The 69,940-nt window shown below is 39.3% G+C and overlaps 8 protein-coding genes across 9 annotated transcripts in view; 5 read left to right on the forward strand and 3 right to left on the reverse strand.

Moving 5' to 3' along the window:
• Positions 1–3,193: 3,193 nt before the first annotated feature.
• On the reverse strand, positions 3,194–10,286 carry chst3b (carbohydrate (chondroitin 6) sulfotransferase 3b). Its single transcript, XM_020645788.3, has 3 exons — positions 9,881–10,286; positions 5,559–5,766; positions 3,194–5,430 (listed from the first exon to the last, which is right to left on the reverse strand). Exons 2-3 carry the CDS (start codon positions 5,636–5,638, stop codon positions 4,203–4,205), a joined length of 1,308 nt encoding a protein of 435 aa, XP_020501444.1. The 5' UTR covers positions 5,639–5,766; positions 9,881–10,286; the 3' UTR covers positions 3,194–4,202.
• Positions 10,287–11,324: 1,038 nt separating this feature from the next.
• ghitm (growth hormone inducible transmembrane protein) lies at positions 11,325–17,722 on the forward strand. Its single transcript, XM_065949924.1, has 9 exons — positions 11,325–11,437; positions 11,790–11,954; positions 13,487–13,586; positions 14,138–14,249; positions 14,375–14,516; positions 14,670–14,778; positions 15,008–15,196; positions 16,854–17,025; positions 17,129–17,722. The coding sequence occupies exons 2-9, from the start codon at positions 11,817–11,819 to the stop codon at positions 17,214–17,216; spliced, it is 1,050 nt and encodes a 349-aa protein (XP_065805996.1). The 5' UTR covers positions 11,325–11,437; positions 11,790–11,816; the 3' UTR covers positions 17,217–17,722.
• A 4,666-nt stretch (positions 17,723–22,388) lies between these two features.
• LOC109992975 (cadherin-related family member 1) lies at positions 22,389–36,693 on the forward strand. 2 transcript variants are annotated; one of them, XM_065949922.1, is made up of 17 exons: positions 22,389–22,619; positions 23,071–23,166; positions 23,514–23,659; positions 23,760–23,810; positions 24,060–24,149; positions 24,276–24,362; positions 25,433–25,549; positions 27,303–27,446; positions 27,532–27,610; positions 27,704–27,804; positions 27,907–28,110; positions 28,476–28,628; positions 29,335–29,499; positions 30,053–30,120; positions 32,177–32,405; positions 32,640–32,894; positions 34,062–35,077. In XM_065949922.1, the coding sequence occupies exons 1-17, from the start codon at positions 22,559–22,561 to the stop codon at positions 34,257–34,259; spliced, it is 2,244 nt and encodes a 747-aa protein (XP_065805994.1). In that variant the 5' UTR covers positions 22,389–22,558; the 3' UTR covers positions 34,260–35,077. The 2 variants fall into 2 exon arrangements, with proteins under 2 accessions (XP_065805994.1, XP_065805993.1); XM_065949921.1 differs by having other exon boundaries at positions 22,392–22,619; positions 34,935–36,693.
• An 812-nt stretch (positions 36,694–37,505) lies between these two features.
• On the reverse strand, positions 37,506–41,880 carry LOC109992974 (leucine-rich repeat, immunoglobulin-like domain and transmembrane domain-containing protein 2). Its single transcript, XM_020645770.2, has 3 exons — positions 41,539–41,880; positions 40,547–41,328; positions 37,506–39,941 (listed from the first exon to the last, which is right to left on the reverse strand). Exons 1-3 carry the CDS (start codon positions 41,646–41,648, stop codon positions 39,166–39,168), a joined length of 1,668 nt encoding a protein of 555 aa, XP_020501426.2. The 5' UTR covers positions 41,649–41,880; the 3' UTR covers positions 37,506–39,165.
• A 1,219-nt stretch (positions 41,881–43,099) lies between these two features.
• lrit1b (leucine-rich repeat, immunoglobulin-like and transmembrane domains 1b) lies at positions 43,100–46,559 on the reverse strand. The gene is made up of 4 exons (XM_020645760.3): positions 46,295–46,559; positions 45,510–45,970; positions 44,944–45,249; positions 43,100–44,802 (listed from the first exon to the last, which is right to left on the reverse strand). Exons 1-4 carry the CDS (start codon positions 46,414–46,416, stop codon positions 43,715–43,717), a joined length of 1,977 nt encoding a protein of 658 aa, XP_020501416.2. The 5' UTR covers positions 46,417–46,559; the 3' UTR covers positions 43,100–43,714.
• Positions 46,560–50,207: 3,648 nt separating this feature from the next.
• rgrb (retinal G protein coupled receptor b) lies at positions 50,208–56,690 on the forward strand. The gene is made up of 7 exons (XM_020645786.3): positions 50,208–50,656; positions 51,448–51,604; positions 52,519–52,640; positions 53,846–53,999; positions 54,092–54,209; positions 55,050–55,163; positions 56,238–56,690. The coding sequence occupies exons 1-7, from the start codon at positions 50,581–50,583 to the stop codon at positions 56,376–56,378; spliced, it is 882 nt and encodes a 293-aa protein (XP_020501442.1). The 5' UTR covers positions 50,208–50,580; the 3' UTR covers positions 56,379–56,690.
• Positions 56,691–62,774: 6,084 nt separating this feature from the next.
• Positions 62,775–65,765, forward strand: slc18a3b (solute carrier family 18 member 3b). The gene has a single exon (XM_020645787.3). It carries the CDS (start codon positions 63,359–63,361, stop codon positions 64,925–64,927), a length of 1,569 nt encoding a protein of 522 aa, XP_020501443.1. The 5' UTR covers positions 62,775–63,358; the 3' UTR covers positions 64,928–65,765.
• Positions 65,766–66,410: 645 nt separating this feature from the next.
• Positions 66,411–69,940, forward strand: part of LOC109992969 (choline O-acetyltransferase) — a 12,994-nt gene continuing 9,464 nt past the window's right edge. Inside the window, exons 1-4 of the mRNA XM_020645763.2 lie at positions 66,411–66,569; positions 67,104–67,212; positions 67,974–68,165; positions 68,835–68,953. Of these exons, the coding sequence (XP_020501419.2) occupies positions 67,174–67,212; positions 67,974–68,165; positions 68,835–68,953 (350 nt within the window). The 5' untranslated portion in view covers positions 66,411–66,569; positions 67,104–67,173. The remainder of the gene's footprint in view (positions 66,570–67,103; positions 67,213–67,973; positions 68,166–68,834; positions 68,954–69,940) is intronic.

Genomic DNA, 69,940 nt, shown 5'->3' on the forward strand with positions numbered 1-69,940 from the left:
ACACCAAGTACAGCGTAGAGAGTGTCAGCTGTTCTTCCTGATATCTGCAAGGATGTTTTGTAGACTTATTGTCTGCTCCAGTGTCTGCTCTAGATTAGTCTAGGTGGGTCAATGTGAGACGACCCTGATAATGGCAATGTCTTTTGGGATATATGCAATGCCTTTCGAAAAGTTCTGCAGATGTGATTGAGCAAGACACGAAAACAGAAGTGTGATGTTGAATCATGTCTCCTCCGGAGTATTCTTCTTATGTATAAACTTTCATCAACGTAAGCCATCTGAGTCAACGGAGTCTTATTGTATGAGTCAAGTCTTAATAATTTCCTCAACAATCACAATCATTGTTATTCTGTTTTCTTAGACATTTTGGTGGCTGTAATGGACAGACAGTTCGAGACACTTCCCACATCTCTGGGGTATTTTTTCACATGTTTTGCTGAATCTAAATCCAGAGAAAATGGGTATCCATTTCCATTCTGTCCGAGGCATTTATGGTGTGGTCAGCCACAATGGAGCAAAAACAAAGAAATAAGTGTGTTTTGTGATATTTTTTTTCCTTTTTTCCGGAAAATTTCAGACATTGAAACTGTGAAGCATAATATCTTCAGTGCAGAATAAGCTTATCGTGATATCAAAAGCCCTCTATGACGCCGCATGATAAAACAGTTGCTCAACTTCCACTGAAAGATGAATGCACACAAGATTAGAAAAAAAAGGATGTGAGAAAATGTTTCTTTACAGTCTGAAAATATGGTCATTTGAGTTTCAGGGGGAAAAAAAGCTCTAAAAAACTCAACTGAGCTGCTTTTTGAAACTATGCTTACAGCAAGCCCATCAGTGTAGCTGCTGCAGGGAAAAGCAAACCACATCAGAACTTTCATGTCTGACTATGGTTGTATGTGAAGAAAAAAAAAACTACAACAGCACTCGTAAATCCCCAGGTCGTCTTTTCCTGTTTAAGCTCAAAATTAGAAAAATGTCTGCCGGCCTACCTCACGTGACATGTGATGCCATGTCAGAAAAACATGTTTTATTGAAGCCATTTTATTTGAAGCAGCATGATATAGACCGGGAAGTGCTTCCTATGCAAAGTTGGCCACAGAGGTGCTGATTACACTGAAAATGTGCCTGTACAGATTTTATGCATGGTTGAAAAATGTTTAAAGATGAAGAAAAACTCAATAATAGTCACATTTCCAATACATAATTTTTACATGACAGATGAAAAGTGTCTCATTTGTCTCTGTTGGCTAAATTATTAAGACTTGACCCCACACAATAAGACTCAGTTGACATCAGATGGCTAACGTTGATGATAAGATGAATACTCGAGGAGATATGATTCAACAGCACACTTTTGTACTCGTGTCTTGCTCAATCACATCTGCAGAACTTTTTGAAAGGCATTATCAGGGTCATGTCACATTGACCCACCTAGACTAAACTGTGATGGCAATAATACGAGAGCAGACAATAAGTCTACAAAACATCCTTGCAGATATCAGGAAGAACAGTTGACACTCTCTACGCTGTACTTGGTGTTCTAATAACAACTGAACTCTATCAGGTCTGACTGACATTAGAGAACAGTAAATAAACCTCATGGCGTCTGTACATTATAATCTAAATAAGTACAGAAATTCCACCACAGTCTCCTCATCATTCATCGCAGAGTTTTGTGCATTAAAATTCCTCACAGAGTGGCTCATTATCACATGCAACAATCTGAGTTTTATAAATTGCGTGCCTCCGCTGAGATAATTTACTGTGTATTTAGATTTATGTCTGCTCCTCAACTATCATAATCACCTGCAACAGCATGATTTTTATGTGTTTAGCTCCAAGATATGTCTGAATTAACTCAATTTTCTGTCTGTTTATCACAGATCTTGGGTATGGTATCATTCCACCTCTACTCAGGCTGTTCTGCATATTTCAAACCCCTCATGGCTGATGTTGCAGGGCACCATATAACAGAGCAAGAGGGTGGGGTTACCTAAATGCCCTTATTTTACTGCAGGGGGGGGGGGGGGGGTGAGAAGGCTTTAATTCAGTCGAAAGTGGTTATTCTATATTTGCTCTGACCATACAGTGACTCCACCCTCCACACTTGCCACATAAAGCCACTCTTAATATAAAAGTTTATGAATGTGAAGCTCTCCTCATTAGACCCAGACGCAGCAAACCTGGTAACACTCTCTATTAAAATAGAAAAGCCAGCCCAAGCTAACCAGATAATGATCTGTTGATATGAAGGGACTTACTTTGAGTGCACTGAAGTGGTTTTGGCGTAGCAATGTGTGAGAGCCAAGATGTGTGAATGACTAAATATTTAAACTAAAAAAACTTTCCTTTGTAAATGAGACGGAGAGAGAAAGATTGTATGAACGACAGACTGCCTGCATTTCTTTAAGCGGGTGGGGTCAGGTGGACCAAAATGACTCGGACCACATTATATGTAAAGTTTGGGTAATTACTAGGTTTGGAGACTTAAATAGCCAGGCCCACAGTGGTAAACACACTGGAAGTCAGGACGCCTCCACAGTATCTTTCCTTCTTGCCTCCTCAGAGACAAACAAGTTAGTGTGCAAAAACTTAAAACGTTTAGTTTAGGAAGACCAAAAAGAAGGCAGGGACACGTTAATTAACCCTTCTAACAGAAAGCAAAGAGGCTTTAAAATCACTGAGTGGTTTTGTTTCACAACGTACTATAACATCAACTGTGTTTCTCAAGTCATGTGTTCAGAGAAGTAAATGTGAACCAGCCTTAAAGGAAGAATATTCTACTTTTTGATCCAGTAGATGTCGCCCTTGAGCACCAGCATGAAACCAAAACAACTTGCACTGCATTGTTGTGTTAGCATGCTAATGAGGCTACCTCTTTGCTAATGATGGACAAAGCTATCCCCTAGTTCTATTAACTTACACACTAACACACATTGAAGGTGAAACACTTCTAGAAGCTTTACAAAGGTAGTATTTATAGCAGGAAACTTACTGAGTCTCTTTCATTTTGCACCAACAAGGTATCTTATACATGGATCTGAAACTCTACTTCCCTTTCGGATGTCATTGTTTAGACTTTAAGATCATTTTAAAGGATAACAGCAAGACAAAATTGGGTTTTTGTCAAAACAGAGTTGGTGTCAGTTGACAAAAAAAACAGTTTTAGGTTGCATTCAAGAGTGAGATGTTTTACAGTTAACATAAAAGAACGTTTATTGCGACAAACAAAATGCAAAAGGAACAGACTGGAACATCAGCAAACAGTCTGGCAGGCCAGAGTATCAGGGCCTCTTTTTATCACCAGCCAACAGACTTGTGTCAACAGACAGAAAGCTGCCGACAAACCTCACACAATCCTGCAAACCAGCTGCAGTTGGAATGCATGCATACATTGGCAGTGTAAACATCTGTTTTTACAGAATACGTCCTTACAGTCCTGAGGACAACTTCAAACAGCTTTTGGCCAATTATAAACATGCATGTACAGCAAAATACAGTATAGTTGTGCAAGAAAAGTACCCCTACTAAAGGGAAAGAACCTATGGAGCACATTCAGAGCTGGAGTCATAAAGTTTTGCAAAAAGAAATGAATGATGCATTGGATATTACTACTTAATCTCATGCATTAAAATGTCCTGCCATAAAATTGGTTTTACAAAATATTTTTGGCTGTGCATGAACATTTTTCACTTCAAGTTTCTTTGGTGTAAAAACAGCATTTTATTGCTGTGTCATCTGTTGATGTATACAACTAACTGAGGCTCCTGGAGGTGTTTGAGACAACTCGTTATTGTTCACAAACTCACAAATATCTCACATAGGACTCTCCTGTAGTTGCTTAAACATTTAATTTGGACTGGCTTGCAAGACAAGTCAATGATAGTTTAATTTGGAGAGAGAAAATAGTGCAAAAACGACGATACCTTTCTGTTTCCATCATGGTATAACCACATGAAGGTCAAAATAATGTCTCATAAACCTTCCAATAAGAGTAGAAAGCTTTACATGTATTTTCTGCTCAGCAATACATGTCTTCTTCACACTATTTTAAATAGTAAAAAACTTTAAATAGCACATGACCAGAAAAAAATAAAGCTCTCTGTATTAGAATAAAAGACCCCGATAGAAATATCAGTCATATCAGAGTTTTCTGAAAGGTTGATGTTGACTGTATCAGGGTTCAGCTTTGTCAAAGTCTATACAAAGTTGAACACTTTGTCCTCAATCAAACTGATAGACTTATTTGTAAGCATTTCTTCACTGCTAACAAGTTTATACCCGAAGAGCTTCATCGTTGGTCCACAAACCCTCTGGACAACCTGGGCTATTTTGAATGGTATACTAAACCTCCATTTCTCGACTTGCTCTGAGGAGTTTTTTTGTGTAGAGTAAACACCACTGGCCTCTTTTGAGGCTTGGGTATTTTTCAGAATCCAAGATTTTACTTGTGGAGTGAATGGGATTCCAGCAAACCTATACATCTCTGTCGCCTTCCTCATTGGGAACCGAGCAATGTCCTCGTACCGCACCAGCATGTATCGCCTTCGCAGCCACGATGGCTGCCTGAGGCCGACCCCTGCAGACATTGCGATGTTTTGGCAGTTCCCTTTCAGCTTCCTCACCTCATCATCATCAATGGGCACATCCCCGTTCAAAGCCCACTGCTTCCAGTTCTTGTATTTGGCAGCAAAGGCCACCATACGCGAGGCTAGAACAGCCCGAGGATCCCGAACCAGTTGGATGAACCTTACGTCAAGGCGAGGATCCTCTGCCAGGGGACGAAGGGTCTCCAGTTGGCGCACCCTCACTGACTTGATGGCTCTGTGTTCCTTCTGAAGACAGGACTGTGATGCCATAGTCAAATTTAGTGGTCCACAGCGTCTGGTCTTGCAGCGATAACGTTCAAAGACCCCTTTGACAACAGGGCTGCAGACGGACTCCTCACACAAAGAGCTGCTGGACTCTCTACGAAAGAGGTTTGGGGTGATGTGGTCCACAGGAAGGGGTTCAATGAAGCTTTCCAGCAGGGAGAAGTCACACAGGAAGAGCTTCTGGAGGACGTCACGGTATGCCTCTACAGACGCTGTGGCATTGGTGCCACCTGTCTTCAGGGTTAACATCTTCTCTACGTGCCACAACGGCTCAAACAGGTAGAACATGTTGTCATCCTGCTGGTTAAAGAACTCGCCGACAAACGAGGAGCCTGTCCTAGTGGTGGCCAACAAGAGGATGTGCTTCTTGCCCCTCGTCAAAATCTCTTGGTGCTCGCTGTAGTTCTCCAGACGTCGCTTCATCAACGTGAAGGCAGAGTCCATCTTACCAAGGGAGGTAAAGGAACCATTGTTCTTCAGCAGTATGTTGAAGGAACCACTGGGCTGCAGTGGGGTCTGAGGGGTTTGTTTTAAGGCAAGCTTATCTGACACCCTGGAAATCATGAAGAATCAGAGTTATAAAGAGTAAGGCACAGTTGTAGCTTATTCTAAATGTATGGAAGAGATACGATTCACAAGTCAATCTCTAAAGCATTACATTCATCGCTGAAATTGACTTACCTTGATAAAATGTTGTTCTCTTTCTCAATGATAACAAGTGTCACAAAAAAGACGACGGATATTGTGTATTTGATCCTCATTCTTGGATGCCTGGATATGCTTTTACAGACTTCTTCGTAATGGGTACTGCCAATCTTGTAAGTCTCCAGTCACCTTCTTAAAGAGCCTCCCGGTTGTTTGTATTCCCTGTTGAGGCTGATGTTTCATCCTGTAAATGAAATGAGCATCGACGTGTCAGTTACACATTTTGCACATTCAAGCAGAGTAACAACTTCTCAATTCGTTGTGTCGAAACCCTCTGAGGTGTTCAGCTCCTAGAAATGAGGAAATTGACAGGCAGTTTTTTGCATATCTAATACTGAACTGTAATGCCAGGTCAAAGCTTCTCCATCCTGTGACTTTTCTTCCTCTTTTTTTGCCATGCAGAGCATCACTGTACTGTAGTCTACAAGAACAATGTTGGAGGCATTGACTCAGGGACAAAAATACCATATCTAAAGTAGGTAAGAATAGAACATAGTCAAGTGTGTTGCACTGGAGTCTAAGCTAGTTCTTCCCACGAGGAAGTCCTTGTTATCTTTGAGTGCAGTAGTGCATTTCAGGAGCATGCCCACCCACCCTGCAAGACTGAAGGCTTGTTCACGTTTATGACTCAGTCTTTATAGAAGTGATTTGAAAAATGAGCTGAAAAACAACTCGAGTGCAATTCAAGGACAATTTTGTAATTAAGCTGCAATTCCACGACTGCAAAGCTGCTTGCTTTTAAGATCATGAGTTGTCTGGGTTAAATTGATAATCCTCCCTCCCTCTGATATATATTGAGCTGAGCAGCCTGTCCTCCAAACTGCCAGCTGCTCCTTCATGTCAACACTGGGAGGAGATCTTTTCAACAGAGGAGGCCTTCGGTGACATGGGCTAGCTGTGCTGTAAACCATCTGGTGGTGGGTTTATGTGCTGCTTCTTCATAATATGCCTTTTGTGCAGCCTAAAACACTGCCTGAGACTGAGGGGGACGCATGTCCAAACACTGAGGTATAGCTGCACGCTGCTGAAATTGAAGGGGAAAGCCTGCTTGTCATGAAGCCATAAATTGTAGTGTTGGAAGCCTGCAGGCCATTCACTACTTCGAGTAGTCTGTAGATGGTAACAGTGGGAAGTTAAAATAAGCAAAGGGTGGATTTAATGATGCCTATTTGGGAATTTCTTGTGCATTCCTGAAAGACTGATATTAGTTTACCTTTAGGATAATGGTATCTTTCCTCAAATCCCTAACTCATCTTTGGATTTTAGCATGGTCCTGCTTTATCTTGTCTTTAAGGGAAAACACAGCAAAAGTAAACAAGACACCCTGAGGAAATTTACTAAGGGCCAATTGGCCACTAAAATGCTGGAATTTATGCTTTAAATGTTTTTGACGCTCACACAGAGGTTGTACAGTCAGTATTTTTTCATTCTGAATCAGACGTCTGGGTTTGTGAGAACATTTGTTTGTGGGATCTGTGAGGAGTTACACATGGTCCTGAGTGTGTCTGTGAAATGATGGCAGGTCTAGCCTCAGGGGCAAACCTATTAGCAAAACTGCGTCTATTAATCAGCAGAACCGCAACAGACCAAGCTTTCACTCACTACAGCACAGCAGTCAGGTGTTCGACACCAAACAAGCAGCACTGTGCAGGAAGTATAAAGCTTGGCACATGACAGCTTCTAGAGGTCGAGTTCTCACATCCTGACCTCGGTCCAGGGCCAGTGTGGAGGTACAAAAAAAAGCTTGCAGTCTAAACAAAAGGGATGGTTGGACACCTCCTGTGAAATTCTAGGAGAGGGGAACGAGACGTTTACAGCTCAGATGGAGCACTGTTGACGTGGAACGGTGTGTAATCAAAGGTGAACAGCCAGTATACTTAAGCACGTTTTCACCAAGAGGAAAAGTCTGCTCTGTCTTACACCAGCCTGCCGCATGCCACAACCACAACGGTCTCTTTACACAGGAGGGACTCTAAACCTCCTTTTCGGCCGAGATCACGGAACATAAACTGCCAGGTCACTCGCACGTCACGGGGTCAGCGACTAAACCCCCCTGAATGTAAAGTCATGTCAAAGTGGTTACATAGTCGGCTGCATGAAAACTGACTCCTTAAGCCATCATTGGTCACATCCTGTGTGCTAAAACCAAAAAAACAACTCATTGTATTTGTCATGCAGTTTGTTGAATGAAAACGTCATGACTGAGGGATTCCTCTTGACAAAAAAGTTGATTTGATAAAATGATCCTACATCATAGTTCTTTGGGATTTGGTCTATATTGAAACACTTTTTGTCCTTTGTATGTGATTAAAAAAAGAAACGTTAAAAAAAAGAGAGACTCCATCAATTCATCAAGAAAATAAGTTCTCTGAGATTTTGTCATTTCTGTGGTAAATTAGATGTACACCAATTATCTCAGCTTATTACATCTGCTCTGTGAAGGAAAAGAAAAAAACCCACACACATGAGCGGACATTCTTGAATATTCACAAACCACTGAGGCATATGACACTTTTGATCATCTGCTCGTAACGGAACCACACCATTTATCATCTTGTTGCAAGTGCTTTTAATAGCTGCCTTTTATTTTATGTAAATCTGTTGGGAAAACAAACCAACCAACTTTTCTTGAGAAACTGCAAGTATGTGCTACTGTACTGCAGATGTAAACTATATTTAGAGAATATCTGACAGCACTAAACCAACTGATTAGAAGGCCCTTCAGTATCATCTATACAATCTTATGTAGACATGATAATTACAGGATGATGTGTACTTTTGAACTAAAATGAAACAATGAAATAATACAAAATGAATAATTGATAGGGACATATTCCACCTCTATACTAGAGAAGCTAAAGTTTATATATAAACCAGATTTATAAGGTATATAATAGGATACATTGCTATGGTTTAGACTATATATATTTTTAGATTACCAAGTGTTTCAATCAGAAGGTTAGCCACATTGCCATCTTTTTTTTTATGTTCAAGCATCTTCATGTAACACTGACAAAAATCAGATTTAAAGATTTAAGGAGTTTAGCAAATTAATCAAGTACCTAAAGAATTAAAATACATTTTAACTGTATTTACAGCAAATCCATTGATATCATTTTAAAAGCAACATTTTAAATGTTTCTTGGTTAACACTTCTTGAATCAAGGATAAGCTGTTTGTCAAAGTCGTATATGAAATTAGAGGAAGTTTGGGGGTTTTACTAAAGAAGCAGTTTGAAATTGTGACTTTAGGCTCTGGGACACATTTTTCACATCTTAAAGGCTGCACAATTAAACAGGTATTTAATAATCAGCACATTATTTGTTTATGAAAACAGTCAGAAGTTGCAGCCATAGACGTTAAATAGGCTACTGTACCGCCATAGAGTGCTGTGTTTTGTATGGTGAGTCCTGACATGTAAGTACAGCATCATATTGAGTTACCAAAGGGAAAAATGAATGCACTATGCTCAAGCATTACAAGTTAAGTTTTTTGTCTGTCACTATGACAGATAGGGCAACCTGTAGGACACTTTTCAGAGACTGTTTGAGTTATGCAATCAGACTGAGGGATTGCTGCCATGGTTACAGGAAGTGTAATGAGTGCACAAATTCGGAAAGGAAACTTGTGGTCAAATCTGTGTTAGAGATCATAAATAATCACAGGCCTAAATAAAGATCCTTTTAACATTTTATGACTTCTTGATTGGACTTTGAAACGTTTTCATCTTAAATCGCAGTGATGGAGAACAAATTTAGAATGTTATCAGTAGTGACAGTGAATCAATCAGTGAGGGGTGGACAGCAGGAGAGAGGCATTCAAGCACCACAAGTTTAATTAAGACCAGGGTGTAGGCGAGATTCACGCTGGTTTTAGTATGTGTATGGACAATGTGGCGATTTTGCACTTGGAGAGTAGTGCTCTTGTCACACATTTACATCTGAAAACATAGACATGCATGTTAATCCTGGAAATCCAGAGGATAGCCTAGTGACTTTGTGAGTAATTTTGCTGTCAATTTAGGCCTACACAATTCGTAAAGCTGAACAGAGCCCCTTATGTTGGGGACAGGCAGCTGGCTAATGAAATAAATAAGTGGTTATTATGGTCTCTGCAAAGCATGCACTGCGTTTAAAGGTCAACAGGACAAATAAACCAAACTGAAGTCATGCTTACTTAATTAAAACGTCACTTCAAGTAACTTTTAAGTCAGAACTCTTTACAGTTTAGTACCAGGGTGTTGTTTGAGATGACAAACCCTCCAATGTTGTTACAGTATATCCGCTCTTCATACCCACCATAATGATGAGCTACAGTGTTCAAACGTCCTCAGTCCCCCGATTCATCCGTGAAGTTAATCAGCCTTTCCTCAAAGAGCGACTCCGGACAGAAATAAGTCCCATTTCTTCCCGAGTGCTTCACTTGTGTGACAAAAAAGTGGAGAAATCCAAAAGAGGGAGCTCTAAATGTGCAAGCTGAGAATCAGATGGAGTCATGTTGGAGGTGTCCGCTGGTCGGGCTGCACGCTTAACTGAATGACAACTCAGTGCAACAGTTGCGACTCAGTGAATCACATGGGGAAACTTTGAGGTCCTTAAGGAGCGGAGCCTCAGGAGGCGCACTGCCCCCAGAAAAAAAAAAACCGCACAGACCACCTGTGTAGTCCTTAGAAACTATTGAAAGTAGACAACTAATCGCGAGAAACGATCTAAGAATAAATAAAGGCCTAATACTGTCGCTGTGATGAGCACTCAACGAAAAACAATGCAAACACGCCGCCTAGTGGAAAACATAAAATCTGATTTGTCTGTTTGAATGAACTCTCTATTTAAAATTATAAAATAAAAATGTTTCTTTCCCAGACCAGTGGACACGTACATTACACTCCTCGAACATTTTGAGATAGGGCCTAACTATGGATGATGATTTCTTAATGGAAAAAAGTCTACATTTTTTTACACCGTAGCCAGTTAAATGCTTCCTCACTGTGGATTCGTCCTTCAATTCAAGTCAAAAAAACTTTATTTGTCCCCGGGGGGCAATTCAAAGGCACACAGAGCAGTAAATTAACAACAGTGCAAGTAAACAAAAGATTTTAACCTAAATAGAAAGTGTAAATTTAAATACAACTTAAAGCTTAAACTTAACTTAAAAATATAAAGGAGTAGATATAAGTGGACAGTGATCGGACTAACAGATGTAAACAGATGTAACCAGAACTATGTGCAGTAAACGAGAAATAAATATATATATACAGAGCTATGTGCAAGTAGGCTAAATACTAAATGATAAGTTATAAGGTGCATGTTGAATAATGGAACAACAGAACTAATATAAACAATATAACTGTAAAGGTAAAAATGAGATAAATAAAGTGACCGTAGTGCAATGATGGATAAGAAACATCAGGAATAAAGTAACCAGAACTGCATGAATACTGATATAAAAAGAATAGAATAAAGTGATGTAGTGCATGAGACCAGATAAAGCAGAGGCAGTAAAGGTGCATGGCAAATACAAAGAAAGTAAAACAGCAAAGTTCACAGCTGAGAGTCTGCATCACACCTTTCATGTGAAGTAAAAATATGTAAATATTTAATGTGTGCTTGGAAGTTTTTTTTAATTTCTGTGTATCGGATCTTAAACAGGCTACTTATAAAACCACTGACAAGGTTACAAAATACAGCCCGGAAAAAAAAAAAAAAAAAAAAAAAACTACAACCCCCATCATGCATGTCGCTTAATGATGACGTACCGATAGAGAAATTTCACGAAGGTTTGCAAAAACAGTTGCGTCAGAAACGTGCGCACTTTGTTTCCTGAAAGGTGAACGACGAACGCTGCTTCTTCTCTCGGTATGTGACATTTATCCAGCTTTCTCGAAATATATCAAATGTTCATTAGGGGCAAATGATGAAAGAGTAGTATCAGTATACACTGAGAATCTTAACAGAAGTAATACCCTGAAGATTTTCAGTGAAATGAGTCTTACATGTTACGCCACTAAGAGTTAGCCTACGTTCGCTAGCGTGGTTACGTGACATTACATGTTATGATGTGACGTTTGTATCCCCTTGCATGTTTTGCCAGCGTTATTTCAAATTGTTATTTAACTTTCTGTGTCACTATCGTAATACATGTGACGTTCATGCGTGACAAGTGCGTCAGACACCGTCACTGTTACCTGACGTTTGTTTGTCTTTTCAGACTGCGTCTCAACATCTTTTTGTGACCATGTTGGTTGCGCGGCTGTCATGCCTGAGGAGTGCCCCGCTCGCCGGGCTCCGACCTGTGCTGTCCCAGAGCTCTCCAGCCCTGAGAGCACCCCTCCTGATGAGGACCTGTCCTCCTCTGCTCAGGTCCCAGCAGCAGGTAAAGTTCACACCTGGCAGGCTGGCTTCATGGCTCCCTGCATGCACTTTATATTATGTCACAATGTTACAACTCACTCAGCAGACGCTTTTATCCAAAGCGACGTGCATCAGAGAGCAAGTACAACACTAATCCATTCATACACCGCCTCTGAAGCAGCGGGAGCAATGCGGGGTTTGAGTGTCTTGCCCAAGGACACGTCGGACATTGTTGCTCAGCTGCGGGATCGAACCCTCGACCTTTCCGGATGAGAGGCGACGACTCTACCAACCGCCCCATATTATGAACACTCTGCATTGTTTTAACTACTGTTTCACACCATGACATTTTTAAGCACCACCGTCCTACTTTTTTATCTTTTAACTTCCTAAGCATTCATTAAATGTTATGAACATGTTATTTTTTGTCATTACACCTTTACTCTGATTGAGTTTGAAGTGTATTGTGTTGCCTTGCCTTTTTTATTTCTATTTATTGCACACAAAAAGAAAAACATAAACATAATAGATCAATGGGAAAAAAACAGACATTACATAATGATTAGTTAATTAACAAACTATACATTTTGAAAGAAATGTGCTGGAGGAGCCAAATAAACCCAGAGGGGCTTGTCGAGTGGCCCTCCTAAAGAGAAACATGTAACACAGAGACATATTTTAGGATAGGATAGGATAATACTTTATTGATCCCCAGAGGGGAAATTCGGGCGTTACAGCAGCACAGACATGAAAGCTAAAAAATACACATTAAACAGAATAGATAAGTTAAGTAAAAATAAAAACATGGGGTATATACAGTACAAAATGAATGATGAAGTTAACTGGGGGGAATTGAGACAGTATTTGCAGAGAATGACAAGATAAAGTGACAAGTAATTAAAGTGACTTGATATGATAATTATATGATAATTGGTATGATATTATTAATGTAGCCCAAGCAAAAACAATAGAGCTAACAAGAACACATACTCAATAAGGTGTAAAAGAAAGCAAAACAAGAAAGAGACAAATTAAAGAAGAGGGGGAAAAGGAAAATAAGCTCTTACGGCAGAGAAAGATTATGATAGCGGTTATTGGTTATTTGGCTAAGCAGGAAATGAATGGTTTGTTTTTTAAAATAAGTTGAGGCTGGTTCTGTTTCTAATATGATTGGGTAAATCATATAAAACTACTATGTTAGAAATACAATCGTATTAATCGTTATCAGATGGTGGAATAAATGCAAGATATCATCACATAGCGGGCACTAAATGTACAGAGATATGACCTGTAGAATAATAATAATAATAATTGTGTTTTTTTTTCGTCTGCATTTGTTTAATTATACTGCAAGCAAAAACATTGAGTTGGAAATAGTAGGAAAAGTAAGACATTAAAAGTCCTATCTACAATAACAAGTATAATAAGCAAACTGATGGATGTTATATGTTGCTGACTCCTTGATAATTATTTAATAATTATATTATAGCCCTTAAACAAACATTTTGTAGTGTTATGTGATTTTGTGTTACATGTTTTGTTTTTCCCCCACAGGGTTTATCCTCTAAGGCCAGATTTGGTTTCCGTCGTGTGAAGACAGCGAGAGACCAGCTCAAAGATGCAGCTTTTGAACCATCAAATACAGCCATTAAAAGTAATCTATTTTATCTGGTTATCAATATAAGGTGCTGTTACATGCTCAGTGTTTCCCCTAGGTTTACAGTGGTTGTTTTTTTTTTGGGGGGGGGGGGGGTGGGATGCGGGCAGACGGACGCCGACACAAACACTTGAAGGACTCTTGGTGTTCATGCGTTACTTTTAATGACAGCTGTCCTGTTCTATCGTAAAGGTATCCCTAAATGACTTCTTTTCTTAATTTCCGACTCTATCCACTATCTCTACAGTAAAGACACAAAAAGCCCCCAAAAAATATTTTCTTTTTTAACTTGACTTTCAAGTGTGGGGGGGGGGGGGGTAATGGTATGCTGTTACTTTTCAAGTTTTAGTCTTACTTAACTGAGTTTATTCTGTGAACTCTAACAGGACATAGCTGTGCCAATATATGATGGGCCTAAAGAAGTCCTGAAGGCCTGAAGTCCTATGACAGCCACAGTGTTTCACTTTTTTTTTTTTTGCGTGTTTTTATATCTATGAGGAATTACAAAACATTTCAACACATGCCTAATGTAAACGTTTTGTCCTCAGTTGACAGCATGGGAAGACTGGTTCTGGCTGGAGGTGCAGCCGTTGGACTTGGAGCTTTGTGCTACTACGGACTCGGCATGTCCAATGAAATTGGCGCCATTGAGAAAGCAGTGTGAGTAACAGTTTATCTGTACAGGCAGCTCCTTTATCGTCTTCTGAATGACAGATAAGTGCATAGAAAATGTTTGCTACCTTCTGAGAGCTCCATATAGACTTGGCTCCCCCGTCTCTTTGCAGGATCTGGCCTCAGTATGTGAAGGACAGGATCCACTCCACCTACATGTACTTTGCAGGCAGCGTTGGACTAACAGCTCTGTCAGCTGTAGCCGTCAGCAGGTCCCCGGCACTCATGGGTCTTATGATGAGAGGATCCTGGCTGGTAAGTTACATTACTGAAGTTTGTCCCACAAAGGCAGATGTTTTTTGTAGGTTCTCACCGCATTAAAAAAAAATTTAAATAGAATTATCTATATCATAGTGATTCATTAGTAATTGGTTTCTAAAATGAATGTTGAATGTTTTTCTAACCCAGGCTATTGGAGCAACATTTGCTGCCATGATTGGTGCCGGGATGCTGGTCAGATCAGTTTCATATGAGCACAGCCCGCTGCCAAAACACCTTGCTTGGATGCTTCATGCAGGTTTGTAGTACAATGTCTAGTGGAGTCTCATCAAACTGTTGATCTATCACTGTATTTTTTCCTGTGGTGTAATGCCTCAGTTGAACAATAGAGGGCAGTCATGTAAAACCTTTAAAATAAACCGCTTCTGCTTTATTTGTAACATTTACTGTTGCACCTTGAATGATCCACCCTGTTTGTTGTTTTCTTTTTATTATTCAATTTTCTGTCTGTATTATTTATTGGTAAGGTGTCATGGGTGCTGTCATCGCTCCGCTCACTCTCCTGGGAGGACCTCTGATGATGAGGGCCGCCTGGTACACTGCAGGCATTGTGGGAGGTCTGTCCACGGTGGCGATGTGCGCCCCAAGTGAGAAGTTCCTCAATATGGGCGGTCCATTGGCTGTGGGCTTTGGTGTGGTTTTCGCTTCTTCTATTGGTGAGTATAATGCAGTTTGGCCCCATATCTAAGGCTCTGTGTCGTTTCATTACATGCTATGGCCCTCAAACGATAGATATAAACATCATAGCACAATGTCAAGTTATTCATACTTGATGAAGCCACACTTTTCAACTGAATGCTTACAGTCAAGGTGTTTGACAGCAGGTATTGTATGTTCTACCTCACCTACGTTCCCACGCGGGAAATGTCACTTCTAAGTGTTAGTACTCACAACACTCATTCATCATAGAGAAATATGCTTGACGTCACACCTTAGGTGAATATCTGCATTCTGTATTCATTACCACAAAAACAGAAGCTACAAAGTGAGACATAGTTTAATCTTCATGACAATCATGACACACACACTTTTATAGATCGAAAAGGCTTTTCATCCATTTATAATATTGAGAATAAGTACGGTAGTTAATGTTATTGGGAAGATGGAAAAACCTTTAAAAAATACACTTCCATCTCTGTGCTTGGTATAAAGACACTTTGAGCTATATTTAAACAATCCATGGCATATGGCCTAACCTTAACTGAAAGGGCGTGTCCAATCCCCCCTTTTAGTTCAACAACATCAAATCTGGGTTAACGGTAATGTTTCAGGGGCAAAGGTGTTGTACTTTGTCTCTAATCATTCATAGCTGGGATTTTTGGGCAAACCCAATCTGTGTCTTTTGCCATTGCCTTAAAAGTCAAGTGTGCCGGCAACTGGTGTATTGTTATTTATATTGTAATTTTTGCTCATTTATTTAGGAGACCAGGAGTAACTGACTTCTCTCCTTCCACTTCGCTCATGTGCACTTTAAACACATTAACCAGCAAATCAAATATTGTGATTTATGTATTGTTTGCTATTTTTGCTGTAGTGATCCCACTGTAACAAGAACTGATGGGTGCATTAATAGAGATGCTATGCACTTAACTCAAACACAAGTCTATGCAAGTCTGGAGTAAATAATAAGTCATGTTCTCGGTGCTCAATGTCAGAGAAAGATCAGTGTGGTGGAATTTCTGTACTTATTTAGATTATAATGTCCAGATGTCACTATGTTTATTCACATGTCAGTCAGACCTGATAGAGTTCAGTTGTTATTAGAACACGAAGTACAGCTTACAGAGTGTCAACTGTTCTTCCTGATATCTGCAAGGATGTTTTGTAGACTTATTGTCTGCTCCAGTGTTATTGATGTCACAGTTTAGTCTAGGTGAATCAATGTGACACGACCCTGATAATGGTAATGTCTTTTTGGATATATGCGATGCCTTTCGAGAAGTTCGGCAGATGTGATTGAGCAAGACACGAGTAAAGAAGTGTGATGTTGAATCATGTCTCCTCCGGAGTATTCTTCTTATGTATAAACTTTCATCAACGTAAGCCATCTGAGTCAACTGAGTCTGATTGTGTGGAGTCAAGTCTTCGCAATTTCTTCAACAATCAGTAACAAAACTTCAAATATTCTTTTTGCTTCAGGACCAAATTTTATATATATATATATAAATATATACAATTCTAAACAGCAGCTGATCAAACAGTTACCTTCATATAATATAACTGTTTTGTCATTACGTTTTAAGGGGTTATGCAATTACATTGAACTCAAAATTGTACACTCAGTCTCACAGTGAATATCTCTTGTTTTTTCAGGCTCCATGTTCCTGCCTCCGTCCTCGGCGTTCGGGGCAGGCCTGTACTCTATAGCCGTGTATGGAGGACTGGTCCTGTTCAGCATGTTCCTCCTCTATGACACACAGAAGGTCATCAAGAGGGCAGAGACACATCCGCTCTACGGTGTTCAGAAATATGACCCTATCAATGCGTAAGTCACTCTAGGAAATATTCATATTCACCTCAAATGCAGATTAATGTCAGTTATGTACCTTAACCACGGTATGGATCTCATATTATCAATAATCTTACAGGTGTATGGGGATTTACATGGACACTATGAACATCTTTATGAGACTGGTGATGATCCTGGCCAACGGCGGTGGCGGCAGAAGAAAGTAAACAGCAGCAGTGTGACTTCAGCTTTAAAATGACAACATCACATTTTACTGCCAGCAGCATATGCCATGTGTGATCTCTTAGTGACACAACTAGTCTAACTGGTTAATAAAAATGACTGCTTTGAAATTGTGCAAGGACTGCACCGGCAAATTAAGAGCTATGACCTTCATTGTGGAAGCATGTGTTTTATCCTGAGGGGTACAGATGGTTTATAATGTCTGCATTATTTGTATTATTTGTTTTATATTTATTTCCACTTGTTTGTGTTTCTGTTTCTAATGAGAAGGGAGGAGTTAGCGTTTATGTTTATGCAACAGAAATGTCACAAGTCAACCCATAGACATAACCATAGAGTGTAATAAATAACATGGCTGTATGCACTTTCTCCATTATAAACTGATCTACATCTGGGAGGGGTTAAAGATGTTGGCACTAGTTCATATATTTTTGAGAAAATAAACATTTATTTCAGCAACGGGATCATTCAATAAACAAGCAAAAAGTTATTATTTTTGGTCTTTATTTTGTCTGGTGTCAGTTTTTAGAATCGGTTTTGCTGCTTTGGTTTCAGCGGCCTGCTACCGTCCATGAAGCTCACAGTGACACTTGGAATAGCAACTCTTCTGCTAATGCAGCTATGGTAATTGAAATAATGTGAAAAAAAAATCCAACTATAACCTGTAAAAACATGATTCTATTTTAGAATTTTTTTATAAATGACAAAATGTGGGGTGCTGGTGGCGCAGTTGTTGGAGCGCGGGCCCCTTGCATGGAGGCTGTAGTCCTCCAAGCGGTCGGCCCGGGGTCGAATCTGACCTGTGGCTTCTTAACCGGCATGTCAATCCCCACTCTCTCTCTACCAATTTCTGACTCTATCCACTATCCTATCTCTCCAATAAAGGGACAAAACACCCAAAATCTTTATAAAAAAAAAATGACTGTATCCTAAGTCAGTTTTTACATTTACTAGTGTTTTCATGGAAAAAGTGTTTTCCACAACATTACAAAGGAAATGTCAGTGTCCTTGTGAACAATCCTTTTACAGGGCCGAGTTTGTTTTTCCAAATATCTTAAATTCATTTTAATACGGCATTTTATAAGTAAATAATTTTGGAATGCTTCATTATGACATTTTACAAAATGGTCATAAACTTTAACTGGCATCATTGAATTATGATAATGTTTGGCATACAGTATTCCAGATGACTGTGGAATATTTCAGGAGATAATCTGCATTTTATCTAAACTATTCTAATGTCTGATGGAAGTTTTGTGAATTTCTACGTGACTATTTTAAGAAACACATGTGCTAGACCTTACAAGCACCAACTGCCAAACAATTAAAGCAGCGAGTTGATTTAACATGATGTCCAAAAATCATAAATATGGAGGATATTTGTCTCCACAACGCCCCACTTCTGCTACTTAATAAGCCAAAAACCTCCTTATCCACCATTTTTCCCGTCATTGATGCACCAGTGTGGGTCCACCTTGTATTTCCCTATAAACAGTCAGTGTGTAGCAGCAGATGACAAAGGCTTAGCATCCTAATCCTCTTGTCCACCATCTGGCCGCTTCTCTAAAATTAAACCTCCAAACCAGGGCACTTGCAACAGATGCTAACATCTGTAAATGTGAAGGTGCTTCATTAGAGCATGCACACGTGGATCACAATGCTGCCAGGCCATGTTTTTAATCCCTCAGATCATATACACGTTAAGGATGCATATGATTCATATACAGTGTGTGAAAAAAAAACTGCAGATGGGAGGGATAAAGAGGGCAATAATGGAGGAGATTTTTTTTAATCTACAGCATGTGGAGCTCTGCCATTACTGGGGATAAAAGTTTCCTGTCAGTCATTTTCAGATTGATGACCAATATTTGGTTAAAGTCCAAGGTTCTACTGCCAAACATAGGCTTTGTGTGTGTGTGTGTGTGTGTGTGTGTGTGTGTGTGTGTGTGTGTGTGTGTGAGAGAGAGAGAGAGAGTAGTTGAACAAATCCAGAGGACAATAAGTCCATGCATGTTGTGTCTTTATTGTGGCTTTAGCTCTTTAAATCACAATACCTTAGGAACTCTAACCTCTAATGACCTCTTTCTCTTACATAATCACTCAGACTTATAAAAAAATGCTATAAGCTTATAAACCCTTTACTGTACAGTATTCGGAACATTTTTAAATTGACTTTGAATCATGCTTACAGTGATTCTCTCTGAAACTGTTCATGGTCCACCACATTGGTCCAGACTGAAATATCTCAACAGCTGTTAGCTTGGTTAGATTGAAGACATGATTCCATGTTGAGTTTTGATATTAACCTAATTTTTCCCCATCCTGGGTCATTCTTAGTTCACATTGTTGTTTTGGGTGTAATGTTTTTTTTTTTTTTTTTTTCAGTTTGGAAGGAATGTCATAACAAAAACAACTCTGGTTATAACTCCATTTTCCCTCTGGCCATTTATCGGTGCCCAAACCTCAGTTTGTGTCCTAAAAGAACTCAAAATTCTTATCATCCTTATAAATGATATGAGTAAATGTAAACAAGCAAGCACGTTAAACAGTTAGGGTTTGATTTGTGTTTAGCACCTTTCAGCAAATGTTGCTAGTATGCTATAGTTCACGTTTTAGCTTTGATTTGTTTACAGTGAAAGTTAGCATTAAAACACATTACAAGAAGCATTATCTTAATCTTCAATTCTCCAAAGTTCAGTTGACTAAAAGTGTACTAACTGTGTATATTTTGTCCTATGTTGACATTTGATTATTTTTAAATTATCAAGAGCAATTATTTGATCAGCAATCTTTACACACTACCTGCAACTCATATAAAGACAACAACAACTCAACATATTTGACTTACAAACACTATAGCCTAAATCTGTAACCTTTTTTTCCACTTATTAGCACGCTAAAGTTAACATTAAGCTCGGAACACAAAACAACACAAGCATGAAAGAGTTGTTGGTATGTCTGTAGACTGTTGTCCTTTTAGAATCACTGTTGTAAACTTAAGTTTTTCCATACCACCAATATTATAGCTTTTTGTCAGCATTGTACCATATGCAGAATACATTCTTTATATCTGATTTGTCCAAATTGTTTATTAATCTAAAAACACAGAGCAGTTTCTGAATTCTGTGTTCATTCTGTGAACGGAGCTGTTTTTTCATTGGCTTCCAGCCAGTGAGATACAAGAGTGTGTCATCGAACGTCAGACACTATTTTTATAACTGTGAATACAGGAAGTGAACCACACTACACCTCTGAGAGAGTAAGCCAATAAAGCCTGCACCAATACAGTGCACTCACATGACACCTGCTTCTATGGAAGATCAGATTGGAAAAAAAAAAAAAAAGGTGTAAAACTCAGCTCAAAAGAGGAAATCGTATGCAAAAATAAAAAAAGAATGACGTTTTTTAGTCCCTTGAAAGTCGTCAGTATACGGGCAAGGGTACATGATTTGTTTCTTTCTTAAACATGCAGTTCATCTGTTTTACACTTATGCCTGCAGACTGTCAAATCTTGTCCTTATTAAAAATCTGAAATGTGATATTTTGTGTCTGTATTTCAAAACACCGACACAGTGTTTTGGTTGTGACCTCCCTGAGCTGCAATGATTCATAAAGACAGTGGCAAACATCTTCTGAAAGACATACTTTGATAAAACTGAACTAACAAAGGAGGCTTGTAGCTTGAAAATGTTAAAATAAATCATGCTGACTGATAATTTTTTTAATGATTTTTGATGATGATTTTTTAAAAGCCTTGGTTTGTCTCACTGTGTGGTGATTGACGGGTCACTGGGCTTCCTGAGGATAGTGGACTTTGAAAACCCCATGGCTTTTGTTGCATAACAGATCCACAAAGTAGCTGAGGTTCTCGTTGGTCAGCTTGTTGGCAAAGAGATGCTTAGGTCATTGGGACTTGCTTCATGTGACTAACAAGTTAATTGAAACTGTTAAAAACATCACCAAAACATGATGTACAAAAAGTAACAATATCTATCCTGGTAAGGCTAAGGCACCCTCTGTCCAAACCTCTTTATAAAGCCGGTTAACAAAGGGCCTCTAATTAAACATAGCTAAGGACTGCTGCAGTAGTGAATGAGTTAGTTTAGCCAGTTAAAACCAATTGAGTGTCTCTTAATGTCACAGGCGCAGATTTGATTTAAAAGAAGCTACTAGACTCGTTGGAGATTGTGTTCAAATATAAAGAAGTATGATTTTAAAGGCTCTTGATTGTTTATAGTACAAGCCTGGTTGCAGGATCAAACTATTGTACTAGGTTTTACATTTTAGCCTTTAGTTGTCACATAAATTTTCCTCTTTTTTTTTTCAGGTCAGCTAGGCTGTTTATTTTTGGGTGTGTATTCCTGAATTGGAGCGCTGTGATTTGGTTTTTGACCTTCCTAAGCTGCAGCGATTCATACAGGGAGGATTTCTTGTAATTTAAGACGGTGCTTAGTGGCACACATCATCTGGAACATGACATACTTAAATTAAGCTGAACCAAAAAAGTATAAAGTAATCTTGCAGCCCCAAAGAGTATGATTCAAAGAACACTGATTGAGATGAATGACTATTTAGAAAAGCATTGTATGTTCGGAGTCTCAAGGCGGGGTCATTGACAGGTCACTGAGTTTCCAGGGATAGTGGACTGCGGAGGCTAAAAAAAAAGCCGCTTGGTTGTAGATCCGTAAACACAGCTCAGGTTTGTATCGCTGCCAAGGTGAGCAGCCACCGGATGCTTAGGTCAGTGTGACTTGACATATGTGACTAATGCTTTTTTTTTTAATCAAACCCTTTGAATATCAAAATGAGGAGCCACATTTTTCATTGTAGAAGAGAATTGAATAAAGAGAAAGAAATGTGGAACACAAGACTCACAGGATTTTTGTTAGAGGGTCTCAGTTTGTGTGAACTGGACTTTGTGAATTAAGAATTAAGAACACATTTAGATTTTCCACTTTAGAACATTTGTTTCTGAAAGTGAATTGTGTCGCACGATCTTTAGTTGTACAGTATTATTTATGCAGTGCCTTACATACTTACATGTACATTAACACATGTGCAGAGTGTGATGACACCATGTTGTGTGGAACCTGAACTCTCTTCGCTCCTTGTGCGCTCTTCCAGGAGAAATCAGAGTGAGAGAGTGTGGCAGAAGATGTCTGCGGAGGGAAGGGATGCGTCACTGGATTAGTGCCTGAGAATCCGTCCCAGCCTCTTCTCCCTCCTGAGCTGCTGAGACGCCACCAGAAGGGCAAAACACTCACAACTCGCTTTACCTCCACCAAGCCTTCCACATGAGCCAGCCAAGCCTTAGCTCTCCACCAGGATGAAGAAAGAAAAGAAAACACATGCTCTGCTGTTTCTCCTCCTGCTTCACTTTACCTCAGGTAGGGCTCTGCGTTTCTTTCTTTTATGCTGGTATAGTGTGTGTGGTTAAGACTTCTTGCTTTGCTCTTATCTGGTTAATCCTCTGGTTAAACACACAGAGGTCCATCTTAGCGTGGACTCCTCATGCTGCCTGTAGTTCATATTTTTTTGATGTGTGATAGTATGTCGGTGTTGTGATAGAAACTTCAACCCATAAATATGTTTAATTCCTCTCCATCCTCCCCCCGCCTGCTTTCGTTTGCTGCCCCTTTTAGCAAGTGAGTGCAACAGTTATCTCTTCATTAGATAAACATTTGTATTAGAGATAGAACAGTTTAGCCAACACTTCATAGTTAAATATGATATTTTTTCAGGTTTTTACAGTATATTGAGTAGTTTCTTAATAGTCTCTTCCATTATTTCATAATTTATCATCTACTCAGATAACATGTTTTTTTTTCCTACATAAAGGGAAAACGGACTATGCTCCATATTTTTACGACAATGGACCCAGCAGTACAAATGGGAACATGGCCTTGTTCAGCATCTCTGAGGATACACCAGTTGGTAAGTTTAATGATGTTTGGTTTTTTTAACCATAAATGTAATTAATTAAAGTGAATCTCCTGTTGTCAACACTTGCTTATTGTACATGTTCGGGTTTAACAATGATATCATCACACTTACTGAAGCTACCGTTAATCACTGGGATAACTGTCAGATCGTGACGTACTTACAGGAAGAAAACATTTCAGCTTTTGCTCATGTGACCTGGTTATTAAACCTGCCATTAAAAAACAACAACAGAGAAACACAACCACAGGCATTCAAAGCTTCCTTCAATCATTCTAAGAAACACAACATCTTGGGTCTTTATAACACCTAACGATGTCTTTGTCATTTATTTCACATAGGGATGCAGGTTTACATTCTGAATGGTACAGATCCAGAGGGAGATCCTGTACGATACGGTCTGACATTTGAAAAGGGCTCCCAAGAATATTTAAGGGTGGAGCCCAAGTCAGGAAATGTGACCCTAGTTAAAGAGCTCGACAGAGAGGTAAGGCTGGTCATCAGAGATTCTTTGTTTTGAAGGAAGCTGCTTTAAATTTGCCACATCTGAAGCTGTGACAGTCTGACACCTTATTTTTTCTTTGCAGAAACAAGATGAGATCTCAGTGCTTGTGAGCATAACTGATGGTCGCAATAAAGTAGGTGTTTACTAATTGTGTTGTATTTCTGTGTTAATAAATGAATCACGCAAATTGCTGATTTTATAACCTAAAATCAAAATAAATGCATAAAAACCAAAAAATGAAAAATGAAATGTATATTTATTGAATTGTACTTTTCTGATCAGTTTCAGAGTATTTATGTCTCTCTGAAAGAACATAGCCGAGGTATAAAGTCTTGTTATTGCAGTTGTTTCTACTTGTAGTTCAGAATTGTTTTTCTTTCAGGTTATCGAGACAGTGAGAGTGTTTGTCACTGATGCCAATGATGAACCACCTGAATTTCAAAACCTGCCTTTCATCATTAATATCCCAGAGGTACAGTATGAAGACTAAATACAAAAAATCATATACTGTAGGTCATCCTGGGCCACAAATTATCTCTTAAATCTGCTCATTAAGTGAAACATCATTTAGAATAAAGCTCCTTTTTCTCATCACCAGGATACTGCTCCAGGAAATAGCATCTACAGAGTCCAAGCAGTGGATAAAGACATGGGCTCAGGAGGCAGCGTCTCTTATTATCTACAGGTAAACAGATTTGATGCTATGCAGATGATGCACAGATGTTACTCAGACTTCTCTAAAGCTTTGTTGAATTACAGGGTGTTGTAGATTGATTCTGCATCAAAATAAAAACATGACTTCCTAAGGTTTTTCCTGCTATGTTTGCTCAAATTCAGCTGAGTTTAAAGCTCTAAACATTTGTTTTTATTTTCTTTATTGAAAAAGGAGTGAGCCCATTTGTAAACCTGTATTTTCTTTAAAGCATGTCATGCTTTTATTATACCTTGGTCAACGTACTGTATCTATCTTTAGTCGCTGGAGCTTTTACAGTAATACATGCTTAGAAAACTGAGCTAAAGTAAGAAGGGCTAAAACGGTTAATGCTATTTCAGCCCGCTTGCACATGGCATCCAGTCGAATTCAAAGTTGATTGAAAGATTTTACTAATCACATGTCGAGCTGTTAATAGCTTTGCACCAACTTACATCTTCAGACCTATTTAGCTGACAACCTGAAGACTGCCAACAAGCTTATCCTTTCAAAACCTTACTTCAAAGCTTACTTCATCCTGTCTTATTTTCATCTTTGTAAACCAGTCCAAAAACGTATAATTTTACCAGTACAGCTTCCTCATTATCATCTACAGAGTAATTCTGTAAACTGGCTCCATTTGGCCAGGGGTCAAGCTGAAATCACGAGAGCTGAGCATGCCATGTGGAGGGGAAAAGGGCATTCGAGTGATGGGAGAGCGAAAGATTAATCTGGTACCAGAGAGCAGTCTGGAAATGGTGTTACTTTAGTGGATTAAATTTCAATTACATTTGAGCAAGGCACAGAAGGCTTAATAGGGGCTTAGGTTTGGTGCGGGCCAACAGCTGACAGCACAGTAGTCGTTACTGTTTATATGTCAACTATGAAACTGAAAAAATCCTGAAATGTCAAGTTAAAAGTAAGGAGGATCAAGAGTTTAAAGCAATAACAACAGAGTCTTTGGACTGAGCTCAGTAGCTCTCAATTTCAAAATTGCAGTTATAAAATAACATGTGTTAACTGGTCAAATCTGCTGACTGTGTGGTTTTATTTGTTATTCTCAGACATCACCACTTGCAAAGTTTACCATTGATGGGCACAGCGGTATCCTCAGAGTCAAACCTGGTGAGACTTTGGACTACGAGACCACACCGACGCACTTTGTGACGGTGGTAGCAAAGGTGAGATGTCGCTGTTGCCCTTTCTTTTCTTCTCAGGTTCTCTTAAATAAACATTAAATTATGGTACTATCTCACTTGGCAGGTTTCCCCATCCTATCTAAGCGTTAGTAAGTTTCAGATTGATCCACGGTGTTGTGTAATTTCCACATTGAGGTTGTGTGTTTTGACCAGTGATTGCTGTAAACTTGATAATTCCTGTGAGGTAACACGGCCAGAGAGCAATACCTGAATTAGAAGCAATGTACCAACGCACCATTTTGCTTTTGTAAGAAGGTAATATTGTCAGGTTAAGCGCCTGCTGGTGGCCAAAGGTCAGGAAAAGTTCAGTCATGAATAAGCTTATTGAACACAGAGACTATGCTGAATTCTCTCAGTCTCTGTAGGCCAAAGTGAGGAAAATTAAAGTCTGGGCAAGTGTTGACAGTGTTGCTCCCATCGTGTGTGTGAGAAACCTGAAGTGTCAATTCTCCAGCAAGATGGAGAAAATAGGGCTGGTTTATTTTCATAGCCTCTTCCCTGTGTCTGTGGAAAAACATACAGCACATAGAGCTTTATTTTAGTGATATTCTGTTTTTAATAAATCACAGGCTGAGAATTGAAATCGATAATGAATGTATATTTTTTTTAAATAGGCTACTTGAATTACCATGATAACAAAGCTTCAAACTCCTCAGAGAGACATTAAACTCTGCATCTTCTGGTCTCCTTAAAGCGTAACAACATGATTTACACAGCCATGCAAATTGAATTACAGATTCTTCTGTTCCCAATTATATTAGATTTGACATGCCAAGTGTGGATTAAGAGGTTTACATTCCAGTTTTAAACAGACATCCATCCAATAAAGCCTCATTCATTACACTACGCACAATTTGTCAGGCATTTTGTGCTAATTTTTGATTAGCTTATTATTAGAAATTAAACCATTTTAACTACACTTCTGGTTCCCTTACACCTGTAAGAAGCCTGTTTTATATTATTTTAGTCTGGGAAAATAGGCAACCGCTTCAGTATTGATGATATTAAATCAATTATAGGAGTTAGAAAATACATAAATTCAGTGATAATTTAGAAGAAAGTCCATAGAAAAGCCATTAACTAACATCGTCTGTGTCCATTGTTACGGTCTCCTTAATGAAAATAACTAAACCAAGGCTCAAAACATGGAAACAGAAAACATATGAGGACGCCACACAGATTTAAGGTTTTAAAACCAACACTGGATAAATGAGAAACTAATGGAAACAAAAAGGGGGCCTGGTCAAAAAGAAAGAACAAAAGATGGGAAGGTGCCGAGTCAATCACATCATGGGCCATCGCTCCCGGCACCTCCTCTTAATACTACATAAGAAGAAAAGATCAACCAAAAGAAACCAAAATACCCAAAATAACACTACAGGTGATCTCCAGCCTAAACTACAAAACCTAGCAATCTAGACATGCCTGGGGAAAAACAGAAACCTAGATCGGAAAATGTATATGTGGAAGCTCAGAGTGTGTGTGCCCCAGTTTCTCCTACCCAGCTCCTGTCAATATCCCTCCTCCTCCCTGAGACCAGATTGCACTCAGGTGTGCAGCAGGTAGAAAGAGAACAGGGCCGCACGTACACGTAACACCTGTTACCATAACACTTTGTATTAAAAAGTCTCTATTATTGTCATTTCTAATGGATACGGTTTTCCAAAGTGAAGAAAAATCTAATTTCTTGAAATGTTAAATATGCTGCTGTCTGTCTCACTGTTTATTCCCTCAGGATGGAGGTGGAAAGTACAAGGGGAAGCACCAGGTGTTGACCTCCACAGCCACTATAACAATCAACGTGATTGATAGTCAAGACATGCCTCCATCCTTCATAGGGACTCCTTATTTTGGCTACGTCTACGAAGTCTCCGTCCCTGTAAGTCCTCCATTTCTTCTTAAACAACCAGAGTAGGAACATGTGACGAATGTGTTCAAGGTTTTTTATGTTTGCTTTCTTTTAGGGTTCTGAAATATTCACTGTTTACGCTAAAGATGGAGACCAAGGCAATCCTTACCCCATACATTATTCCATTATGAATGGTAAGAGCAGAACATCAAGAAATTCATCAGAATGTTTCTTGTTTATGTCTTCTTATCAGGCACATTGTCATGATTTCTTTTAAAACCTTTCAGGAAGTGATGGAGTCTTTGACATAAACAGCACCAGTGGATCCATCACCCTGTCAACATATCCTTCTATGCTGAACAATGAATTATATGAAATCAAAGTCAAGGTAAATATAAAACTCTTTCTCTCCAGTATTTTCCTGTGAATCACACTTCAAGCTTGTGAATTTATTCCACTTTTTCTGCTGAATGTGATTCTGACAACTCAGGCGTCAGAGATCGGACCAAATGATCACCTGATGGACTATGACATTACCATGGTTACAGTCCGGGTGGTGGATCTCAACAACCATCCGCCCACTTTTTACGGAGAGAACGGACCACAGAGCAAGTTCGAGGTCACCATGTACGAACATCCTCCAGCAGGGGAGATCCTACGGGGGTTTAAGATCACTGTCAACGACTCGGATCAGGTACATTTATGAACTAATTTAACTCGTGTTTCATTGAACACCAGGCATTATTGAGTTTATTGGTCTTTTTTTGCAAGATAACATTCAATCATCAAGATATTCAAGCTTTCATTACGTTTGACCAAAGCTGGTAATCTAGTTACCTTAATGTCCTCATGTTGAGTTTGTTCCTATGCTGAGGTATTCACTAATACCTCTGGGTAAACTACTGCATACAAATCTGCCAACCAGCCTCAAAGTATGTGTAGCAATATATTGAAGCCATTGAAAACCTTCACACCTCCATTGTTTTACGAGCATCTTCATTCTCAGTTTGTTCCACTAATGTATGGTTTTCTACATTCTATTGTTTGCTTTTCTTGCAGGGAGCTAACGCTAAATTTAAACTGAGACTGGTTGGGCCGAGCCGAGTGCTTCGAGTGGTTCCCCAGACGGTCCTCAATGAAGCGCAGGTGACGATCATTGTGGAAGACACGTCCGGCATCGACTATGAAAAAGGACAGACACTTACATATAAGGTTTGTCTTACTATTTCACTTCATCATTCATGAGTTCTATGAAATGAAACCAATATTCAGTCTCTCAGTCTCTTGATCATCTTTCTGATTGATTGATTATTTGCTGTACTCAAAGTCTAAGATGGTGTCTTCAAACTGCTTCTTTTCTTCAACTTCTGGATGTTGAATTTACCAGGATGTTATCTCAGTTTAAAATGCTTATCTCTTCCCTGTAGATAATAAATAATATTATGCCGAATTTGATTTGATTGATGCCATTAAACCAGGACACACTTACTGCTATCTCATCTGACGCAGGCTTGACCTCAAGGATCTTTTGTGGATTCCTGCTGCTCCAGAGATTGTCTGCTTTAACACTTCCACTGTGCATACGAGCAGATCCAATTCCTCAACTTAGAACCGTTTGCTTCTCCAACACGTCAAATTCACCGTTAAGATACAGTGTGTGCTGGGTGCAGATTGACAATGCTTTACAAGTTTCATTCGTTTTATGGCAAAAACACACCGATGAAAAATAACCCCTTTGCACCTTTCACCTCACTTCTTGCTCAGATTTGGCACTATTGAACCATTAGAAGTTGGGGTTTGACATGTATGCAATGTGCTGACTCTACTCAGAATATGCTTTATTGATTATTGATCTTATTGTTGTTAATTTAACATTTCTGCACGGATTTGACCAAACTTTTCACGACTCTCTGTGCAGCTGCTGGCAGTGGAAATCGACACTCCTGAGAGATTCAGTGCAACAGCGGACATATTGATCAACCTGCTGGACACAAACGACAACATCCCCAAATTCACTTCGGAGTATTACATCGCAAGGGTCCCGGAAAACTCTTCTGGTGGCTCCAGTGTTGTGTCTGTAACTGTGAGTCAATCAAGATTAAACCCCACCAAAGGGATTATATCATCCATCAATCCTCCAATAAATTCATATTGCTCTGTACAGTTGATTAGATGAAAGCAGGTTGTTCCAGACAAAAGAAGCTCAGCAGCCCTGACTTTGTTTTTGTTGGTCTTGGTTATTAATTGAAGTCTAAATGTGTCATTCTGACATTCTGTCATTTAACCTAAAGCAAGAGTTTCATTAATAGAAATGTTGTCTCCTCTGATCCCTTTATACTGTATGCATCTTGTAAACAAGCAATATGTCCAAGCTATGCAGGGTGTAGTAAAAAGCTTAGTGTTGGCTCAAGGTTAATCATGCTGACCTACACACCCATCACCACAGAAAGAGACTTATAACCTGCCCCACCCACTGTACATGGGCTTAAGACCCTCTCCACTGGAAAATATCACCTTCAGTCACCTTGGTTGTGTTTACAGTAAATGTATTGCTGTAAATTAATTGAATTAGAGCGATATACATTGATTATATTTGTTATAAATAGAATTAATCTCTGTGCTGTTTTTCCCCTTAGGCAATTGATCCAGATTCAGGACCTTGGGGTGAAGTCAAATACACGATTTATGGATCAGGATCAGATTTGTGAGTAAAGCTTTGACTCCTGTCAGTTTAAGCTCAGTCATATCATATACGTGACTCGTGCACCTTCACGACACACATTTACCAAATAAAAAGAGAGATTTTTATGTGTAGAGGACCCAAAGCTTCTCATTGGCTTGGTGTGTTTGGTGAGCTTAGCCAGCAGGACCCCAGTCTTGATTAATCTTTTGTGTTTGTGATGGTAGCAGTTAGCAGGAAACCAGTTTGATTGGCCCCTCAGCTGCACAAACAGCTCGCTCTAAAATGGCTGCAAGATGCTGGCTAATCTCCTAATTGGATCTGAGGGTTAAAAATAGACAGCCTGGCCCAACTCACATTGGGGGAGCCAATTAACATGCAATGTGACAGCTGGAGCCGTAGAAACGGCAGCTTTGAAAAGCAAGGCAGTGCACGGCAAAGGAAAAGTGAGAATTTACGCTCTACTTCAGGCTGCAACCTGACTTAATTGTGTGAAAGTTATCAGTTCCAAGGCAACTTGTGATATTTCACAGTAGAAAACAAGATGGAAAATGGCAGTAGGCCCGCTGCTGAAAAAGAAAGTACTCTGAAAAGTACCAACCTTTGCAAGTGATGTAGAAACCTTTAAAGTGAATTCTTGTGTATATGTATGTATTCTTAAGTTATTCTGATGGAAGTTGGTTTTGTTTGTAGATATTGAAACAATCTATGTGAAAAGTGATTCAGTTTATCACAAAGTAAGGGAGTGATCAGCATGCGTTGGTGTATCCCACAGGTTACGTCTGCCAACAACAAACAAACACTGCCATGTCAGAAAAACCTCAAATCCCCAAAATTATAAAGACATTTAGAGGCTCAGGATACATAAACAATGGGTTTATGGGTAACAAATTGTATGCACAATTTTGTTAACAATAACAATTACATTACAACAATTCCAAAAATATATTTCAAAAGAAATTACAGGTAAAACAAAATGTTTTTGTACCCAATTGTATTTACAATTATATTTAAAATAATTATAATGGAAGCAACAATGAAGTCATTGGTCATAGCTTAGATAGCAAGATTCATCTATACCTCACATCTTACCTGAGCCCATTGAGCTCATCCTGCTCACTATTGCACATACAGATGTGCTATTATACAATATTATGGGTGCAAGCACATGGCCGTTCAAACACCTACGTATGCACAGTTTTAGCCAGATGTTTTCAAACACGACAACTTGAGCACAAAAGCTGTTGTTTAGTCTACCATTACTGCCTGAGAATTAAAGAAAAAAGAATGGCTCACCTAGTGCAAAACAAGGCACTTCTATTTCCAGCCTGCATAGATGCCTACTCTCTATGCAAGCGGAAGTTTTGAAGTTCTGTACATGCTGAGGAGGACTCAATCAGGAGTTGTGACCTGGATTTGATGACAATGCGAAGACAGATGGTTCATAACAGGGATCTGAGTGTTGATGATGCCGATCTTTTGTCTGTCATGGTTAATTAGACTCTAGTCTGCAGTGCAGTTATTATATTTCAGTGATAGTCTACAAAACTGTAAAGGAACACCGGGCTTCATGATCAAACAAAGTTGTATATTATGTCATGACTTCAATCCATGGTGACTCTGTTGGTCGCTCTAACTTCTCGTGAGCACAGGTCTCTCTCTTTCTGCAAAGTCTCCATCAGGGTTTGATATTATAATTTACTGTATTTTAAAGGATAATTAAGGTGAATCAGTCATTCATTTGAATATGAAGCAGGAAAATTCATATGATTATTTGCATTTAAAAATAATTAACGTGTTTAGGTCTCGAGATGAATCACATCTGTGAACACGTTACTGTTGACAATGACAATGCATCGGATTATCTTTTTTATCAGCACAGTTCCAACAACACAGAATGTCACTCTGCTTTTTATAGTACAATTAATGAGAGTCATGTAGAGAATCACAGTATGTGGTGTGAATGTCTGTTGCACTGCGAAGGAGGGCTCCAGTGTTAGACGCCCTTGTTTGTTTTGAAGCTGAGTGTTTGTGCCTCAGAAAGCTTTGCCACTGCCTCTAAAACTGTCCGAACTTGCAGGTTTTCCATCCACCCGTCCTCAGGCCTCATCTCCACGCAGCCCTGGACCAGCTTGGATGCAGAGCTCAGGTCCAAATACAACTTTTACGTCAAAGCTCAAGACTCGGAGGAAAAGTACAGCCTGGCTGAAGTCTTTGTCACCGTCCTTGACATAAACGATCATCATCCAGAGTTTGATGAAGAACTTCTGGAAAAGACCATGATTATTGGCACACCTGTTAAAATTTTGGTACATCTCCTCTTTTAATAACCCATATATATGTGAATTTTAATTCTAATGATCATGTTTAAAAAGTAATCATTAGTATAATATTATTATTAATTTTATTGGGCTAGTGTTTGTCATCTACAAAGCAAACATTTGGCTATTGGGTGGGTATTTGGTTCTAAATTTGTGTAGTAAGCAGGTTAGGGAAACAATCAGAACCCGCACCCTTTAACGCTGTTTTACCACATTTTACAGGCAGTGGATGAAGACGCAGAGTCTCCAAACAACGTCATCGAGTACTCCATCATGAAAGCAGATCCTGAAAACGCCTTTGATATAAACTCAGACACCGGGGAGATCCAGCTGAAGCCGTACATCAAGTCCATGGAGATTGTTCAAAATATCACCAGGCAGAAGGACGCCAAGTGGTCTCTGGTAGTCCAGGCCAGGGACAGAGGCTCCCCGTCATTCAGCACAACGGCTGTGGTCAACATCGATATCACAGAGGCGGTAAGAATTTCTCTTTCTGCAGCATGCTCGTAGCCTTAACAAAGCCTGAGCTTAAGGCAGCATAAGCTTTAGAAATTACTTGTTAAACATATGATAATAGGCATTGTAATCATGCTATGCAGCTGCTAATTCAGCATCCTTACCCCATTTCATTGAACTCATATTCTTTAAGGGACAATGCTGATCATTTCAAAACATACACTTTTTTTATCATGTCCCACGGTGAAATCTGAGCCAGCTGTGAATTTATCCTGAAGTTATGTTTATGTCGTCGCACACCAAATCTGAATAACATGTATAACATTTGCCGTTTTTTGTCCAACTGTTGTGGCATGAAAAAGAAACAAAAGTCAACAGACACATTTTTTCAGTTACAGTCTAACGGTCTCCACCAACCGCTAAAAACAATCTGGACAATTTGTCCTCTGATTCTATAAGGCAGATGTAAACTTTATAACTGTTATACCATGTTTTCAATTTAAAAAAAGCGAAACTAAAAGGAGAACTAACATCTTACATTCGGTATAAGAAGTCTTTTGATATGTTTTTGTCTCCAACTTTGTAGATCAGTTATGAGCAATAATGATGAAAAGTGTTGATTCAAATCATCTGAAAACCTGTTTTCTTTTCATGGTTGACCATGTCTTATAAGGTTGCGTAAAAGAAGAGTAATTATTTTTGGGTGGTCAAACCTTTCTTTTTAGTTATAAATATTGATAACCCATTAAAAGATATTAATACCACTATAGTTGTGAATAAGTCATTAATTAGATGTCTATGATCAGACTACTAAAAGGGATATTAAACAACTGGGAAACCCAAAGGTAACTCAGTCAGTGATTTCAAATATTTCTAAAAACATGAGTTCATTTTTTTTAACCATTGAAAAAGCCGTGGGTTATATTTTTGAAACTTTTTCAAAGGGCTTCTTATTAGAACATGAAAACATAGCTGCTCCTCAAAGATTCATTCTTGATGTTAGAAGTTTTAATTCAAACCGTTTTGGCTCTTCAGTAAGTTTTAATCACAACTAAAAGAAACAGCAGCTTTATCCTTTAAACTGTACATTACATTTTGCTGTTATGGTTATGTTTTCATACCTTCACTCCACATGATGACATGACTCCATGTTTTTGGTGTTTCTGTCTTGTGTATCGTGCATTACAGGTCAAAGGTCGAATTATATCATACTTCATGGGCCTCAGCAATCGTCCGCTGACTGTGTGTGGAATTTTTCTCAGCATTGCCGTCACCCTCATTTTACTCACAATCTGCATATCCACAATCCTGTACTGTAACGCGGTGAAAAAGTCCAGAATCAACCCTGAGAGCAACTATATCAAAGTGGTCCGCAGAATGAAATGAGACATATTCGACCCTGGAACTTCAGTATTCACCCATAATCTTTAAAAATACTTTTAAAAATTGTTGCAAAAGAGTCCTGGAGCACATTTAAAGGATTAAAACAGAAATATATATTTTTTTCGATTTCAACGTTATGACTTGAGTATTTGCCACTTTTTTCCAAGAATGAAAACTGAATTCAACTCTTTCAAAAGCATTTCTTAAAAAATCAGAAACACTTTTTTAGGCTCTGGTAATTCCACCGTAAAATAGACAAAGATGGAGCCTTTTACTTTGGATGTCACTCCGGATTCACTCACTCATCTTTATTTTTTTCACACAAACATCCACTTCACTCCATTTTGGCCTCATTTCTCATCTTGGTTTTTTTTAAACCCTCACATGCCCCTTGAGAAATCCCAATGCACCGCACTGGCAGATGCATTCCCAACAACTGTAGTTGTGTGTAGTTTGAAGCTTTACATCAGCATCCCTGTGCTGTGAGAGATAAGGACGGATGGCTGAGTGTGAGTGTGTAAGTGTCACCTTGTGAGTAGACGCATTGTTTGGGCCTCCTCTGTCAGTGCTTTGCGCCTCCATCTCTCATGCTTGCATGCTTCAGACAAATGCTGCACTAACGCTTTGACTCAGTCCCTCGGACTTGATTTCAACTTTTTTATTTGTGCTCTTTTACAGACTCCTCTCAAGGGGCCTATGGCGGCCTTTTTAATGAAAAGTAGAGACAATCCTATGAAAGCTCTAGGCATGGTCGTTGTTGTTGTTAGCGTAATGGTGGGCGTGACTGTGTTGATCTCTACGGCTCTGTACATGCGCAACTCAAAGTCAAACAGGATCATGCCCGTGCGTCGCATCATCAAGAGGAGACCCAGAGAGCATCAGCCTTGGACCTTCTCAATGCCCGTTATTCGATTTAATAACCCTGCAGAGAAGTTCCTCACCAGCGATGCCGAGAGCAACTCCAGTGGTCCCAGGACGAGGCCTCCACCCCCCAGTGCTCCCTCTCTGCCTCCTCCACCTCCGTTTAACACACGTCCAAGTGAGAGACCCCGGGCGGTACCCACCATATCTGGTGCTCTGTCCTCCAAAGAGTCCAAAAAAGCAAAGTGCACGCGCCGTAAAGACGGAAACATGAGCTCTGCTTTAGTGTCTGAGCTGAAAATGAAGCTAGAGCAGAAAATCCACGAGAGTAACAAAGGTTATTATTAACTCTGACACACAAATATCTGATTTAAAGGTTCCCTGGTCCTGTCTTCCCCAAACTGTACCTTGAAGTTCATGTGATGATCTGGTAGGATCCGCCTGCATTTAGATCATTAATGGGCAGAGGGTTTGAGGGTTATAACAGGAATGTTTACAGATATTAAAGGCGACTTGCATGAGTATTAACCCCCCTGAACTTTTGCATATGTTTACATGTTACAACTGCAAATAAAAACTGATTTTATTGGGGTTGTAAGTAAGGGACCAACAGAAAACAATTCCAAATTTTGAAATAAGAAATAAGAAAGGAAGAATATAATGTGCATTTCAAAATGATCCACATCCATTCAAAAGGTCTAAATAAGTCTATTTGAATTTCAGGTTGTAACAGTAAAATGTGGGAAAGTTCAAATCTCATTAACATTTATTCAAAGGCGCTGTATGTCTCGAGGCAGACTGCTTTTCACTGGTTCAGAGATAAATCACTACACTGCCATCTTGAGGAAGATTACATCTTCTTAACAGTCAGAAGGGACACTGTACCTTCCCTGAGGAGAGGATTACTAAGATTTACTGTGCATAGGAACAAGTTACATAACTTCCTGAAAAGTGTCAATATCAGGACCCTGTATGCTTTATTGTTTTTCGACACTGAACTCTGACCAGAGCGTGCAGCTGAAAAAAACGGTGATGAAAAACAAAACAACTCAGCTTCTTAAAAAGTGCTTAAAAAGAACCTGTGTGTGAACATTTTTACTGTGTTACATCAGCCACTTGAAAGCTGACCAGTTGCTCTTTTGTATGTGCCACTGTAGGTTTTCAAAGTAAAGCAAGATAAACTTAGGCTTATTTAAGTGTCTAGAGAAAAGCTTTTATGTACATAACATGGGTTCATTTTTAATGTACAGTATGGAGTAATTTATCATTATATTGAGTGTACATACAGTATGTGACAGGATATGGACAGGTATCCTGCAGCAGTAAATACAATGAAACACTTTAATGAAACTCTATAAAACTCCATGTAACTCCACCTGTGGGATGTTGTCGTTCAAAAAAAGGTCATATTAAGTTTTTCAAGCTCAGATCATCGTGTAAATAAATAAACATAATCTCTTCCTCTATAGATGTAAAGACTCTGTGCTGAACATTTAGTCCACTACAGTGTTAACCTTCAAAGCCTTTAAATGAAGGCAAATAAAAGAAGTCATTGAATTGCTGTAAAAAAAAATAATGTATCTGCCTGATTCTTTACTTACAAATATCTTCAACAAGTTCAGATAAACTATATATCTCAACTCTCCATTACACTTGCCTGTTCTTTCGCTATTTGTACCGTCTTTGTATCGTCTTGATTTTGAATAAATATTTGAAAATCGTTTGGTCTTTGCTCCATTTTGTCCAGAGGCCATTATAGAAGCAATTTATTTAGAACAGTTCATTGAGGTTGGCTTTTAGTTTTCTTATTCATGTATATTATGTGTTTTTTTTAGGAGAAACAAAGAATTGCAAAGATTGATAACGTGTTACTTTTAAAGCAAGCTTTCCTTTGATGCGGTAGCGATTCTAGAGTCTGTTGGGGCCCAAGGCAAACATTCACAAGGGGCCCCTCACAGTTCAGAGGACAAAATTGTCTAATGTTTAACAAGTAAGAAAATTTGGACAAAAGTAAGATTCTAAGAAGTTAGGAACAACCTAGCATGTTTTCCCAATGTTGTCTTAAGAACACTAGTGAATTGTCTCTTAATATGAGAAAAAATAGCTTTCTGTTACCTGAAGATACCAAACACCTTATTTCTTGAAAAAAAAACCAGAAGATTAATCACAAGAAAAAAACGTATTGACTGGATTCATCCCTGAATGAATGTTTGTTTATAGTGGAGAGAGAGAGTCTTTAGAGGAGGTGTTGACAAACGCCTCTTCGTCTGTTTCAGCTGCTCCAATAGCTCAAGATTACTGTGCTCACACATTAGTACATCAATATAAAGATCTGAAAATTACAAATATTATCGGTCAAAAAAGGTGCAACCCACAAATTCCTTTCTATTTGGGTGCATCACCATAAACAATGAAGATGACATGATTTGTATACGTATCATATGTAGACTCTCTGTCTAGCAAACAGTTGCTGACAACATATAGTTGGCTCCTCTCCATATATAGATCTGCTACTACTTAGGTGCTTCGCTCATATAAGGTTACAGCTTCAGACACCTAAAGGTAGGAGTGTTAACACGTGGTAGGCAGACTTGAATAATACATTTCACAAGTTACCAAGATGAATGAATTTCATGAAAATTCGTACTAACAGTACTGACACATCAACTCTGTAATACTGGATCAACTTTTTCATGAATCATATTTAGATACACGTTGAGATTTAATTAGATCTGATAGCTAAAAACTGGATGAAACTGAACACATACAGTCTGTTTGCCTGTTGGAATAAAGCACAGACAGAGTGAGCGTGGAGCTGTCATTAAATGGAAATATCATGTCCTGCTCACTAGGATTCAGATGGAAAATCACTTTAATCTGCTTAAGGCTGTATGTATAAATGCTGGGGAAAACTCTGCTTATGTAACAAATCCTCTTTGTGATTGTGCTAAAAAAAAAATACACAGTGTGTCTCAGCATTTGTCTTTGACGTCCATTTAATCCAAATCATACATCATATCATTCAAATACAAGAGGGTCATTTCAGTCAAAAGAATAATGTTATTAAGAAAACATATTTTTTAAATGAAGTGGATTAAATACGCTTGAACAATGATTATTTTTTATACACTCGATTACAGTTTAATTCAGGCGAATAAACAATTAATATACACAACGTAAAAAAGACAAAATTACTTGTATTTACATCTTTTGGATTTAGGATCGCCTGTTTCTGCATTTAGTATCAAAATCTTTATTTTGTAATGACCCAAAGACGTGTGAAACATATTTTAGAAACAACAAAAAAAATTCACATAAGCAACTTAACATGTTATGATAATAACAAATTGTCCTTATAATAAGGACGTCGAAACCACCACTTAGCGATGATAGCTTCAGATATATATTTACAGAAGGAGCCCCAGTTCAGTAGCATCTCGTGTGTCAGAGTATGGGTTCAAAACAAGTAACAGTAAACATCTGATTTTCTGGATACAAAAATAAATAAATAAAACTTGCCATCTATTAAAAAAAAGGCCAACAGTTAAATTCTGAATGTTTTTCCCAAGTGTTTCTAGATATAAACAAAATCAGCATGAATAACAATAATTTACTCATTTTGCCAGCTGTGATTCCTCCCTTATCCAAAAAAACCAACCTGAAACAACATTAGTCCATCCTAAATTTGTACATTAAATGTAAAAAAAAAGACGGAAACTAGAAATTCACAACTGTTTTTAAGTTGATATTTTTCTTTTTACTCTAAACTTTGAACCAAAAAAAGGAGAGAAACCTGAAAAGGAAATAAGATCACTAAATAGGAATCTGTTCAAAATGTATTTTTCTTTTCTTTTGTCATTGAGATGCTCAGAAGAGTCGTCAATGTTTCTGAACATACTCTCAAAATGGCCATTAGTAGTGTAAAAAACATTTTTAGTTAAGGAAAGAGAGAAATTGGACACTGGAACTTAAACTCAAAGATAATACTTGAGCTCAAACCTGACATCTTTTACAAATACACATGCACACATTCCCAAGTACATATAAGCTAGTACATATAAGCAGCACTTCCTCCTTTCTCTCGTTTCCGTTTCGGCTTCTCCTCCAACTCCCTGCACAGGACTTCTTCGCTGGTCGCCTGCAGGCTGTCAAAGGTTCCCTGCCTCTCCGTCCCAGGCTGGTTCTCTCTGTTTTCCTGTCTTCGCTTCTTCCAAAGATCCATGCAGCGTTCCACGCAGGTGAACCTGATCTCTGTGGTGCAAGCATACATGCCGGCCGGCACAGCCAGCACCATGGCGCACACGATAACAATAATGTGTATAAGTCTCTTTCTTTGCTCCATCTCACTGATGTCATTTCCCGTCACGAACACGATGCATTCACCTTCCCTCGGCGGATGGTTTTTCAGGCTCACACACACCTCGTATTTGGTGACAGGAAGCAGGTTGCCAACGGAGTAGCTGTTGATGCCGGGGCCAATGTAGATCGTCTCCTTTTTGGGTGTATCATACTTGCCAAAGTGGATGGTGAACCATGTTTCCGCTGGGTTGTCCGTCTCTGCATGCCAATCCAGGGTGATACCGTAAATTGTCTGCTTTGCGATTCGGATTTCAATGAAGGTGTTATGATCAGATGACAACATGGGGGCGGGTGGAGGGAGAGGAAAGGAGGAGGGAGAGGAGCTGATGTCCACCATAATGCTGACAGAGGAGTTGCCAATGAAGTTGTTGGCCACGCAGGTGTAGAGTCCTCGCTCCGCAAGGTGAAGAGAGGGGATCACCAGCTGGGAGGTGACCGTCTCCTCGTCTACCTGGGTCTCTGTAACTAGAAAGACAAAACAGAGCAACAGATCAGAGGGAATTCTAGGAAAGAGTTTTTTGGCATCAAATTGAAATTGTAACATTCAGCCTTATTTCTGAATATGGGTACCTGCTGTTTGTTGTCAAAGTAGTACCCACTAGTAATTCAGCAGGAACTGGTAGTATGCAGGTCACATAACAGTCCGTGAAAAGGTAGAAATAGTCAAAATGTGTCTGATATAATGCAATCCAAGATCCTGTTCACTATCATCTGATGCCAGTACACCTTCTTCCATCTCTTTAAACACACATCTGCATGCAATATGTTGGATCTCCAACTCCATTCTTGCATGTTGCTACTCAGACTGTTGACAGTTAAAATGCACCAAAAAGGAAGTCTTGGCCTGCTTTGATCCCTAACTGCTGGCTACAGTGAAACCCCCCCCAAACCTGAATGTTGCTCCCAGAGGTTAATGGACAATAGTTGATGGTTTGTCCCCAAAGATGGTATTTATTCTTTATCTTTTCATAAAGCAGATGCAGCCTAAGGGTTGGAGGTATACCTCACTAAGTGCTCCTGTAGCAGGTTCACAACAGTGTAATGGACGGTAGTAATTAAAAGAAACTTACCAGTAAATCCTCTTATAATCTTCAAACTGTACATCCAGTGAATGGTAGGGCTCGGCCTGGCCTTGACTAAGCATGAAAGTGTTGCATTTGCTCCCAGAGGTAAAGTGATGTTAGTCTCTGGGGAAGAGGCCTCTGGTTTCATGCAGGATTTCACTGGGATCTCATGGAAAAACTTGCCAGCTTTGGAGGCGGGGCCTGAGCACATCAGATAAGAGTTCATCAGAATGATGGGAGGGCTGACGCTCTTGATGAATTCAACAAAGCCCTTGAGTCTGCAGTCGCACAACCATGGGTTGTCGTGCAGTGCCAGAACAACATTCGACACCAGTCCTTCTTTCCCCCATGCTTTCTGTGCTGTCTCGTAAAGTGGCCAGTTATGGAAGACATCTTTTGATATCACGCTAAGCTGGTTGAAGGATAAATCTAAGTAGGTCAAGGCAGGTAAGTACCTCAGAGCTTGCTCAGGCAGGACGTCTAGTTGATTGTGCTTTAAGTCCAAAATCTTGAGTTTGGGTGTGTCTTGAAACGCTGTCCATGGCACAGTGGTCAACTTGTTCCCTTGTAGCCTGAGCTCTGTCAGGTTAGCCAGCCCCCCAAGACTTTTGATGTTCATCAGGGTGATCTCATTGAAATTCAGCCAGAGAGACTCCAAGGTACTAACTTTAGAGAAAGACCCTTGAGGTAACTCTGTCAAGTGGCAGTTTTCAATTCGTATTTTAGCAAAGTCTTGTGGGATGTCCTCTGGGATTTGTCTCAAGGAGGTTCCCATACATAGCAAAGACCTAGAATGGTCAGACAAGAGTTTCTTAAACAAGAGAAGCTAATGACAATGAATATAAAATATTATCTAAACAGCTATTTAAGTTAATGCACCATTTGCGAAATTGTAGTGGTCTGTTTTAACACTTAAAACAACACTGGTTGTGTTCAAAACAGGTAACAATTAGCAGTCACCCTATTTTTGAGTTTATGTAGGATCAATTGCCACTTACCTTCCCAGTTTATCATCTCTGCAGGAGCAACCGGTCACACAAGTTGAAGATACAGGAGTGATGAAACAAACTACAACAGCGATAGGTAATGTGACATGAAGGACGTCCATATTCCCAGAGGAGCTTTAGAGACAGGCCTGTGTGGGCAGGACAGGACCGCGGGCTGCGTGGAACAAAGCCTATTACCTTAATCCTCCTTGACGTAACTCCTGAGACACCAAGTGACATGTGAGACACACAAAGATAGGTGTATAAATAGCAATAGTCTACTTTGTCAACAACACAGAATGTTGCTCAAACACTACTCAGTGGGTAACCTTTCATTTTACTGAAAGAGTACCTTAAGGTATGGGCCATAAATATTTTCCGTCAGTCTAATTTCATGTCATGTCCCCCAATAAAGCCCAACCATTGACATGACAGGAGGCCCATCTGTATTAAGTTGGCCGGATCCCTCCCTCTCTATGCTTAGCATCACAGAGAGAGAGCGCTGCAGAGAGACTGAGAGACAGATGTCTGGAGAGGACTGTAATCTGACCTCAATAATCCGAACCCTGTTTGACTCACAGGTTTAGTTTTTTAAAAGCAGAATCAGCGCATAGACACAGCGTGAAAGCAGCTAACAATTACAGCTCTTTTGTTTCAATTTTTATATCTTCAACGTCCAAGCTCTTTATAGACGTAAACTCTTAATTAACAGGGAAAGAGTCAATCAGGTTTTCTGATATCAACACAACCTCTTAGCTATACTTCAAAAATAATTAGCATGTAAGAAATTACGCCGGCAATTTCTATTGTTAATTCAGTGTAGCACACACTTTTTGATGTCGTTAATTTTTTGTTTTTGAAAAACTTGATTAAGGAAACATTTTTCTTCAGAGACAAAACCAAATTTCAGAGTAGTTGATTATGTTGATGCTTCAGTTGATGAGTGTTAGCATGCTATTATCGAGTGCTTAGTCATTTAAGAAAAGTGTAGCAGAGGCTAATTAAGATGCCAGTGCATCAGAAGAGTGCTTTTTACCAAATGTTATCGCAATGATCTGACTGTGGTTGATTTATAATCTTCAAGTAAGTGGTAAGCTAACCAAACAACAAAGCGACATTGCCAGGAGTAAACTCAGGCTGAATGTCATGCTGATGAAAACTGGTTTCACAATGATAGATGATACTAACTATACCAATGTTTATCATGTGTTACAAAGACTTAGTCTGCTCCCTCATGCACTTTCAGGAGTTTGTCCTTGATGCCAGCATGTACTTTTTGCACATTACCAATCACCAATGGTGCAACCACTTTGTTATCAGGTGTTGTCATTTAACATAACTGGTATACAAGCAAAAATATTTTCGCTTGCTATTATTGTGAATTCAACAACAACAAAAAAATGTTCTTTGTAATTTCTCTTGATCCAGCACACGTCTGATACTTTGGTCAGCTTTTAGAGAATATTTAGAGTTGTAAATAATTAAAGACATAGCTTTGTGATACTATTTTGCAGTGAAGAATGAAGGTTGAACTATTGTTTTGGAGTGTAAGAAGGAGCTTTGAGGGCGTAAATCAATATAAAAATATTTATTTATCATACAGTACATTCAGACACACACATTAAGTTCAGGTCAAAAATATTTACACATTGTGAATTGAACTGTATTGTAGGTTTCTGACTCAACAGTAAACCTGGCACGTTAACATCATACTGACATACAAAATAGACTACTAACTGAAGGTTCTTCTTTTTCTTTTTTCTAAATACGTTGTTTAGAATAAAGATTTTTACACAGTGCAGAGGTTACATCATGGAAAACAACAAAACTGATTGGGTATTTGAAAGAGTAGGGCACCATTTTCAGACATGTTCCTCTACTAATTATCGGCTGTAAAAGTGCATGGTGTATAAAAAAAAGCTTATTGGTATCTCACTGCACGTAGAGATTGAAACTGTGTCAATGTGTTTATTTTCCCTTTTTTGTTACCCACCTATTGAAAGGTGTTTTTTAGTCCCACAAGGCTGTAAAATAATTCCATACATCCAATGCTGACAGAGCTGTCAGTTCCTCTAAAGACCCTCAAAAGAGGATCTTTACATCTCCAAGGAGAGACGTGTACCTATTTACATCACAAGCTGATAGAAAACAAAGTGCATCCTCTGGATGTTGTGGCAAACGTTGGGTTTTAGCAGAAGTACTCATTGGGTGGCCCCTCAGTCCTAACTGTTGCTTCTGAGTCAACACTGGACCTCGCTGAGAGCAACCTGTTGGATTCATCAGGATTTAGCCTGGTCAGATACTCCCCCTCCATCCCTTTAGCTTTGCCCCCAGGGCCAAGGGTCTCAAATGTGACATAAGAGTCTTGAACTTCCTTGGACTGCTGCCCCAGCAGCTTTTTACAGCGCTTCTTTATGGCCCCACAACACACAATCAGGGTGAGAGGAACGGCGATCACACATGCCACCGTGATCACCACCACATTAATGAGCTTCTGGGTGCCACTGGCACTGGCCGCCTCGTCTGTTGAGAAGATTACACACTGCTCCTTTTTTGGGATCAGGCCTTTGACACAAACACAGGCAATGTACTTTGTCTTTGGTACAAGGCTGTCAATGGTGATCCGATTCTTTCCGGCGCTTACATTGATTCGGCGCATATCCCTCTCACCAAATACAGCATATAGGACACTGAATTCCGTTGTGTTTGTGGCTGTCGGGGCTCGCCAGTTCAGGGAGACAGTGTGATCGGTGTCACCAATCACCTTCACGGAACGCACAATCCTTTTCTCAGGAGCTTGCTGTAGAGAAGAGGCATTGGCTGCTAAGTTACTCAGACCATCCCTCTGGAAATCCAGTGGTTTCTGAGGGTCTGAACCCTTTCCTCGCCCTGGAGAGGCATCATCAGAGACACTGTAGCTCTCGATCTCATACTTCCCGGTGGCGCTTTTGCCGTTGAGAGGTTCAATGATGGGTTGCGCAGCAGTGGTGGTGGGTGGAGGAACATATCTGGCAATAAGTTTCTCTTGGTATGCTGCTCTTCCAATGCCACCAGGTTTCTTCCCTCTGGTTCTCTTAGAAACGCCACCAACACCACCACCACCACCACCAGCTTCTTCTGATCTAATAGAATCTGTGATCACCAAGGAGATGATGGCGTCTGCGGTGCCCACAAAGTTTGTTGCTTTGCACACGTATTTCCCAGAATCCCGGTACGAGACAGCAGGCACGCTGAGAATTGACCAAATGATACCCTCCTTTGAAATCTCTTCCTGAACTGAAAGACAAAAAAGCAGGCATCCACAGAGTTAAGCAGATTGGCACCAAAAGAGTAACTTTAATCTCATTGACACTTCGACTTAAGTATAAATAGATACAGTTCTATCCTGGGCACATCTGGTATGAGTTCTGAACTCACCTGTGCCGTTCATTTTCTTTCCATCGGCGCGACTCCAGGACAGCTCAGGGATGGGGACTCCAACTGTGCCGCAGCGCAGCAGGACATTGTTGCCCAAAGAGCTTCGAACACGAGCCACAGCGGTGTGTACCCGAGGGCCCTGGCACCTCTGCAGCTCCGCTTCTGTGAAAAGAACTCCTGATAAGCTCTCCGGATCAGCACACCTCAGCCTGGTGTCAATGAGAGCCACGGATGATGACGGAGATTTCTGAAACTGCACAAGATCGTACAGCCGGCAGTCACACAGCCATGGATTGTCATGAAGACCTGTGAACGAAACCAAGCGTGAACAAACGTGTTTAGAGAAGAAAATATCAAAGATAGATTTCAGTTCCACTGCTCCTATGACTCATTATGTTAACAAGAAGTGAGTCAAAATAAATAGAAGCAATCTGACAACCTGACACACAATAACTATAATTAGACTAATCCCTTAGTGCTTCTGGTGTAAAAGAACTGGCCGTCATGCAAGGAAGCTTAGAATAAAAGTGTTCCCGTTTCCTAATATGTCACAGCTTGATCCTCACCGAGAATTAGTTTGGAAGAATCACTGTCCTGCGATGGCTTCACACTCAGCCACATAGTGAGAACATCAGCAGGAATGGTGTTGAGGCTGTTGCTGGATAAGTCCAGATAGGTGATGTTCTTTATGTTCACGATGGCCTCTGCGGGGATGGTGGAGATCTTGTTGTTGTGGAGATCGAGGAGCCTCAGGTTTGGCATGTCAGTTAGAGACTCCCATGGGAAGGAGGTGAGGGAGTTGCCATCCAGCCGGAGCTCATCCAGGTTGTAAAGACCTCGGAAACTGTCCACATTCAACAGGTTCAGTGAATTAAAAGACATCCACAAGAACTCCAGGTTGTTGAGGTAGTGGAAGTTGTCACTTGAAATCCGTGTGATAGCTGTCTTTTCGATGCGTAGCTTTGATGTGTCGATGGGAAAATTTGGAGGAACCACAGTGATCTCTGGATCGTTGCAGAGAACACTCCTGACGGAAAAAAAAATCACAAATAGAAAACTTTTCAATATAAAGTATTTGCAAAACTGGTGTTGATAACAGACAAATGTTCATATTAACTGCCTCAATTTGTATACAAAATTATAAAGTTTAGCTTTTATTAAAGAAAAACGTAGCAGGGTTATTGTGCAGTAACAAGGAAAGAAGATTAAATGGCAACTCTAAGTTAATCCTCCACCATACAGAGGAACTGGACAGAAAGAGATGTAGTAAAAAAAATAAAAAAATAAAAAAACAATTTCGTCATGCAAGAAAAAAGAAAACACATTCACGTTTAATTATCGCAATATTTACCTTGCTTTTGATCCATCGCTTAGTTTGTGGAAGAAGCAGCTGCATTGTGCAGGGCAAGAACTGCTCAGCCCAGCAAGAAAAACTAACGCCAAACAAAAAGCAACAATACACTGTGGACTCATTTTTCCTCCTGCACGCTCCTAAACTCTATGCAGCTAAACTACTATTTAAAAAAAGTGGGCGCTACAGCTCGGTGTAACGGGGCATCGGATGCATGGTGGTGGTTTGCAGGCTCACTGCTCCATACTGCTTCGCCTGGTCTGAATCCTGAGATAAAAAGGATAGGCGGGGATTAGTGAGGGACTTGGGTTATTTTCATTCACACGATTAGGCTATTGCTTCCTGGGAGCTGATAGGCTACACAGATATCGCTTTTATTCTCAGGGAGTTCTTTTCCAATAGTTCATTGGAGGGTAAATAATGAAGGCGATAAAAATAAATCAATCAAGAGAAGGCAGCAGGAGGACACAACGGAATCCCTAAATCTACCTGCACGTGGAGAACAATCAGAATGACTGGCATTTATTTTGTTTTTGTTTTTGTTGAAGGGCTAGAAAATCAATGAATTCGAGATATTTTAATTTAATCTACTGACATTTTAATATATATATTTTTTTTAATGGCCTTAAGTACTTTAAATTCATACTGCGGCCCAATGTTGGAATAAGAATGATTCCGGCCATCTCAACAAAATAGCATTAAAACAAACACATTTGAATCCGATATGAAACTAAAAAGATGTTCTACAGTCTTAAAAAAAAAAAAAAAAAGTCGTCGGCCTGTCCTTATATTACAGCATTATTAAAGTTGGTTGTAGAAAGTTTAATACATCGACAGACTTATTTACATGACGGTTGGGCAATTGCTGTAACTGACCGCAAGATGGCAGTGTGGAGTCGTAACTTGGATTAATTGTATTGTGTCTCTTGTCAAGGTAAAACTCGATAACACCACGTTATCCGTCAAGAAGATCATCGGGGTTCAATACCTTATAAAGCATCATGAAAGATTATCTCCATGTTTTCATTGATCGAATCGTGTAAGAATAATCTCCAATTTATTTATTTTTAAAAAGTACTGTGCTCTCTTTTTTCAGTCTGATTTTTATATTTTGTTGGTCTATCTGTCTGGGAGTGGCACCTTTAGTGAAGGACCAACATGCATTCACTGACTCTGCTTATTTCCACAGGTGCAGAGCTTTGAGGACACGACTGCCCGTCAGGATCAAATCCTTTAATCCAGCCATGTCTTTGTGTTTTAATATTACGTCTTTGTTCCATTTCTTTCAGGAGGTTTGTCTTGAATAAAGAACAGCCATGACCGGGGACAGACCTGTGTCTGACCTAGATATCCCTTTTCCCTTCTGGGATGACTATATAATAATGATATGTTTTGATTCATGATCTCATATTTTGAGAATATAGATGTACATACAAAAACACATTTTATCAGCTCATTTTTTTCGCATGCTAAGTTCTAACATAAAAATGTACTTTACTCAAATGTGGTGGAGTTAAAAGTACATATTATTTTTTAAAAACGGTATAGCAGTGGAAGTATATGGTATAAAAAATACCAAAGGAAAAAGTCTCAGAGTTGTACTGTAGTGCAGTATTTCAGAAAGTGCCTACCTCACTGCTTTTAGTTGTGCTAACATACTAAATGCTCTTTTGGATTTAGCAATGTATCACAGAAATTGTCACATAATAATCACATTAAACCCATTTGTATCTCCTCCTGAATTAAAGTGAAGTCGAAAACTCTCTCCTAGTGAAATTTATTTAAGAAAGTTCTACTTCTCATTTCTGCTGCTAACTATCACTTCATACTTCTGCACGACTTCACGCTGATTCAGTTTTGCATCTTTCTCCTGATCATTTCAGTCTGTGGAGACACATGCAATTCAACACTGAAACCTTTGTTTCATTGTGAAACGAGCAGATTAGGATGATGTAATTAACTGTTAGCCAATGTATTAATGTGCAACCACTGCTATGTTGCAAGCACTTTAAGAGAAAATATTACACACAGGGCGCCCTCATTCTGAAGCTCTCCTATGATAGAGGATACAGCATGAAGATGAGATGATGGGTCTCTACTATCTTTATGCTCTATGGTGCATGCTTTTGATAAGGATGTAGCTTTGTGGTCCTTTGTCCCTTAATAATCTGAACAGAGGAGGCAGAAATTTGTTGCACAGTGGACTTAAGTTGTTATGAGTTCTTTAAACCAGATGTAACACACAATGCAAACCATCTATACAGAGATTACAAGTCCTGAATCCACTACATTCATGTTGTTAATCTACACTCAGCTGCTATAGATTAACAGATTGTTTTATTGAGTCTTTGCATTGTGTAGTTGGCACTCTGCTGCTTTATATTTAACACTGTGCCCTATGGGAAACAATTTAAAGCCCCCATGTTTGGATTTAAGAAAGCAGAGAAACGTTTTTTTAACCACAGATCAGAAACTCCAAGTCGTCCATTAATCCATGAGAAATCTACAGATCTGTTGAAACAAGTGACTCATGTCAGAGCAGCAGATTCCTTCTTTTTGGGCTGAGTATGAAGTAGACTGTAGCAGGACACATTGCACAAAATAATTCATTCAAAAAAATGTCAGGCTGCTGCCGGTGCTAAATGTCACTTTTCTGCCATCAATGTTGTTTTTTTGTGAATTATTTTGGTCAACTGTGGAGGACAGATACATGTGTAAACAAGAGGATCTAATGCTTTACATACTTTTTTGCTGACCTTTTACTCCTTTGTGCCTTTAACACGTTTAGTATTTGGACAGTTTAAACTATGCATTTGCAACTTTGATGCAAAAGTTGAAGTTAGAAAATGCTGATCTATAAGTTAAAGTTGAGAATTAATGCAAACTTTGCAAAGACATTTTAAAGCTTTAAGATTTCTTGGTGGCTGCAGCTGAGTTTGGAGGCTATAAAGGTAAAAAAAAAAAATAATAATAATAATGTGCACTTGTTAGACAGTCCTACACAGCTTTTAAGTAAATTCAAGAAGACGGAATAAGTAATGGAGTGAAGAGATGTGTGTCCTGATTAACTGACTTGCTGCAGGTAGTTAAGGTAGTTGGAATTGAACAATGAAAGAATAGAAAGGAATGTCTCCACTATTTAGCATTTTGAATTTGAGACATGTAACGTACATATTGTATACCCTTTATTGTGCAGCTCCTGTCTTGTCAAGAAAATTCAACCCTATAGGCTAGTAACATGAATTTAATGCAGAATTTCACAAAGTTGAAAAGTAATTATCTTAGACGCGAATTAAATAATTCTTATGTGGCCCAAAGTATCAAATTTCCCTCAGGGAGCTTTACAAAACAATCTGTTCAACGTAACACCTTTGTTAGGATAAGCAAGAATTCCCAAAAACCTTTTAATGGGAAGATAAATTGAGATAACTTCCAAAGAGAACAACTGTAAACAGATTTCACGACATGCAGCCAATAATCACAGCATGGTCTCATTATTATTCACATCTCATGAACTATTCTTTATTTACAGTATATGGCACTTTAAAAAAAAAAAAAACACAGTTACAAAGTGCTTTACATAATCACAGTGTAGAGCAGGTGGACGAGCACACAAAGGCCTACATAAATACCAACATAAAACACATACATAAGCATGCATTCAAATTATTTAACGATATATCAAGTAGCTTAAATATGAATTAAACTTATTGTTTTAAAAAGTCAACCTCTGAGCTGGGTCATTTTGCCCTGTGTATTATTTATTCCATGGTTAGGATTTGCATTCTGGAAACACCAAACAACACTTTTTTTTTTCAACTTTGAGTTATCCTCTCTTAAATTCAGCCGATCAATAAACAACATTTCCCATGTTCCCCCTCTGCTCTCTTATCAGTAACAGAAGTAGGCCTGTTGCTGCAGCTGCTGCTGAGAGCTGAATGGATGGGCTCAATAAAACATGTAGGCATATATTCTTTCGGTGGCAGCTCATAAGTTACCGACAAAAATACAAATCACATCCGGGCCTAGATATCAATCATCTGCATCAAATTGCTGCGCAGCGCAACTTTCGTCGACCCCCAAACGTGCAGGAAGTTTGCAGGAAGTGCGCTCATTAGGACATTCTTGGGGGGATTTTTAGAGGGGTTTACTAAGATTACAGTCTTTATGCGTTTTCACGTGAAAGAGCCTTTATAAGCGTCATTTTGGAGGAGTCCGTGGTTCGCCACACATCAGGGAAAAAGGACTTGCGTTTCAGAGTAAAGTTTAATTTTTAGCATTTCAACATGGCAGCGTATACATTACCGGAGGGATTCACGGATTTCGACATGTTTACATTCGGAACAGCGCTTCTTGTTGGAGGTAAGTGGAGCGTGCACTCTGGAAGTCATGTGTGCACCAGAATTAAAGGGACAGTAACCCCTTAAAACTGTTGTTTACATAATGAAATGATCGCTGGTTATAAAACCTTAGCATGCATCCTTTGTTTCCTACTTTTCAGTCTCATGTTAAAAGTTTAGTAAAGTGTATTATTTAATGAGAAAGTATGTGTAAAACTACACTTTTAATAGTATTACTGACATTGTTGCTATAAATCTATCTTATTCATTTTAGTTGTTGTTGCTCTGTTTGTCTTCTATCCTTCGTCTACATCTCCCTCTATCCCTCTTTCCAAGTTCAACACAGTCTTACCAGATGGCTGTTCAACATGAGTCCGGTTGTGCTTAAGGTTTCTGCCTGTTAAAAGGAAATGTTCCTTGCCACTGTAACTTTTCTAAATGATAATAATAATACTTTTGTTTGTAGAGCACTTTTCAAGACAGGTGTACAAAGTGCTTTACAGAAGCAAGTTAAAGAGACAATCACATTTGCAGACAACAGGAACAGAAAAAATCAGACATAGGCTACAGTTAAAACAGAACCACATAAAAATAAAAGAAGGTAACATTAAAACATAAATGTTGCTTAGTGCTATGCTCATGGTGGATTCATGTTGGGTCTTTGTAATATAGCAATGAGTGAGGTCTTTTACCTGCTCTTTTGTTACATCACATTTACAAACTGCTTTTGTGTAAACGGTCTTGAGATAACATTAGTTCTGAATTGGCACGATACAAATAAAGATTGATTGATTGATCTTCTTTCATTTTCAGGAATGCTGGGATTCTTCCTCAATGTGATCAGCATCATGTCCTATCTCAGAGTAAAGGAGATGAGGACTCCCAGTAACTTCTTTGTGTTCAATCTCGCCATTGCCGACCTCAGTTTGAATATAAATGGACTTGTAGCTGCGTATGCCAGTTATCTCAGGTAAAAGGTAGAGGAAACGCTGAGATTAGACGGTGTATGTTACATCCTCAGGTGGTTTTTTTTACTACATTTCTCACGGTTTATGCAGTGTTTGATATTGGCCAATGGGTGGCAAAAGCATCATAAGCCTTTGGATTTCATAATCAAATCCTCTTCATTCACTGTGTGGGCTTCACATTTCTTAAGCCAACATTCTGAAAGTTACTTAACAATCTTAATTTAAATGAAGCAACATTAGGTCATTTTTTTTGTCCTGTTTAAACCTCTTGCATATTATATTTGATTCCTACTGTAAGCATCACAGGGGTCAGATTAACCCACTAAGCCCCCCCCCCCCCTTTGTGTAATCTATGTGTTGTGTAAGCACAAATTGATCCAGTTATATTAACCATGTCAGCTCAATTGACTGAAACAATACATGCTCAAAGCTAAGCTAGAACTCAGAAAAGAATGTTTCAAAGATCATTTGATGTTTCAAGTGTTTTAAAATGCCACATTCTGTCAGTGTGTAATGTGCTTTAGAAGTGCATTCAGGTGTTTAAAATGTCAACCAGGAACCTTTGGGGATAGAGCAGGTGGTTTTATGTAAAACTGAACCAAGAAAGACAAATCTGAGAGAAAACAAGATCATTAAGAATTTAATTTATCAGATATTGGAGTTTTACCTCATAAGGTTGTAGACAAAAAAAATGTACTACTATTACTATGCAAGAGTAATGCTTGGCTAATTTAGCCTTACATTAACTATTTCTCTGAATCAGCAGTGAAAACTCTGTCTTTGTATATGTGACAAATGTTTTTTTTACACGACTAACATGCTGTAACTAAAAAATTCAATAACAATGTTCTAAATACGGGCTTTAGGTAACTCTTTTCTCTATGCTGAAGTTTGATACACTTGTTGTGTTTTCCAGATATTGGCCATTTGGTGTAGATGGATGTAACTATCACGGCTTTCAGGGGATGGTATCCATCCTAGCGTCCATCAGTTTCTTAGCTACCCTCGCCTGGGACAGATATCACCAGTACTGCACCAGTGAGTATAACATATCACCAGTACTGCACCATTGAGTACAACATATCACCAGTACTGCACCAGTGAGTATAACATATCACCAGTACTGCACCATTGAGTACAACATATCGCCAGTACTGCACCAGTGAGTACAACATATCGCCAGTACTGCACCAGTGAGTACAGCATATCACCAGTACTGCACCAGTGAGTATAACATATCGCCAGTACTGCACCAGTGAGTACAACATATCGCCAGTACTGCACCAGTGAGTACGACATATCACCAGTACTGCACCAGTGAGTACAACATATCACCAGTACTGTACCAGTGAGTACAACACATCACCAGTACTGCACCAGTGAGTACAACACATCACCAGTACTGCACCAGTTAGTGCAACACATCACCAGTACTGCACCAGTTAGTGCAACATATCACCAGTACTGCACCAGTGAGTACAATATATCACCAGTACTGCACCAGTTAGTGCAACACATCACCAGTACTGCACCAGTGAGTACAACATATCACCAGTACTGCACCAGTGAGTACAACACATCACCAGTACTGCACCAGTGAGTACAACACATCACCAGTACTGCACCAGTGAGTACAACACATCACCAGTACTGCACTAGTGAGTACAACATATCACCAGTACTGTACCAGTGAGTACAACATATCACCAGTACTACACCAGTGAGTACAACATATCACCAGTACTGCACCAGTGAGTACAACACATCACCAGTACTGCACCAGTGAGTACAACACATCACCAGTACTGCACTAGTGAGTACAACACATCACCAGTACTACACCAGTGAGTACAACACATCACCAGTACTGTACCAGTGAGTACAACATATCACCAGTACTGTACCAGTGAGTACAACACATCACCAGTACTGTACCAGTGAGTACAACACATCACCAGTACTGTACCAGTGAGTACAACATATCACCAGTACTGTACCAGTGAGTACAACACATCACCAGTACTGTACCAGTGAGTACAACATATCACCAGTACTACACCAGTGAGTACAACATATCACCAGTACTGTACCAGTGAGTACAACATATCACCAGTACTGTACCAGTTAGTATAACACTGGTTACTGAATGCATTCTTACAAATAAAACAAAGTTTATTTTCTTGAAATCATAATGAAATGTCTCTTTTCATTAAAATGACGATATGTATGTTTTCATTCCTCAGGACAGAAGCTCTTCTGGAGCACTACTGTGACCATGTGCTGCCTCATCTGGATCATGTCCATCTTCTGGGCGGCTGTTCCTCTCATGGGATGGGGCGTCTTCGACTTTGAGCCAATGAAGACCTGCTGCACGCTGGACTACACCAGAGGGGACAGGTACAGATGATAGAATATAGGAATGAAACTCAAACTAGAGCTATTCTACACTAGGTTAAAGACCTTTTTTTCTGTTAATCTCTTTTCCACAGGGATTATATCACTTACATGATAACTCTGGTGGTGCTCTACCTGATGTTCCCGGCTTACACCATGTGGTCATGTTACGATGCCATCCACAAACACTTTAAGAAGATCCATCACTACAGGGTAACAGTGCAGCAATATTCTCATAATCTCTTGGAGAGCTTTTTTTGTTGCGTGAGTTTTGATGTTAGATCAGATGTAATGCAATGAATGCACTAGTGTACTTACCCTAAACTCAATTGACATGTCTTTACTGTTCCTGTAGTACACTGTGTGATGTTTAGACACAGAGAAACACAATAAGGATAACAAAAAAGTCTGATTTTTTTTTACTAAGTGTATGGTTGAGTTGAGTTTAGGTATAGTTAGACAAATGGGGAATAGTATAAGCTCCACATCACTCATCATGTAAACATGAGGTTACAGTTAGTAGACAACTAGCTTAGCTAATCATTAGCACTAGAAATGAGGGAAACAGCTAGTAAGGCTCTGTTTGGGTGTTTTTGAATAACCTGCACTACTAGAAAAACTCAAAAGACACGTGCACATTAGTTTGCGTTGTTTTAATGCGATTAGGGTCAAAATAAAATTTTGAGGTGTTTTGATTGAAACTTTTAGAAAATTAGCAAACACAAAAAAACACTATGCAATAGACTTTTTTTTTTTATCCACTAATGTAGTGCAAATAGGCAGTGAACTCTTTGAGATTTGAAAGTGACCCTTCTTCAGTCAGACATTAAACCACTGCAGAAGATTTAGGTTGTACTTATAGAACACAATGAAAAGAGCGGCATACGGCATGTTGTGTCTCTCTACACAGACATAAAACTGTAATGGACGATGTATCAGAAATGTTTTTGCCTTATTTCCTGCTTAATTATGTGAGTACTAAATCTTCAGATTACTAAACCCTTAAAATGCATTTTTCATATCTACAATAACACGTGAACTGTTGTTTTCCAGTTTAACACCAGTGTGCCCTTGAGGGTGCTGCTGATGTGCTGGGGTCCCTACGTCATCATGTGTCTCTACGCCTGCTTTGATAATGCCAAACTGGTCTCTCCAAAACTGAGGATGGTGAGCATTTATTACTTTCATTCAATCCGAGTTAGTTGTAGGAAAATAGAGGGCAAAATGTAATGTCCACTAACTGTTGACTTTCTTTATGGCCACATATACAAAATACACTTCACAATGTTTTTCTAACACTAATATGTGTCACTAGTCTGTCTACAAACCCCTTAATTATAAGAGTGCATCCTCTCCTTTTGCCTGCTCCACCTTTTCCGAAAATGTGTGCTCAAACAGGCCTTTTGGAGATTGTCCCTTTATGACATCACAATGGGCAGTAACCCCTCCCCTAGATGGGTGACACTCCCACAGCTAGGTGCTTGTTCTGCCTTCTCAACGTAAACAATTGGGCATGGTGCAAGAAAGTCAGTGCAACCAAAGCCCTTCCAGAGGGGGGGCGTGGTCGAACACAGCTCATTTACATTTAAAGCTACAGACACAGAAACAGTCTGTTCTGAGCAGGCCTGAAATAGAGGGGTTTATGGAATGATAAAATACAGTATTAGAGTGGATTTTTGACGGGAAACTTCACCATCATATTTTGGGGCGCTCTGAGACTTATTTAAACTTGTTGAAGAGGAGAATAATATGTGACCTTTAAACGATAAAGCTGTTTTATTACTGGTCTAATCATTGTAGAATCTGCCATTATTAGTGTTTCTCTGACATTATAGTCATTAGGTTAACCACTAAAATAGTGAATTTGTGAAAGATAAAACAGGTACATAAACATTTTTTAAACTTTCACTGTCATTCATCATTCACCGTCTTGCTTAAACTTTGACCTATGACACTGTACAGGCCCTGCATGTCTGTGTAACAATGGATTGTACAGACATTTCTCATGAGCTCTACTTTAGTTTCACTTCCAAATAAAGTGATTGAAATAATCCTGCTGGAATTTTGTGTTGTTCATAATCTGTCTGAGACTGTCACCACTCATGTCTCATGCCCGGTCGGGAGTTTGTTATGATTATATACCTAGATAGAAATCACAGCCACTAAAAAAGAAAATGAGACCATTTTAAATGTATAGTCAATAACTTGAAAACTGTTTTTTTGTACTTGTTGTTTTTTCAGGTCCTTCCAGTTCTTGCAAAGACAAACCCCATCTTCAACGCTCTCCTCTACACTTTTGGAAACGAGTTCTACCGAGGCGGCGTTTGGCACTTCCTCACCGGACAGAAGATTGTTGATCCGGTTATCAAGAAGTCAAAATAAAAGGAAAAATGTAGGATGTTCAGGCAAACATCCAACGCCATCAGTTTCTCTTCTTATAGGATGGTCATAGTCTTGGTAATGTGTTGTACACATAAATGAGCAATGAGTTGTCAGTGCAATTGTTATGTTTTCACCTGTGAAACGGTTGGTAGGTTGCACAACTTCTACTGAAGCCTCAAAGCAGATTTGTTATTCATCGATTTTCAATTATTGCATTCTTTTTACAGCTAATTGTTTTAAATGCTCCTCTGTCCATGTAACAACACTCATAATAAACCCATTGAGTTGCCACTTTTTTGACTCTACACACAACCTACTCTTAAAGTTTTTTTTTTTAACCTGAATAACTGAGCTGCTGTAAATAAGACTCTTTCTTTTAACAGTGGACCAGCATCCAGAGACGTCCTCTCACGACACGGCCGTCTCAAGCCTTTACTAAGCCGATAAATCGATTGTGTTTTTTGTTAGGAAGACGGTTTGAGGTGATGTAACTGCTATATTTAGAGAGGAAGCATTCACTGTGTTAAGACTGTATTATTCAATTATACTAGAGTCAACACCTGAGACAAACTCGTCACATTTCTGAGTAACTGGTTATTTAAATGCTCGGACTGATAAATAAAGAAACAGATGTTGTAGTTCTGTGTCTCATGATGGAGCTACTTGTTAAAACTTGATGTTTAACCTCCAGAATGAAACTGTTAGAGCAGGTTTACACTCTTGACACTTTTACTAAAATGTAAAAGAAGAAAGGCAAAGCTCGCTCTTGCATTTAAAAAAAAGCAGTCTCTGGTCTTGCCTTTATTTCTGTCCAATATTTATTGAGGGACTGTATATCAAACATGGCTTATCCAAATATAAATCGTGATGAGCCACAATATAGCGAGTGGCGACAGCTTCAGCGAACATAAAGACACAGACTACGGAGCTGTAATCTGTGAGAAGCTAAATACATGCGCTCCAGAAATAAAACCTAAGTGAGAGTCTGTCACACTAACGTGAGAGCAGACTGACGTCCATGCCAGGATTGAAGCATCAGCAGGTGAAATCCTCTCACCTCCAGTGGCAGCCCACCTCTCCAGAGGAGGAGGAGCCACACAGGTTCTTGTCCTGCTGAAAGCTGAATGCTGAAAGCACGATGAAACACAATAAAGCTGTCTTGAAGTGTAATGTTATGAGCTTTCAGTTAATTATAATACAGCACATATTCTAATGAAAGGTACCACTTTAATTGATCCTGGAATTACATAAAGAAAATTATCAGCTCAATGAGACAGACGATTATTAATTCAAAAACAACCATTTTAACAAAAGCAACAGTAAAACAACATATCAACTAGCTTCTGGCTAGCGCTGTAACTCTTTCGATTGTTGTCCACCATCCTGGTCAAGACTGAAACATTTCAGCAACTGTAAAAGAGTTTCCAATAACACTTTGTAAAAAAAATTCATCTGCCATAGGGGATGAATCTGACTTTAAGTAAACATTTGAGGTTTTTAGTGAAATGATTAAACAATTATTGGAAGGATTACGAATAAAGTTGGCACATATTCATGTTCCATGTCTTCTGAACGTATCATGTAGGACCTAAATCAAATTGTAAATTTGTCCAATGTATTCTTTTATAGACCGAATACCTTGAAAACAAGCTACGTTCAAACCATAAACTGTATAAAAGAAGCATGATATGCCGCGTAACTTCATGCTGTGTTGACAAAGTTTTGAATTCTTGTGTTTGGCATTTTAGTTTCCGCACATGTTGTTTTTGTTTTTGTTTTGGCTAGGAGTGTCCATTCAGGGACAACCATGGACACACCCAGTGGCCCACTACAAAACAAACACTTCTTTGACACTCATGTTTGACAAAATTACCAAATGAATATCTTGTTGTAATGTGAAAGACCAGATTATAAAGATTGAGATTTAAGATAAAAAACGTTTACTGAGATAAAAATCAAGTGATAAATAAGCAATGTTTTCTCATCTTGTTCCATTCAATTTAACTTCTATTTTTGCAAAAGCTGGTCATTGGAAATAATACAGTTCTAAAGCTCTTCAACATAATTTACTTCCCCTTTTTCACCAATGGACTATGTGCACTTCTTATAGACAGTCCATGAGCCAAAGAAAGCACATGCTAGCAAGCTAAACAGTTAAATTAAAATGGTGGACATGCTTAGCCTGTACCTGCTTAGCATAGCATGATGATGGTAGCAAATGGACAGTCACTCTTAGCTGTTCGCATGGTAGACTTGTGTTATGTAACAAAAGAAAACAGTGGATTGAGTTGAAGTCTGTTGTGTGTGTGAGTGTGTTTGTAACTTAAACTTAAACTGTCAGTCATAATGAAGCTAAAACGTGTAAACACAATCTTATTCAGGAAACTCTTTGGAGTAAGATGTCCCTCTTGTTCTTAGTCATTGTTGTATGTTTGGCATAATCACCTACTTCCTCATAAACTCTAGTGAGCAGGGGTTTTCTCAGGAGAGACCAAGTACTACAACAGATTAGCTTCCAGTTCTTGGAAAAAGTCGTCCCCTTTGACTGATTAGGCCTACAGTCAAAAGGGACCACAGGTGATTATGAGACGCTGTGTGCGTACTAGTAATCTAATTCAGTCAGAGCTGAAGATAGAATCAGCAATAATAGCAACAAGCTAACAGGAAGCTCGGGAAACGACGTGTTATGGACAAATGTAGTCTCTCTGAGCTTTGTTCTAACACACTACAAAGAAATAATTACGTAAACAACAAAGGTTACCTTTTAGATCGACATCCAGCCACAGTAGGTTATGAGGTGAGGGTGTTCCTGGCCTTTAGTGCTAATGATAAGTGTGTTTAATTTAATGCTACAAACAGACAGCTGGTGCAAAAATAAAAACAGACTAACCCAGAAAACCTTACTCAGGATAAAGCCATAAAACACATGGGTGAGCACGTGTGGGATGTTTAGAGAGATTTAGTTCAACAGAGACAGATTTTAACCTTAAGGATCAAATCACCAGAGCCGTAGCTCAATTTGTTTTTTTTTAAATAAAGGGGTCACAAGTCCCTTAGCTGCAGCTACAACCCACTCACACACTTCTGTAATAAGGATGGGATGTTTCTGTACTCTCAAATGCTCTCATCTGGTCTTAGACAACCTATTTGATCATAATATCGCTTTCTCAAAGAGTTCTCCAAATCCACAAATGGCAATTGACGGTGTGGACACCACTTCTAAGAAGCACCCCTGCAAAAAATATCTTAACAGTGCAGTCAAAGAGGTGATACAATATTAAATCATCAATAAAAAACACCAAAAACAAACAAACCAATCAGTTTTCGGAGGAGGGGTTCCATAGTGGCTTAAAGGTAATTTCAAGATCTAGGACAACAACAATCTAGGACTATAACCCAGGCATAAAAAACACAATTTAAATAATAACATCTTGCTTGGAATTATAAACCTGATTTATTTATTTATTTTCTCGGGCTGATGGTGACATTTTAAAATTTTAAAAGATGTGTGTTAAATAAACCTCTCATGTGTTTTTAAAACCAATAACTCCCCAGAAAAGCTATGAAGATTTCAATGAATGACACATTATTATTTAATAACCAAACACAGTACAAAATGCAGTTTATGTTTATTATTTTGTGTTGTAGATTTTGTATTAAGTGTGCTGGATAAATGCTGTTCACTGCTGCTGGATTATATTTCTACAAAACTGATAGTGCATAAGGGTTTTTTGGAAGTGATGGATAATGCTTGAAGAGTACTTTCTCGCACATAAAAATGATAATCTGTTAGAGTGGTGAATATCCAATCCTCAACTACAATTTGGGAAAGAAAAAACATAAACAAGACAGACTTTGCTGAGTGAACGTTGAAGCTCGGAGGTCAGCTGAGGAATCGAATGTTGCATAAAGTTTGAAGTAAATGATTAACTTTGTATTGATAAAAAAGAGAGTAGTTTATGTTAAGCAATAACTTAATAATGATCTTCTTCTCATGCCTATATGTAAAGGTCAGCCCAGGTCAAAAGGTTAATCCATTTATCAGAAAAGAAAAGAAAGTTCAAAATGAATCTAACTTTAAACATCACACTTAAAGTCCACAGGTCAGTTTAGAAGAAGCAGACATGTCACATGACAAAAACAAAGACATGACATAACCCTGCACATGTCTGCTCATGTTTTTCCTTCACCAAACATTAGCTGATAGTTTGATTTTTAAAATAATCACAAATGACGGTAAACATGTTTTCTGTTGATTTTTCGATAGATGTATTTTTTTAAAGGACTGTTACAAATAATACTCTGGATAAGATATTTATGTCAGTTGCCCTTTCACGGCCTTTCTCCTTTCTAATTTATAAATCGTCTCTCTATTGTCTTCCACTGTGAGGACAAGGCACCGTCTATATCTGAGGACAAAGCTAATACTTTGAACTCGTGTGTACAGACACTGCCAAGTTAGAATGAATGAGTCAGCAGAGATTATCCAGGTTATCACATCTCTGCCTCGCTCATATATTTGTGTATATATAAAAGAATAAGTGTACTACTGTATATGGATATGGTTTGAGACCATGCGATATAAAGTGTTTATATGATGGCTGCCGCTGTGCCAACTCTCTGTCATTAGTGAAATTGGGCAGTTATTTCCTGTGGTGTGTTAATCCTCTGCTTGGTGTATTAATGTTGCCATTTCTGCATCAAATTATTCAACAGACTGGAAACCACTCTCTGCTGTCTCTGTAATCATCCTAAGTGTTGATATCAACAAAGATTAAAAAAAATGTGTTCTCTTGGCTGTGGTTGCAAAACATACAGTAAAAACATATGTACCTTTAGTGCAGGAAAAAGTCATATTTGGTGGAAAGAGTTTATTAATAAATAAATAAATGTGTGTTGTTCAGTAGAGTACAGTATCTGAATGCATGTGCAATGTACATGTGGGACATGATGATGAGAGTGTAATATTCATAATAAAATAGTATTTAACTAGTAAAAACTGTGAAGAAAAAAATAATTTGACAAATCTATTAAGACCTATACAAATTTACTTTCTGTGGGCTTTAAACAGTGACAAAAAAGTATACTTTATAAGGATTTCTAAATTGAAAAGTGAAACATTAAGGTTAAAATATTAGGAATATCAATACAGAGAACTTGTGAAGAGTCCCCCTCACCACAAGTTCTGCACAAGAAAAGGATTTTATTCCTCAGATTTATTGGTCGTTGATTAGAGTCACTGAAATGATGCCAGTCCTGTTTTGAAGTTTGTTGTTTCTCAGTAGATCGTGAACATGCAGGTCTCTACCGCCCTCTACTGGTAAGAAAATGTAGCTAAGGAAAGAAATTACAATTAAATAATTGTAAACAGTCCAGTAGGCCTTGAAAGCCAAAAATAAGAAGTTTCTAAAATAAAAAATAAAAAAATAATAGTTGATGCATAGAACTTAAATTTTAAATTGAAAATTGAGAAAAGAATAATAATAAATAGCCTAAAAGTAAGAAAGAATGCCTAAATGAAAATGACTATGTAAACAGGATGAACATTAATGACGTCAAACAATAATTATTGTGTAACTTCTGTAACTGGACCATTTCAATTGGAATAGTTCTCACGGTGTTTTTGTGGCTGTTGCATGTACTGGAAGATTTTCACCACAGGGTGTCGCCAGTGTCCTGTATTCAGTTCCACATATTCCGTGGGCTTCTCGCACCGCTCCATCTCAGGACGTCAGAGCTGTGGGTAAAGGTTTTGAAATAATTCATTGTGTGATTGACATCATTTGTTTCCCAGGGAGTATTTTTTAATGTTAAGGGAGATAAAGACTCCTCTCAGGTCTCATGTCTCGTTTCTCATGTGTGTCTTTAGTGATGGGAGCTGTCCAGTAGTGATGTGGTCCTGAAATCTGTTCAACTCTTGCGGCTCAGGGTCCTTCATCGGTACTTACACATTTTAAAAGCTTTTTTTTCTTTTTAACTTTAAGTGTTTTTGAATTTTGTCACAATTGTTCAACTATTTGAACGTATAAATCCTCTGAGCCCGAAGTCTGATGAAATATGCCCACTGCTAAAGTACCTACTTACTCTTTCTAGTATTTTTGCCAAATATTATGATTTATATTTGATAAAAAAAATTTTAGTAACGGTGTATTGATGCAGATATTTCAGCTTTGGATGTGCGTAAATGGCTGTGAGTTTGTACATAGGATCACTGGAGAATAACAACACAGAACACAGTCACACACTGTATCTAAAGAATAAGAAAGCTTTTTTTTCTCTTCCAGACTCTTGTATAGGGCTCGTGCTGTGGTGCTCTCTGGCTCTTATTGGTTGAAATGATTGCTGCCATGGTTGGAAAATTAACATAAAAGAGGCAAGTGGCGAAGGGATCCACTTGGGGGCAAGCTGGTGATGCGTCACAGTTCTTGGTGAATAGAGGAGACAAAAAAGGGACTAAAATAGCTCCCAACCTGCGGGTTAATGTGCACCAATGGCCACGAAGCTACTCGTGGTCTCGGAACTGAGCGCAAAAGTGCCACAGGTGACGGGATGCATGGACACACAGATGAGAGGGATTGCGCGTCGTAGATGTTGCAAATAAGTAACAAAAATCGCTCCAAACAAAAGTTTGAAATGTAAGATTTCACGATTTGAAGCCTCTTTCTGCACGGTGTAGAAACTCTCCGCTTTCATCACGTCACTTCTCGGGAGATCATGAAACAGTGTCGGGATGTGGCTCAGGCGAGGACAAGTTGAGGAAGCTGAGGAAAGAAATCTTCACCGATTAGGCAGCCAAGTTCCTCTTCTTCGCCGCTCCCTTTACGCACAGGCAAGGTGAGGACGGAGAGCATCACGTCAATGTAAGGACGCACCAATGAGTCATCGGAGGTGCTGAGAGAGCGGCAGCACACAGGACAAGCACAAGGACCATTTTTTTAATCGTGAAACTTTTTATTTTTTTTTCAAAACAGAAGCACACCATGGATGAAGAAGGGGGATCATCTGGACTGGTCAAATCAGCCGCAGTTAAACTGTCCAAGATGGGTGAGAAAACCAAACAGTTAGGTACAGCCATTAAGGATCCTCACCAGCAGAGACGGATCATATTAGTGATTGTTTGCGTTGCTCTCCTGCTGGACAATATGCTCTACATGGTAATCGTGCCAATTATCCCGGACTATCTTGCAGAGCTGGAGAGTGAGCAGTCAGAGCACGTCCACGTAGTGATGCATCCCAACTCTTCAGTCAACAGCACAAGCCAAGACAAAAGCAACAAGAACAATTTAGATATCCAGATAGGAGTACTTTTTGCGTCCAAAGCCATCCTGCAGCTCTTAGTAAACCCGCTTTCGGGGACTTTCATAGACCGTGTTGGATATGACATTCCACTTTTAATTGGACTCTCTGTTATGTTCTTCTCGACCTGCATTTTTGCGATTGGTGAGAACTATGCCACGTTGTTTTTCGCCAGAAGTTTGCAGGGTCTGGGGTCGGCGTTCGCGGACACCTCCGGGATCGCCATGATAGCTGACAAGTACACAGAGGAGGCGGAGAGGAGCAAAGCGCTCGGGATCGCCCTGGCGTTCATCTCATTCGGGAGTCTGGTGGCGCCTCCTTTCGGGGGAGTCCTGTACGAGTTCGCGGGGAAGAAAGTTCCCTTTATCGTGCTCGCGATCATCTGCCTGGCGGACGGCATCCTGCTGCTCACAGTCATCAAGCCGTTCTCCAACAGGACTAGAGAGAACATGCCAGTCGGCACCCCCATATACAAACTCATGATCGACCCGTACATCGCTGTGGTGGCCGGGGCGCTCACAGTTTGCAACATTCCCCTGGCTTTTCTGGAGCCCACCATTGCCAACTGGATGGAGTCCACCATGCACTCCTCTCAGTGGGAGATGGGGCTCACGTGGCTGCCGGCCTTCTTCCCGCATGTCCTCGGTGTGTACTTAACTGTCAAATTAGCAGCAAAGCATCCAAACTTGCAGTGGTTCTACGGAGCTGTGGGCATGGTTATCATAGGCGCGAGCTCCTGCACAGTCCCCGCATGCAAAACTTTTGGGCAGCTCATTGCGCCTTTGTGCGGCATCTGTTTCGGCATTGCGCTTGTAGACACGGCGCTGCTACCCACTCTCGCCTTTTTAGTCGACGTTCGTCATGTTTCAGTGTATGGAAGTGTTTACGCTTTAGCAGATATCTCTTATTCTGTAGCATACGCCATGGGTCCGATAGTAGCCGGACAGATCGTACACAATCACGGCTTTGTACAGCTCAATCTGGGGATGGGTCTTGTTAATGTGCTTTACGCGCCAGCTCTGCTGCTGCTGCGCAACGTGTGCCAAATGAAACCGTCCTACTCCGAGAGAGATAACCTGTTAGAGGAGGCTCCACAGGGGCTATACGATACTATCAGGATGGAGGAGAGGAGGGCGAAAAAGAAGGGCTACAGTACCGCAGGGAATTGTTTGTCAGTAGATGAAAACGGGTTCGATCCATTCAAAGCACAGCGGTCTTTGTCAGAAGAGTCGTCCGGTCCGGAATACACCTAGACCGGCCACGCTCTGACTCTGACCACTCCCCGCCTTGTATGAAACATTCCCCCTGGAGAGATTTAAACAGGCAGATTATAGTCAAGTAACTTAAAGTTTTCTGTAAGTACCGATGTGCAATATAAACACCCTATCACCAAAATCACGACTGTGTGAGACGTAAAACGTTTTTTTTGTTTGTTTTTTTACTGTGATTTAATTGTGTCCAAAAAGTATGTGTAGTTTGTCATGGACGTGTAACTGGAGTTTTGTGAGAGCTCTATCAGCTACTGTCGACTCTTAATGTTATACTGACTATTGTAAAAAGATATAGATTCATGCGCGAACAATAGTATATGGGACCAACTTTAAGCAGCACATCCCCCCCCCCCCCCCCTTACACAAAAAAATAGCCTCTATTTTTAGTCTCTGAGGAAACTTTTTTTACTTGCACATCAAAGGCCTGATTTTCTTCTTCTTTTGTTATAATGGTGATTTTAAACTTTGCAACAAGTGGGCCTGTTAATTGTAAATTTTATTTTTCTGTTGTTTGAAATTAAATGTATCATTAAAAAATAGATTTTGTAAATATGTGGATATATGCACAATGTAAATTGTCAAATCATAACGTGGACCTCTACAACAGTGTGTGTGTGTGTGTGTGTGTGTGTGTGTGTGTGTGTGTGTGCGTGTGTGTGTGTGTGAGAGTGTGTGCGTGTGTGTGTGTGTGTGTATTTATGTTTGTACGCGTGTGTACGTATGAAACATTGTCAAGATGTAGCAAATAAAGTGTCCTGAAAATGAACAAATATGTATTCATTTATCAACTGTTGTTTTAATAAATCTGTTTGGATCTGTGTGACTGCGCTGGTTTTCCTCTTTTTTTCTTGCCTCAAACGAATTTTATTATATACATTTTTAAGAAATGTATTATATTAAGATGTAATATTTCAATCCTGGAAGTTACACAATCCCATTACAAAATGAACATTTTATTCAGATGACGTAGCTTATGAATGTTGAACAGTTTTTTAAATTTAGGCTGTAGTGACAAGACAAACAAGTCAAACAAAGCGCACATTAGACAAAATACGAATAAAAGAAATTGATTAATTAACAGCTATAAATGTGTAACAACCCTTAAATTATGGTATCAGCTGCAAACTGTATTTTTCGGCACGAGCGCACCCGAGGTGTTTAAAGTGAAAAAACTCTTCAGAAAAAGTAAATGTGAGAGACGAAAACGAACCACGACTGTCCTCTCTGTCGAGCCTCACGAGCATCACCAAACCCATGAATGACACAACTACAACAAAAAAAAAAGACTCTCACTCCTTTTTAAATTATTATCGGATGTGGGCAGGGGGCTGAAGCAAGCAGTTAGATAATATGTTCCGCGAATAGATTTCGATGGGAGGAGTTTCTTGCCTGGGGGGGTGGGGGGGGTGGGGGGGGGGTAGGTAGACGCAAACACCTTCAGCATCTTTTCTTGGGTGCGCTTTAATGTGGAGTCACAGCCTTATGGCGCTGCAAGGGGAAGGGGGAGCAGCCACTCGCCCGCACCGAGCTGAACACTAATATGGGATTTCCCGGTGTGGACGTGGGAGGCAATGTGAACATCGAGAAAACACTTCTCTGACCTCCTGATTGGCGTTCTGACCAGGTAAGACAACTTTTTTTACACCTATTAGTCATTTACAATAACTTATTCACAAGTTGTTTCACCTGCAAGAGCCTGTCTTAAAAAGCGAGGACGACTTTTCTTCTTTAAAAGTCATTCAAGATGCACAAAAGTCCACTTTGGGCTCTAATCTTAAAATGTTTACAGTCATTTAATCCTTTCAATTCTTTTCAATTAAACGAACTTGCATCTTTCACTGTGAACATTCATACAATGTTTTTGACATTGCAGCCTACTATTTCCGGTTCTTTTTTTTTTTAAGTAGTTTTAAAATTATTTATTCCATGAAAATGAAGCTCTTAAGACAGAAATGGAGATGAAGTGAGGTTTTGTGGATGCACGTCTCTGTGCAGAGGTGAGCGATGAGGCGCAGCTGGAATTCAAGGACATGCAGCAAATTGCATTTGGCAAAAATGATGAAGAATGAAGCCCGCTTCACTTTTGGACAGAGCGATGTGCTACTGAGCCTAATTTTATTTACAGTTTTTTCTTTACCCCTGAAATGTCTCGTTGCAGGTAAGGCTGGACTCCGACCGTCTGTAGGAGGTTTCCACTTTATTTAACTGAAAAGGACTGGAGTGCAAAGATGCCAATCATGGAGAAAAAGACGGCCAGAGACAGCGAAGTAAGGAAACAAATCATACTGTCTTCCCACTTCTGTGTTCATTCACTTCTTAACGCTGAGCGGGGTCGCTGTCCATGGTGCTGAAGTTGGCAAACAAATTACGCTGGATTTCAGCACCACGGACAGCGGCAGCTACACCTACGATGACTGACCGCTAGGGGTGAAAGTGACAGGAGGCCTATTTATTTCCCTGAAGTGACAAGAAAAATATCATTACAAATTCTGACAAATCAAAAGAACTTAATAATCGTTGTTGTTGTTAAGGGATTACATAAACAGTTGTGTGGTTGTTGATAATATCATGATGGATAATGCAGTATCATACTTGTAATTGTTTTTTTTTTTTTTTTAAGGGACACATTTTATCACTTGTGAAAAAAGAAAATACATCTTCAAAGTCCCTGTTTCCAGGAATTCACAGATATACAACTTATTTTACAGTTCCGATATCCTGGTCAATTTGATCATCTTGGGTTACTAACAGTTTTATGCAAATGATCTCACATCAGAAAGAAAAAGTCATCAATTTGCATTTTCTGTCTTTAAAAAAGTGTGTTTTGAAATCCCACAAGACAGCGGGACTTGGAAACACTCGAAGCATTGAGGATGAATTATTAAATCAGGTTCTAATAATAAAATCATAAAGAAAGATGTGAGGGAATTGCCCCTTTAACTAATGAACCCTCCGTGAATCATGGGAAAGGCTTGCAGCTGTTCTTCATCACTCATTATGACCGGCATGTTATTTATTATGACATCAGGTGCTCCCAAAGGTGCCCGTGCCGCCGCTGAAACAAACCCTTGACACGTACCTGAAGTGCGTCCAGCACCTGGTGAAGGACGAGCAGTTTAAGAAGACGAAGGCAATCGTGGAGAAGTTTGGTGCTCCTGGAGGAGTCGGAGAGATTCTGCAGAAGAAGCTTCTGGAGAGAAGCGACAAGACGAACAACTGGGTAAAATCTCAGACCTTCAGTATAAACAAACACAGCGGCACTTTTCTGCAGGTGTATGAACTGTAAAATGGGGAAAAAGGACAAGAACAATCCTATCACTCCCCACACTCCACCCGTGTATCAATAAGATTTTTATTCTTATTTTATTAGCCCATAAAAGTACAAAGTGTTTTTTTATTAGAAAATTGTAATTTAAAGTAATTGCTATGCAATTAATGTTCAGCAATTATTCTTGTTCTTATCATTCCTCCTGATTAAACATTTTATACCTCATACAGATTTACACAGCATCAGTTTTTTGTAATAATTACAGTAGATAGTAAATGCTGCATCTGCTTCATTTTAGTTAATAAATGAAAAGAAAATTGTAAACCCAGAGTTGAAAAGAGGTAAACTCCTGGCAATGAGGATTTATTGGCGCCTCTTGCTTGTGCTTTTTTTCCCCCTTCAATCTCCTCCTCCTGCATCTGGCTGATCGCTCAGTCCACTACTCATCCAGCTCAGTGAAATCTATCACGCTCCCACTCTCTCTGCTTTCATGTGGCAGTGACACACTGTAATGGTTTTTTACACCACTGCACACAGGTCTCCTCTCTGAGTGTAATAACTCTGAGTCCAGATAGCTTAATGAAGCAACATTTGTCAAAAAGTCTCTCTCTTTTTGTTTAGGTGTATGAGTACTGGCTTGAGGACATGTACCTAAACAACAGGTTGGCTCTACCTGTTAACTCCAGTCCCGTCATGGTGTTTCCTCAGCAGACGTTTAGAGATCACAAAGATGCTCTCAGGTATGTAGGGGGCTTTTGGTTCCTACTGTTCCATTTGTAAAAAAAAAAAAGTTTCACTTTCTAAACTACTGCTTCCTGTAGAGGTCATCAAAAATGGCAATCGAAAATTAATTCTTAGCTATAATCACCGAAGAAAATTAATTATAATATGGGAGTATCTGCAGTAGTCCGCAAACAAGCTTTATAGCAGAAAATATGATATATTAGGGTTTTGCTTTGATTCACTCAAAGTTGGCTCGCTGCTTGTTTCGTCCAACCTACAGTCCAAAACCCAATCAAACTGAAATTTTAGTTACATAAGACAAAGAAGATGCAACTCTTAAAAATGTATAACCCCACAAATTGCGATGTAGAATATTATTAAAATAATGAAAGGATTGTGTCAGTCAAAGAAATTGAATAGTTCATGCCTGTTTGTTCCCTAATAGTGTTCCTCTGCAGCTGAAACTAACATGACAAAACGTCATATCACACAACAATACCTAGTGTGCACTAAACATCAGAGATTGATGTTTGGAGATTGCCTAAGATTATCTGAGGGTCAACGTTTTCAACGGCAATTGAAGTAGAATGGGAGCCGAGGCTTTCATTGCTACGAAAACAAAGTGTGCAGTATATCACTCACTTCTGTAGTCACTTACATGCTTAATGTTCATATTCTCAGCAGTCTTCTGATTAAGATCGGACTAACAGACATGGACAAAATCACAGGCATCATCTCTTGGTCAAATCTCGGCCTGTTATTAAATGAGTCTGTGAGCTCCTCCAGACATTTCACCGGTCCCTCCAAACCCTCTAACTCAACATTAGCTTTTGTCAGCTCGTGCCGCACTAATTGAATATTTCCAGAGCACTGCAGCAAGGGAGCTGGTTATCTACTGACACGGACACTTATTAGATTGGGAGTGACAGGACCAAGCTCTCCGCAGAGACTGCTAGTCAGGCCGCATTTAGGGGTGTGGTGCTCCGCGGCCGCCTCCTCTGTAT

Source organism: Labrus bergylta, chromosome 21 (genome assembly GCF_963930695.1).
Source record: "Labrus bergylta chromosome 21, fLabBer1.1, whole genome shotgun sequence".
In the NCBI taxonomy this organism is placed as follows: domain Eukaryota; kingdom Metazoa; phylum Chordata; class Actinopteri; order Labriformes; family Labridae; genus Labrus; species Labrus bergylta.

Excerpts from the sequence above, each read along its gene's own strand:
- lrit1b (XM_020645760.3), bottom strand. The coding sequence starts at position 46,416 with ATGAGTCCACAGTGTATTGTTGCTTTTTGTTTGGCGTTAGTTTTTCTT. Across the intron at positions 45,250-45,509 it reads TTCTTCCAAACTAATTCTCG|GTCTTCATGACAATCCATGG; the intron begins GTGAGGATCAAG and ends TTTCGTTCACAG. Across the intron at positions 44,803-44,943 it reads AAAGAAAATGAACGGCACAG|TTCAGGAAGAGATTTCAAAG; the intron begins GTGAGTTCAGAA and ends TTTGTCTTTCAG.
- rgrb (XM_020645786.3), top strand. The coding sequence starts at position 50,581 with ATGGCAGCGTATACATTACCGGAGGGATTCACGGATTTCGACATGTTT. Across the intron at positions 51,605-52,518 it reads GCGTATGCCAGTTATCTCAG|ATATTGGCCATTTGGTGTAG; the intron begins GTAAAAGGTAGA and ends TGTGTTTTCCAG. Across the intron at positions 54,000-54,091 it reads GACTACACCAGAGGGGACAG|GGATTATATCACTTACATGA; the intron begins GTACAGATGATA and ends TCTTTTCCACAG.
- LOC109992974 (XM_020645770.2), bottom strand. The coding sequence starts at position 41,648 with ATGGACGTCCTTCATGTCACATTACCTATCGCTGTTGTAGTTTGTTTC. Across the intron at positions 41,329-41,538 it reads AGAGATGATAAACTGGGAAG|GTCTTTGCTATGTATGGGAA; the intron begins GTAAGTGGCAAT and ends TGACCATTCTAG. Across the intron at positions 39,942-40,546 it reads GATTATAAGAGGATTTACTG|TTACAGAGACCCAGGTAGAC; the intron begins GTAAGTTTCTTT and ends TTGTCTTTCTAG.
- ghitm (XM_065949924.1), top strand. The coding sequence starts at position 11,817 with ATGTTGGTTGCGCGGCTGTCATGCCTGAGGAGTGCCCCGCTCGCCGGG. Across the intron at positions 14,250-14,374 it reads GGCGCCATTGAGAAAGCAGT|GATCTGGCCTCAGTATGTGA; the intron begins GTGAGTAACAGT and ends GTCTCTTTGCAG. Across the intron at positions 15,197-16,853 it reads GGTTTTCGCTTCTTCTATTG|GCTCCATGTTCCTGCCTCCG; the intron begins GTGAGTATAATG and ends TTGTTTTTTCAG.
- LOC109992975 (XM_065949921.1), top strand. The coding sequence starts at position 22,559 with ATGAAGAAAGAAAAGAAAACACATGCTCTGCTGTTTCTCCTCCTGCTT. Across the intron at positions 24,363-25,432 it reads GCGTCTCTTATTATCTACAG|ACATCACCACTTGCAAAGTT; the intron begins GTAAACAGATTT and ends TGTTATTCTCAG. Across the intron at positions 27,611-27,703 it reads ACATTATTCCATTATGAATG|GAAGTGATGGAGTCTTTGAC; the intron begins GTAAGAGCAGAA and ends AAAACCTTTCAG.
- slc18a3b (XM_020645787.3), top strand. The coding sequence starts at position 63,359 with ATGGATGAAGAAGGGGGATCATCTGGACTGGTCAAATCAGCCGCAGTT.
- chst3b (XM_020645788.3), bottom strand. The coding sequence starts at position 5,638 with ATGAGGATCAAATACACAATATCCGTCGTCTTTTTTGTGACACTTGTT. Across the intron at positions 5,431-5,558 it reads GAGAACAACATTTTATCAAG|GGTGTCAGATAAGCTTGCCT; the intron begins GTAAGTCAATTT and ends CATGATTTCCAG.